We start from the raw sequence: 63706 nt of genomic DNA on the forward strand, positions 1-63706 counted from the left end.
TGGGAGGCCACGTGGAGGAGGAGGGAGGAGGGAGGCGTGGGGAACAGAGTGGCTCCTCCTTGCTCTTCCTCCTCCTAGACACCCTCCCTGCAGCTTTTATTGATTTTTAAAGGTGTATCTTATTTATTTGTTTATAAAAACAAAGTTACGGGCCTGGCATGATGGCTCAGTTGGCTAACCCTCTACCTCCTCAAGCTCCAGCGTCCCATATAGGCTGTGTTTGGGGTGTCTCAGCTGTTCCACTTCTCATCCAAAGCCTTGAGACCCTGCACCCACATAGGAGACCAAGAAGAAGTTCCTGGCTCCTGGCTTTGGATCAGCTCAGCTCTGGCAGTTGCAGCTACATGGGGAGTGAACCAGCAGATGGAAGATCTTCCTGTCTTTCTTTCTCAATCTACCTTAAAAAAAAAAAAAGATAAAAACACAGTTACAGAAAGATAGAGAGAGAGCATGCCCAGTGGTCAGAGCTGAACTGAGCTAAAGCCAAGAAGCAGGAACTTCTGCTGGTCTTCCACGTGGGCTCAGGGCACAAGGTGCTGGGCCGTCCTCGATTGCAGGGAGCTGGATGGGAAGTGGAGCAGCCAGGACACACACCGGCGCCCACATGGGAGGCCACTGCACGCAGGGGAAGATTTTAGCCGACTGAGCCGTCACACGGAGCCCAAGACATTTTTCACTGGAACCGTCTTTTCATTTACTCCACAGTCAGAGCCGCAGCGCTGGAGGGCAGGAGCTTCCGGGCACATGATGTCCCGGGGCACCTGTTCATGGAGACCCTGTCTCATTTCTGGATGTCTTTGTCCACTCTCCAGGAGCGTCTCCAGTAGGGAAACCGCTTTGCAGGCAAGTTTCGTGAGCATAGGAGTGGGAAAAGCACCGGGCGGCCTGGGGCTGGCCTGAGTCGGACGCTACACATGCACTCTGCAGCTCACCTCCGGTCCTGGAGCTGCCTGTAGGAGGTGCCACCTCGGGGCTACCTCAGGATGAGGGCAGGGGCATGAGGGACAAGCAGGTGGCAGCAGTGGGAGGGACTGCGCGTTCCAGAGCCCAGTGCTCCTGCATAGTTCCTGGGATAAATGCAGTGGCCACCTTAAGTTCTTGCACACGGGAGGACCTTAAATCCCTGCACACAGTCCTACTTGCAGCTCTCCCCCTACCCCGAGCTGAGGCCAGGGGGCGCTATCACAATCTAGTTCAGTAACAATGGTTATCTGATTACATTTTGGATTGAATATTGACTTGGTAAGCAAGGGAGACTTGATGGAGCTTCTTGGAGAAGGGTAGACAAAAGCCCTCAGCCATCTTTGAGTGGACACAGGCTGTGAGACAGAAGGCAATAGGGGCTGGACCCCTGGGTGTGAGGGAGGAGGGGCTGGGCTGGACCCCTGGGTGTGAGGGAGGAGGGGCTGGGCTGGACCCCTGTGTGTGAGGGAGGAGTTTGTGGCTGCACCTCTGTGTGTGAGGGAAGCGGGTGGATCCCTATGTGTCCCCGATGGGCTTCAGGTGGGCTCAGTGCTGCTGGCTGCAAGTCAGTGTCGGCCAGTGAGGAGGGCCGGGAGGGAGACGCAGGGGTGGGGGAGGCTGTGGAGGCTGTGCGTGGGGAGACAGGAGGATCAGGCACTGGGCGCAGCCCTACCGGTCAGTGGCCAGCACCGTGTGAGGTGTGACTGCTTCGGGAATCCTTGATGGCTGGAGGCTGCTGGTGGGTTGGGCCCTGAGTCATGGGGACTCCCCCTTTCCACAGCAAGCCCTTTGCCTGCCTTTTGGGGTACAGGAGCCCACCCAGGTTCCCAGTCAGCGGCAGGGTGGGCAGGGTGAGACCAGCGACCTGTGCACCTATGACCAACCATCTCACTAATTTTATTCTGCAGGCGTCTGACTTCATGCCGACAGGATCACACACACACACGTTTCATTGTGTGTCCCTCTTTGCACACCTTGGTAGAAACAGCCCCCTGTTAACTCTACCCCCTTTGCCCTGGGACACGGAATAGCACGCCAGATTCTCGGGGAACACGCCACCCCGGGGCACTTGGGCTGTGCGTCCACTTTTCTTTCCCCTGGGATAAAGAATGTTCCGATGCAGCCAGCTTTGCTCCACACGTTCATATTTTATTTTTAGTACTTCCTCCGGGACTGGAGGAAGGAATGCCGAGTCCGAGTCCCTGGGCTGCGTGTGCTGTTCTAGCTGTGCCTCCAGCAGCCCTGACGTTTTGGCGTCTTTCTGCTTGTTTCCGGTTTGGGGGGCTCCATCTGTCAATGGACGTCTGAAGGGTCTACCCTGGCTTGGAGAGGCGGGACGTGGGGAGTGCCATCCCCCGCCTCCGAGGTCCTCCTGTGGACATGGCGTCTGCAGGATGCGCTGCTTTGCTGCTCGGCGGGGACTAGCGGTGCATCCTCATGGTCCTGTGGATCCAGTCGGTGAACTTGCACACTTCAGTGTAGACGCCTGGGTCGTTGGGCTGGCCGCACGGGAACGTTCCCCAAGACACCAAACCTTGTAGAGTGCCTTTGCACACCAAAGGTCCCCCCGAGTCACCCTGGAGAACAAGCGGGGAGGGGGGGGTGAGCGCCTACCCGGGCTAATCTTTCCCTGCCACTGTCTAAGCAATGCTGGGCCGGGGACTCCCACGCTGGCCAATGAGGACAGACTCATTGTCTCTGGGGACCGATGGGAGAGCAGGAGTGAGTGCTGTTATTCATGGGACAAACCCGTTCTTGGTACAGCCAGCAGCTGGGACCTGATGCAGAAGCCTAGTGGCCAAAGTCCTTGCCTTGCACGCACCATGATCCCATATGGGCACCGGTTCTAGTCCCAACTGCTCTACTTCCCATCCAGCTTCCCGCCTGTGCCCTGGGAAAGCAGTCGAGGACGGCCCAGCGCCTTGGGACCCTGCACTCGTGTGGGAGACCCAGAAGAAGCTCGTGGCTCCTGGCACTGGATCGGCTCAGCTCTGGCCATTGCAGTCACTTGGGCAGTGAATCAGTGGACAGATGATCTTTCTCTCTGTCTCTCCTCCTTTCTGTATATCTGATTTTCTGATAAAATTAAATAAATTTTAAAAAGAAGCGGAGCAGCTGGACTAACACGCATGTGGGAGACCAGTGCCGCAGGAAGAAGTGCCGACACCTCATTATTATTTTTTTTTTTGAAATGCTGCCTTTGGGGGCTGTGGCACAGCATGTTAGGCTGCTGCCTGTGGTACTGGATGCCATATCAGAACAGGGGATCTAATCTGGGCTGCTCCACTTCTGACACAGCTCCCTACAAATGTGCCTGAGAAAGCAATGGAGGATGGCTCACGTGCTTGGACCCCTCCGCATACACGTGGGAGAGCTGGAAGAGGCTACTGGCTGGCCACTGCAGCCATCTGGGAACGGGACCAGTGGATGGAAGACCTCCCTCTCTGTCTCTTCCTGTCTCTCTCTAATTCTGCCTAGCAAATAAGTAAAACAAGTCTTAAATACTGCACGGACTGGTGCAATGGCTCAACTGGCTAATCCTCTGCCTGCAAGTTGCGGCAACCCATTCAGGTGCCGGTTTGGTGTCGTGGCTATTTGGGGAGTGAATTAGCAAATGGAAGCTCTTTCTCTGTCTCTCCTCTTTGCAAATCTGCTTTTCCAATAAATAAATAAATCTCCTTTTTAAAGGCTGTGATCCACCCAGATCATGAGCGAGCCCCTGTGCTTCCCTAGCCCATCCCATCTTTCTCAGATCTCTTCGCCCCAGGCCCCTCAGGTGCCCGGGAGGGGGCTCACGTTGCAGGCGTTGGTCTTGGAGTCTGGGATGCCAGCACACAGCATGGATTTGCCCAGCAGGTCCTTGTACACCTTCTTGCAGTCCTCGAAGGAGACGAGGTTGACGTCTGTGCACATGAGCTGCGTCGGGAAGGTCACTGTGGGGAGGTGGGGTGGACAGCCCCTGGTCAGACGCCTGGCCTGCTGCAGCCCGAGCTCCCGACGGGGGTGGGCAGAGTGACAGGACCAGGAAGGGGCAAGACCGGAGGGAGGAGGGGCCCCAGGTTTGAGGAATGAGGGTCTAGACCCCTGGGTGTGAGGGAGGAGGGGCTGGGCTGCACCCCTGGTCTGAGGGCCCGCCGTCTGGGCGGCTCCGCGGGCGGGGCAGCCTCACCGTCCGGGCTGGTGGTCGTGCCCCAGCCGGACACGGTGCACTTGGTCCCCGGGCGCTCGCAGCGGGTGGGCAGCGTGACCTTGCGCACGCTCTGGGACAGGCGCGCGCGGCTGTTGAGCTTCACGAGCATGATGTCGTTGACGTGGGTCTGCGTGGAGTAGCCGGGGTGGCGGAAGGAGCGCGAGGCCTTGATTTTCTGCGCGTTCCTGTCGTTCAGCTTGTCGCTGCCCAGGTGCACGGTGTACTCACTGCGGGGAGGGAGCGGCCATCAGAGAGAGAGGAGAGAGAGTGCGAGCCGAGCGAGGGCGCGCGGACCGGCGGGCGCTGGGGAGAGGCGGGCGCTGGGGAGGGGTGGGGGTGGCGGGCACGACCCGGGGTGCAGAGCCCACCTCATCTTACAATGGGCGGCCGTGAGCACCCAGCGCTCGTTCAGCAGGACGCCTCCGCAGTGGAGCTGCGAGCCGCTGAGCAGGGCCACTTGCCACGGATGCGAGCCCCGCTGGCAGGGGACCCCTTCGATGATCTTGTCGCCTCCGCTCTTGTCGCCTTGGGCTGCAGAGGCAAGCGTGGAGAGACGTGTGGGGGTCGGGGCGGGCTGAGGGTGTGGGGGAGCCCCTCAGAGACCACGAGAAGGAGGGAGGGCCAGAGAGGCAGAGATGCGGCTGTGTGTGTGTGTGTGTGTGTGTGTGTGTGTATACACACGCGCGCGCGTGCGCGCGCGCTGTATGGGAGGGTGGGGATGAGGTCAGGGCGGGCTCGGGAGGGGAGAAGAGGCTGGACAGAGGGTGGAGGATGCGAAGATGGAGCTGGGGGGACATCTGAGGTGGGGGTGCAGGACTCCCCAGAGCCACAGGGGCTGATGAGCTCTGAGTACAAAGTTTCAGAGTTCCAATGCCAGCTGCACTTCCCAAACACCTGCGCCATCTGGGTCTGGGAGCCCCAGGGAGTGTGGGACTCCATCAGGGCCTCCCACAAGGGCAGCAGGGACTCGCGTCCTGGCGCCATCCTCCGCTGACTTGGCAGGATGCCTACCTGGGCAATCCAAGCAGTGGCTTCCCCAGCGCCCACAGAGTCCACAGTGTCCGCAGAGCCTTCCTATCAGCTGGCTCACCTCTCAGATGCTCACGGCTCTCAGGGCTGGAGCCAAGGGCTCCATCCAGGTCCCACACTTGGGGTGGCAGGAACCCAAGTCCTAGAGCCACCTGCTGCCGCCTCCAGGGTGTGCACGAGCTGGGAGCCGGAATCCCAGGTGTGCCACCCAGGGCTGCAGGCATCCCAAGCTGACTGCAACCACCATGCCACCTGGCTCTCCCAGGGCACATGTGTCTGACTCAAGGACTCCTTGCAAAGGTCAGTGTGGATGCCTTCCAACCTCGCACTCACCTTGGGCAGCAGAGCCTAGGCCTGAGGCCAGCAGCAACAGTAGCAGCACTGGCGGGAGCGGGTGACCCGCCATGGTGTCCCTGAGCCTCTCGGGGGTGGCCAGTGAGCTGGGGTGGAAAAAGGGTCCAGTGAGCTGGAGTCCAGCCTGGCCCTCCTCCCTCACACCCAGGGGTCCAGCCCTCCTCCCTCACACCCAGCGGTCCAGCCCCCCAGCACCCCTGCGCACCCAGGAGTGCAGGTGCAGGGACCCAGGTTCCCATCCTTCTCCCAATGGAACCTGTAAGTCTGGATTTGCAGTGTCTCCCCCCTCACAAGGGACACTCCACATCTCAGGCCTGCAGCTCCTCCTCTCTCTGCATCAAGGACCCAGTCCCGCGCTCCGCCCTCCAACTGCTTGCAAGCAGGGGTCCACTGTGCAGCCCATTTTAGCCCTGTCTTTCCCACCACCGCGGGGACTCACCGTGCGAGTGAGGGTCGGATCAGGCCTGCTCCGCGGACTCGGGAGGGAGCCGGCGGCGTCTGTGAGCCTTCGGCTGGGCTGTTCTCTTATAGCGCCCCCGCCCGCACGCCCGCCCCCGCGCCCCGGGAGCAGGCGGGGCCGGCTGCTGGCTGCTGGCTGGCTCGCCTGGGGACGCCCCCTCCTTGCCTCTGCAGCTGTGATCTGGATTCCCAGAGGCAGCCGAGCCAGGGGCCCCGCACCGCCCTTCTCCCCAGAGCCGGGTGGGGCGGGCGGGATCCCGGCGTTTGCCCCCCGCACATTCTGGACGCCCTGGCCCTCAGCACCTGCGGTCGCCGGTCCAGCCTGCTGATGCGGGAGGGACCGGGCGCGCCAGTTGCTATGGGGAGGATCCTCCTCTGAGGACACTTTTGGGTCCTGGACACAAGAGCCCCTACCCGAGGAGGCTCATCGGCCAGTCAGAATTGCCCAGGCTGAAGAATGGTCTGTCCCCGAGTCTGAACTTGTTCCCATCTTAAGATGAGAAAAATCAGGAGGGCGCTTTCTCTAAGTGCACCTGCTGAAGGCTTGCTGCAGCCAGCTTAGTCTCTGTTCTCTTATTCCTTTGTCATACATTTCTTTTAAAGCCTTACATCTTTATTTGAAAGGCAGAGTTGAGGGAGAGAGAGAGAGAGAGAGAGAGAGAGAGAGAGAGAGAGATTCTATCTGATGGTTCACTTCCCATGGGGCTGGGCTGGTTGAAGTCAGGATCCAGGGGCTTCCTCTGGGTCTCCCAGGTGGGTGCAGGGGTCATCTGCTGCTTTCCCAGGCACGTGATCAGGGAGCTGGGCTGGAAGTGGAGCAGCCAGGACTTCCAGCCCCATGGGATGCCGCAGCACCCTGCTTCATGGAGGTGTCCCACACGGGTCTCTCCCAACACACCCCCTACTGTACATTGTCCACGGAAACCCTTCAAAGTGCCCTGTATCTATGGCACTTGTCCCATCCTTTATGATGGTCACGGACTATTCCACTGCACTACTGCTTGTGGCGTACAGAGTGTGTGTTCAATGGACCTTATTGAAGCTTGCTTGGGTTGTTAAAATTTATTTAATTTTTATCAGGAAGGCAGATTTACAGAGAGATGAAGAGACAGAAAGATTGTCCATCTGCTGGCTCACTCCCCAAAGCCAGAGCTGAATTCGACCAAAGCCAGGAGCCAGGAGCCTCTTCCGGGTCTCCAGTGTGGATGCAGGGTCCCAAGGCTTTGGGCCGTTCTGGACTACTTTCCCAGGCCACAAGCAGGGAGCTGGATGGGAAATGGAGCAGCTAGGTGGGACATGAACTGCAGCCCATGTGGGACGCTGGTGCTTGGAGGTGGAAGATCAGCTGGTTGAGCTGTGGTGCTGGCCTGCTTGGGGTATTTTAATTACAATATGCCAGGTGAGCCTGTTTGTTCATGGGGTGTGGGTATTCATGCACAAACTATTGGGGCTGGGGAGCTGGGCTCACACTTGGACCAAAGCCTGAGCCGCCTTCCTGGGTGGGGGTGCTGGGCCGATGAGTACGGAGCACCAGTGTGGACACTGTGGACGCAGCGAGTGAGGGGGCGTGAGAGCAGCATCTTGAAGGAAGAGAGGGAGGGAGCCTGTGGCTTCTAGGGGCGATGACTCCAGGAGAGAGTCAGGCCTGGGGCCCGCCCAGCAGGAAGCACAGGGGTGAATGAGGCAAGGGACCAGGGGGTGGGCGGGAGGAGAGGCCAGGGCTGTGTTGGACTCAGATGACCTTGAGCCTCAGATGTTGAACTCACCGTCCACTTCCTTCCTGAGTCCTGAAAGTGGAATGGGCTTCGCTTTCTAAATGAGACTTTAAAAATAAAATAGATGGTTGTTCTCTCCATCATCTCACACCCGCCCGGAGCTGGTTCTGGGATCCCATGAGAGACGTGACAGCTACTGCCCACCCTTGGCCCTGGCTGTCCCCGGGAAGCCCGGCGTGGACCGGTGATGTCAGGGGCACCCTGGGCCCAAATTCCTTCCCCTCAAGGACACAAGGGGCAGGGCGGGTGGGGGCAGAGCTCACTTTGTTGTTGCTGCCATGGGAAAGGGTGGGGGCGGGGTTCCTCTGGGTGGAGAATTGGAGCTTTGGCAGCTGTGGTGAGACCAGGGCAGGAAGCAGTGAGTGGACCAAGCCCAAGTGGCCAGAGCAGGACGCACAGACCAGGTGGGCATGAGCTGGGTCGCTGAGTGGGGAGTGCACACCTTCACTTGAGATTCTTTTTCAGGGTTCTTGTCTAACTTGGGGTCCTTCTAACCAGAATCCTCGTCCGTAAGACCTCCACACTGAATCCAAGGCAGGTCCCAGAGTCACACAGAGAAAGAGACATCTTCCATCCGCCCATTACTCCCCCAGGGGCTGCGATGGTGGAAGTCGGGTCAGGCTGAGGTCGGGACCTCCATCCGGGTCTCCCACGTGAGCACGGAAGCCCAAACACTTGGACCAAACTCTGCCATCTTCCAAGTACGTTAACAAGGAGCCGGATCGGAAGTGGACAGTCAGGGGGTGAACCAGTGCCTCCAGGGGATGCTGGCAGCACAGGCCACACTGCCAGCCGCCTCCCCCGAGTCCAATTCTAACTGAAATCTGTATCTTGAAACCACACCAGTTCTGCAGGCTCAGCTGGCACCTTCTTCCAGGTGCTACACGCGCTGGGCATCGGCTGCGTTTCGGGCCAGGCTGGGTGCTGGAGATGCGCTGAAACACAGCTGTGGGCACAGCTCCTCCCTCCACCAGCTGACTCCCAGAAGTCTCCCGTCAGACACAAACAACCCAGTGAAAACAAGTCGTTGGCTCGCAGTGAGAGCAGATGGGCCGGCGGGAAGGAAGGAAGTGGGGCCCGGCACTGTGGCATAGTAGGCTAAGTCTCTACCTGTGGCGCCAACATCCCATACGGGTGCCAGTTCAAGTCCCAGCTGTTCCACTTCCTAGCCATTCCCTGCTTACAGCCTGGGAGAGCAGTGGAGGACAGCTGTAGCAGTACTCTCCCCAAATGGCTGCGACAGCCAGGATCGGGCCAGTCCGAAGCCAGGAGCCAGGAGCTCCATCCGGGTCTCCCATGTCAGTGCACTTGAGCCAACTTGGTTTTCCCAGGTGCTTGAGAAGGGGGCTGGATGGGAAGTGCAGCAGGCGGGACAAGAACCGGCACTCTTATAGGCTTAGAGTCACAGCCAGCATCTTCATCCTACTTTATCTTGTGGCCTGTGGAAGAGCCATTTGGACTTTCATCAGGAGGGAGACACAACAAAATCTGTGTGTGCGTGGATTTTTTTTTAAAGATTTATTTTTTATTATTTTTTCATTGGAAAGGCAGATATACAGAGAGGAGAGACAGAGAGGAAGATCTTCCGTCCGATTATTCACTCCCTAAGTGAGCGCAATGGCCGATGCTATGCCGATCCGAAGCCAGGAGCCTCTTCCAGGTCTCCCACACGGGTTCTGGGTCCCAAAGCTTTGGGCCGTCCTCGACTGCTTTCCCAGGCCACAGGCAGGGAGCTGGAAGGGAAGCGGGGCTGCCGGGATAGAACCGGCGCCCATATGGGATCCCGGGTATGCAAGGTGAGGACCTTAACCACTTGCGCCACCGCGCCGGGCCCGCGTGGATTTTTTTAAAGATTTATTTATTTTTATTGGAAAGTCAGATATACAGAGAGGAGGAGAGATAGAGAGGAAGATCTTCTGTCCTCTGGTTCACTCCCCAAGTGGCTGCGATGGCTAGAGTTGAGCCAATTCAAAGCCTGCAGCCAGAAGCTTCCTCCAGGTCTCCCACGCGGGTGCAGGGTCCCAAGGCTTTGGGCTGTCCTCAACTGCTTTCCCAGGCCACAGGCAGGGAGCTGGATGGGAGTGGGGCAGCTGGGACACAAACTGGTGCCCATATGGGATGCCGTTGCATGCAAGGGAGTATTTAGACACTTGAGCTGCCACGCCGTGCCCATCCACAACTCATCTTGACCCTGATTCAAGCTCAACCCCGAGCCTCCAGCCTCGCATTCAAACTCACCCTTGACCCCAAACCCTGAATGTCCTCGCAGCCTCAGCCCAGACGTGCCTTTAATCTCCCTCCTTGTCTTCTTGCAGGAAGTCCACTGTGCTATTCTCCCCATGACTGTCCCTGACTCACTCTCACCCACAGCCGTGATTCTGCTCCAAATCCCCTCCTCGTGTGCGTCCAGCTCACTCCATTCTTCCAACTCCACAAACAATTCTGAGTGAAAGCCGAATCTGCCCACTCACACCACCCTAACATGCATCCCAGGCTAGCTGCCCTGAGCTAGTCCCCAGCCCTGACCCTCTTATCTGATCTAAAATCAGATGCAGAGGCCTTGCCGGTTCCATGGGGGGTCCCCTTGAAGTGTGTCAGTGTGCCCTCACCCCATGGAGTCAGGGTGTGGACCCCTTCATGTCACAGCTGCTTGACCTAGCGATGCACCTGCTGGGCGTCTGTGTCCTCCGGGCTTCCCAAGGGCAGGAGTTGTGGCGAGACTTCCAGCTTGTTCTCTGCGACCTTGTTATCTCCAGCTCCTGGGGTGCTCTGCCCCCTCAGCATTCCAGGAGGAAAGCCCCACCCCTCACCTCCTAAATCACCAGCTGCTCCCGGCCTATCTGTCATCCTGAAGGTTCTAGTCTGAGCGATTTGATCTGATTTTGTCACTAAACACCAGGTTTCCCAAACAGAACACACGTGGCGACTCTTGACTACTGTTTTCCCTGGCAGCACCCCGCCCGGTCCAGAAAACATGGGAGGTTCCTAAGAAAAACACTGCCTTGCCGGCATCGGCAGGTCCACCTGCTCCGGCCTCGGCCCTGTGGGTAGGAGGGGAAGACCTTGCCCTCCCCTGTTGGCCCCAGCCAGGCTGGCATCCATGTCACCCACCCTGCCGTGGCGTCCACGACGCACCCTCCTTGGGCTTGACTTTGCCTCTTCCTCAAAATGAGGGGAATAAAACCTAGGTGTCCCGTGGGAAGAATTCAGCCAAATTAGGACCGGAGAGTCAACGAGCACGGGGCAAGTCCTTAAGGAGCACCTGTCGCCGCAGGAGGGAGTGAGTGGCTTCTGTCTCGTGTCTCCCAACAGTGTGGAGTGGCAGCTTGCCCTTCAGACCCCCATTTCTCAGCTTCCTCGTATCTGCCTGGGCAATGAAGGTCGTTACCACTTGACATAAAGCAACGCGGAGGTTTAAAAGCGGTCAGATCCCTGGAGTAAAATGCCAGAGTGAAATATGGAGCTTTAAGAGCCCAGGATAGAGGAGGAAAATTCCCTGTTATTCCCTGTTACACCCTCCCTGTTTCCCTTAGCTCCCAACCACTGCAGAACCCCCAGTCAGCTAGCAATGGACCCCCCACACTGGTGAGAGCCACAAATGCCAGCTCCCCAACCCCCGCTGCCACGGGCCCTCTGGGGTGAGTGCCAGCACCTGTTGCCACATCCTGGCACCCAGCCTCATACCTTTCTCGCCCTCACCTCCGTGCCCTGACTCATGAGCCAGCTCATCCGCACACGTGAGAACTGGCATCTGACCCCTCTGCCAGCTACGCCCTGCCCGCAAGGGATCCCAGATGCCATGACCCTGGCAGCTCCTGACTCAGCCCCTGGACTCTGGGGGCCCATTGCTCCTGACTTCCCAGGTCCCCTTCCCCCCTCTGCCAAGCACAGCACCTCACTTCCTTTGGGGAGCTCCTTCCTCACTTCCTACCTGTTCATCCTCCTCCAGCCCCACCCACTTGCTGGCATGGACCAGTGGCTTGGGCTAAACAACATCATCACTGCTTTCTCCCTGGCAGCCACGATGGGTCTGAGGAGGAGGTACCCCCCCTTTCCCCCTGAGCTGGGGGCAGACGTGGCTGCCAGAACTCTTCCCCAGGAAGGGCTGTGCACACAGAGATGTGCAACCATCCTCTTGGACAGGCCACTGCTTGCTGAGTTTCCTCCCTGAGAGCCCAGGATGGAGTTCACGGAAGAGGCGGGCAGAAGTGCCAGCTCACACACACCGACAGAGGCACGGCCTCACCAAGCCTCGTTGGGAGCTGCTGCTGCTTCCAGCACAGGGACGCTGTTACCCAACAGTCCTCCTGGCTACTTGAGCCAGCAGGCTCCAGCTTTGCTACAAGCCAGTGTGAACCAGGGCTCCGATACCTGTGCCCAGGAACCCCCTACGAGGTGGGTCCTCTCAGGTGTGTCCCTGACCTGCCTCCAGACGCCCCGCAGTCCCTGCTGTTGTTGATCTCCTGTTGCTGGCTGACCTCAGATAAGTTCCAGACGCCCTCAGTCCTTCTGCCACCGTACCGAATCTTCAGGTCTGGCTGGACTGACACTGGTCTGATGTTAAACAGCTCCTGGATGTTGAATTAGCTTCGGGAATCATCATTGTCTCTAAAGGTGTACCACCATGAGGTGTCTGTGTTTTAAAGGCAGCTGAAGTGCCACAGGCTGTGAAGCCACTCTTTGGGGTACCTGTGGCACCGATAGGGGCGCCGTCGGGGGTCTCAGCTGCTCCACTTCTGGTCCCGTCTCCTGCCAGTGTGTCTGGCAGGCAGACGACGGTGTCAGTACCCAATTCCTGTCGTTCCTGTGGGTGACCCAGATGGAGTTCTTGGCTCCCAGCTCCAACTGGTGCCAGCCCTTGCTGGTGTGGGCACTGGGGAGTAAACCAGTAGACCAAATATCTCCTGTGCCTCTCCTTTAAAAAAAAAAAAAAAACTTAAAAAAAGCCTACCTTCCTAAGAATTTGCATAACAAGAAAATGTCCACATATTTAAATGATGAAATGTAAAATGTTGGTATATTAATTTGTGTAACTTTCCCCCATACAGGTCTGTTAATGAAAATGTTAGAATTATTTCTGGAGAATAACTTTTTGCTTATTTTGGGTTCAAAAGTATTTTTCTGTTATCACATCAAACAGATAAAAAACTACTTTTAGCTTACAGGCAGGACCAAGGTCCAGCAGCTGTCATTTACTATTCCTGTTTAATATTTTTATTTTTCTAAATAATAATTAAAAAATTAACATGGAGGAGGGGCTGCAACATGGTGTAACAGGGGAACCCTCCACCTGTGGCCTCAGCATCTCATACAGGCACGGTTTCGAGTCCTGGCTGCTCCACTTCCCATCCAGCTCCCTGCTAGGAAGCTTGAAAAAGCAGCAGAGGACAGCCCAAAGCTTTGAGCTCCTGCACCTACGTGGGAGACCTAGAAGAAGCTCCTGGCTCCTGGCTCCTGATTGGTTCAGTTCTGGCCAGTGCAGCTATCTGGGGAGTGAACCTCTCTCTGTCTCTCCTTTCTGTAATTCTGCTATTCATATAAAAAAATTTAAAATAAATCTTTAAAAAATATACAAATGAGGTAGGGATGGCTGAGGTTTGCTTCACAGCACCAGGGGGCTGGCAGGTGAGCTGGGAGGCAGTTTTGCACTGTTCACTGTTGGAGCTGGATCATGGCGCATTGGGGTTGATGCTGTTTCTGGAATAAAAACAATGAAAGAAGTCTTTGGGTTGGGAGATTCCTGGCGTAACTTCTCCAAAAATGCAATCCTGGTTCCAGCAGCCATCCTCAAGATCTCTGTCACTGTGGGACCCTCAGGGATGCGGCTGGCGACAGCACACCTACAGAAAGTCCCTCCCACAGCCCTAGGGCGCCTGTGGTTCGAATCCCTTGATTCTAATCAGTGCTGTTTGGCTAGGACTGGAATGCAGCTAAGCCAATAGCCATCCAATGCGGATCAATGAGGAGACAGAAGGATCAAAGATGAGCTGGGCCAATCGGATTGTCTCCCAAGAGCCTTAAAACAGTGGCGAATTTGTACCCTTACAAAATAAGGAGTCTAATCCCCACTCATCCTTCTGCAGGACCACTATGTCTTCTGTTTGGGGGCACAACCCCCCAAAGAGAAACCTCACATCCTTCCAGAACATCAGGGATCCCCTTGGGCTTTGGCCAGGGTGGGAGTGTGGTGGGAGCCCCTTCCCACCCCTCTGCCTCCCTACAGGGCTAAAACAGGCACGGAGCCGGCTGCGGTTGCACGTTTATTCCGCGGGACCCAGGCCGCTGCCCATCGTCTTGATGATCCAGTCCCGGTAGCGGCAGATGTTGGTGTAGACGCCGGGTTTTTCGGGCCGCCCACAGGGGTCGGAGCCCCAGGAGGTGATGCCTTGGAGCCTGCCGTCGCACACCAAGGGGCCTCCGGAATCGCCCTGAAGGGGGAACAGGCAAAGCGGGTTTTCCCTACAAGCTGCACAAGATCTCCTGCCTGTCTAACTCGGCTCTGTGCCGGGTTGGTGAACAGGGTTTTTTCTGCGTGTTTGGTCTCCTCTTTAGCCAACAGGGCAAGAACTATGTTCCCTGCACCCAGTCAAGAGGGCGGAGGCTGAGCTGGCATGTCAGGGAAGCCACGCGACTGGTGTGGGGGCCACGAGAAGACACACCTGGCTTTTATGGCAGGGTCTTGGGCTCCCAGGGGAGACCCGTGGACAGCAGTGCGGGGGAGCGTGGTGGGGAGCTAGCAGACTCCCCTGGAGCTGGGACAGTGCGCCCCACCCACCTCAGGCACCAGCCAGGGAGGAAGGAGCCCACGCGAGTTTCTCAGCACAGATTCTGGGCGTAGAGCTGTCGGGGAGGCCGCAGGGAGGGGGCCTTCCCTGACCCCTTGCCGCCTCCCTACAACCCCCACAAACCAGAGTGCCCAGGAAAGCTAAGACTTGCGCCCCATTCTGTGTGGCCTTTCTTCCAAGCCTCACCCCCACTCTGCAGAAAGGGTCCCCCTTCCCCTCACTGAGGCTGGGGTCCAGTAGGCGGGCGCAAGGGCAAGCACTCACCTGGCACGTGTCGGCGCCGTTGCTGTTGCCCGCGCAGACCATGCCCTCGTTGACCTTGCCTGGGTAGGCACGCTTGCACTTCTTCTGGGAGAAGATCTGCACTTGGGCGCAGTTGAGGGTGTCGGGGAAATTCTCTGGGGACGAGAGGGGCCTTTCCCTCCATCCTGGTCCTCGTGGGAGCCCACCCCGCCCCAGCCGCATTGTGTGTGCGTGTGCGTGCACGTGTGTGCGTGCATGTGCGTGTTTGCCCTGGTTCCCAGGGGCACACCACTCTCCTTGCCTTTCTCCCTGGGGTTCTGTGGGGTCCCACCTCGAGTCTGCTGCCCCGAGTCCGGTTCAGATCAAGTGCAGGAGACTTGGAGGTAATACTTCTGATCCTTGCTCCCCTCAAATCGCCAGGGCTTCCATTTCAATGGACTCCAATGTTCCCCCTGGATGCCTTCTCTGTTCCAATTCCACCTCTCCACCTGGCCTTCTCCTTGTGCCCTGACAGTATTGCCCGAAGGCACCTGACTTGCTGTAATCCTTTATTTCGTGTGTGTGTATCATCCATCTCCCCCTTGTGCGATTCCACGAGCACTGGGAGTTGGTGTGGTTCATTCCCAATTATACCTTTAGTGCTTGCGACAGCGATGGGGGGTGGGGAATGCTAAGGACTCAATAAACAAATGAATTGATGATGGAGGGCAGAATTCGTCTGACTACCTTTGGAGGGTTGGGCTTGAGAAGTCTGGGCAAACGTGCCAGGAGCTACAAGCGCTTCATCTCATATAGTAAAGATTTATCGAGTGCCTACTGTGTCCTGGAGACACACGGGGAAGAAATCGTGCCAGCTCGAGTCCTGGCTGCTCCACTTCTGATCCAGTTCCCTGCAGGTGTGCCTGGGAAAGCAGCAGAGGAAGGCCCCTGCACCCACGCAGGAGACCCAGAAGAAGCTCCTGGCTGCTGTCGCCAATTTGGGGAATGAGCTAACAAATGGGAACCTCTCTGTCCCTCTCTGTAACTCTGCCTAATCAACAAATAGATACATCTTTTAAAAATCACTCAACACTTTCCCTTGTCCGTCTCCTCCTGCAGGGCCGAGCTTTGCCCACAGCTTGAGGTCCTCGGGACCAGCCAACTCGTCCTCTCCCTCCCAGCAACGGCCGTCCGCTGTACCTCGGGGGCTGGTGACGGTGCCCCAGCCGGAGATGGTGCACGTCTGGCCGACCCGGGCGCAGTGGTCAGCCAGCCGGATGGGCTTCACCTTGGCCCCGAGGGACGCCTGCCGCTTGAGCCGGATGAGCATCAGGTCGTGGCTGTGGTCCTCCACGTTGCTGCTGTTGTAGCAGGGGTGCTGGATGGACTGAGCCACCGACATGGCTTGCTCCGGCTCGTCCTTGCTCTGCAGGCTGTGGTCTCCCAGGCGCACCGTGTACTTCCTGTTCCAGTACCCCAGAGAGTACTGGGGACTCAGGGGGGATTGTGGACCACCAGTCCCCTCTGCTCTTAGGACTCAAAGTCCAGCCCAGCCCTCCTCCCTCACACCCAGGGGTCCAGCCCAGCCCCTCCTCCCTCACACCCAGGGGTCCAGCCCCTCCTCCCTCATACCCAGGGGTCCAGCCCCTCCTCCCTCACACCCAGGGGTCCAGCCCAGCCCCTCCTCCCTCACACCCAGGGGTCCAGCCCAGCCCCTCCTCTCTCACACCCAGGGGTCCAGCCCAGCCCCTCCTCCCTCACACCCAGGGGTCCAGCCCAGCCCCTCCTCCCTCACACCCAGGGGTCCAGCCCCTCCTCCCTCACACCCAGGGGTCCAGCCCCTCCTCCCTCACACCCAGGGGTCCAGCCCAGCCCCTCCTCCCTCACACCCAGGGGTCCAGTCCAGCCCCTCCTCCCTCACACCCAGGGGTCCAGCCCCTTCTCCCTCATACCCAGGGGTCCAGCCCAGACCCTCCTCCCTCACACCCAGGGGTCCAGCCCAGCTCCTCCTTCCTCACTCACAGGGGTCCAGCTCCTCCTCCCTCACACCCAGGACTCAGGGGTCCCGACTGCCAGTTCTCTCCTTCCTGAGCTGAGGTTGCCCCCCAGGCTCCAGCCCCACCTCACTCACGGTTTTTTGCAGTGGGCAGCCGTGAGGACCCAGCCAGCGCCCACCAGGACGCCCCCGCAGATGAGGCGCCCGCCCTGGAACAAGGCGGTCTGCCACGGCTGTGAATGGGCCTCGCACTCCTGCCCCTCCAGGACCTTGGAGCCCTGCGCCGTGCAGAGTCCTGTGGCAGAAGGGACCAGGGTGGGTGGCCGCCCTGGGAGGGGCCCGGTGCCGGAGCCAAGGAGCCTGGGGTGCAGGCAGGCTCCCCGCACGCCAGCACACACCACCACGCAACATACACGCACACTCTGCCAAGCCTGTGCATCATTATCCGTGACTCACACACATCCACACGTGTCAACACGGGCACGCTTGTCCAAGGCATGCATCCCGGAACACAACCCAACCCCCTGCCAACTGCTGCTACATGCACCCCTCCCCCATACACCCCCAGCCCCCTCCTCACCTGCCCAGGCTCCCAGCAGCGACAGCAGGAGCATCCAGGTCAGGGCTGTGCGGGGCGGGGGGCGTCCCATGGCGGGGTCTGGGAGTGGGAGACAGCAGGGAAGAGCGAGCCTGACGCCCAAGGGTGGGACTCGAGGTGGGGCCTTGGGTCGGGGGCACAGTGCACTGGGGGGTCGGGACAGTGACCCCAGAGTCTAAGTCAGAGTGTGCCCTCCCAGAGGCTGCAGGGCCTGGGCTCCTCCATTCCAAGGGAGTAAGAGGCCTGGCGGATGGTGCCTGGGGTGGGGGGCAGGCTGGGTCCCTGGCCCTGTCCACTGTCTGAGGACCTCTGCACCTCACCTTCCAGGATCCGGGAGCGGGGCACCAACGGACTCCCAGGAGAGGCCCCAGCACTGCTGTTCCAGCCACCAGGGACCAGATTGCAGCCTTTTAACTGCAAGACCCCGCCCCTGCTCCGCCTCTTCCCACACCTGAGAGGCAGGTGTATGTGGGGGGGGGGATGGAGTGGGGTGGTGGGTGCTGCTAGAACACAGAACCCTGGGCATGTGGAAATCTGAGGGAGACTGGGTTGGATTGGACCCCTGGGTGTGAGGGAGGAGGGGCTGGGCTGGACCCCTGGGTGTGAGGGAGGAGGGGCTGGACCCCCGGGTGTGAGGGAGGAGGGGCTGGGCTGGACCCCTGGGTGTGAGGGAGGAGGGGCTGGGCTGGACCCCTGGGTGTGAGGGAGGAGGGGCTGGGCTGGACCCCTGGGTGTGAGGGAGGAGGGGCTGGGCTGGACCCCTGGGTGTGAGGGAGGAGGGGCTGGGCTGGACCCCTGGGTGTGAGGGAGGAGGGGCTGGACCCCTGGGTGTGAGGGAGGAGGGGCTGCACCCCTGGGTGTGAGGGAGGAGGGACTGGGCTGGACCCCTGGGTGTGAGGGAGGAGGGGCTGGACCCCTGGGTGTGAGGGAGGAGGGGCTGCACCCCTGGGTGTGAGGGAGGAGGGACTGGGCTGGACCCCTGGGTGTGAGGGAGGAGGGGCTGGACCCCTGGTCTGAGGGAGGCCGGACTAGAGGCCCAGATTCTTGAGTCTGAGGGAGGACGGCCGGGGGCTGAAAAATGAAGCCCTTTTGGGAGGAGGGCTTAGAGCCTGACTCTGGTGGGGCCTGGGAGCGGAGGAGGCGGGTCTTGGCGTTCCCACCCTTCGGGCGGGTCCTGAGAGGTGGGATCTGGGAAGGCAGGTTTGGGAGGCGCTGTGACCTCGTTTCCTGCTCCCTGGGGGCGGTGGGACCAACCCCGGCAGGGCGCGGGAGGAGCTTGGCTGCCGGAGGGCGGATTAGGATCCACGGGGTCAGCATCCCGCCCGGGTCCCACAACGAAGGCAGACACGTGCGCGGCTCCCCGCGTTTATTGTAAAATCATCCGTGGCCTCCACACGATGGAGACCCTGCTGCAGCCTCTCCCGTGCGGATCCCATCAGAATTCAAACCCGGAACGTGCGCAGGGCGGTGACCGCACGGTGGCGCCCGAGCCCCTCGTGGGCGGAGCCAACGCGCCCTGCAAGCCAGGGGGCGGGGCCTCTGCCCAGGAGGCGGAACCGTGGAAGTGGGGAGGCGGAGCTCCTGGGTGGCAGCTGTCCCTAGGGGCGGGGCCTCTGGGCCGAGCTGCTCCAGGGGGCGGTGCCGCTCGGCGGTCACGTGGGAGCAGAGGCGTGGCCCTGCCTGCTCCAAGGGGCGTGGCCGCGCCGTGATTGACGTCGTCCCAGGAGTCCTGGGCGGGCGGCTGTGCAGGCGCCCAGCAGAGGCCCCCTACGCCGCGGGCATGCTTCTCCTGGTTGCCCTCCGCACGAGAGCTCAGTTGTCCTCCATGGTTTTTCGGATCCAAGCTTCGTAGTGGCACACGCTAGTGTAGACGGCCGGGCGCCTGGGTCTAGAGCAGGGCTCGGCACCCCCGGACACCACTCCTGCCAGGGTCCCATTGCAAACCAGGGGGCCCCCGGAATCGCCCTGCGTGCAGGAGAGACTGTCAGGTCACGTCCTCTTCCCCAGCAGGCCCCACACGCGGGAGCCCAGGTCTGTCGCCCCCCTGCCCCTGGGACCTCCTGTTCTCAGACCCCTTCTCCCCTAGTGTCCCTCCTGGAAAGCCAGGTGTCCCGGCCCCCTCTTCATTTTGCTCCAGGAAGTTTGGGGTCCCCTGTCTTCTCTCCCCGCCCCCCAAGCCCGGAGACGGTCCCACCTGGCAGGAGCCACGGCCGCCTTCCCAGAGGCCCGCGCAGATCATGCTGTCTGAGATGTGGCCAGGGTAAGCCCAATGGCAGAGTCTGGGCTCCAGCACGCTGATGTTGGCGCACTGCAGGGCCATGGGGTACCGCACTGTGGGGAAGGGGGAGGGAGCGACAGCCACCCTGTCAGCCCTGGGCTGGCCATTCACCAAGCCTTCCAGAACAGGTGCAACCCCAAAACCCGCATGGAGAGACCCTAAGAGACAGGCAGGTGGATAAGAGGAAGAGGAGGAGGGGGAGGGAAACAGAAGGATCCAGAAGAGAGACACACGGAGAGGTTCTGGGAGGGAGGGAGCCAGGGACCTGGGGAGGGGTCGGGCAGAGCTGCGGGCAGGGGAGGTGGTGGGAAGATGGGGCTGGTAGGGACAGAGCCCACCTAGGATAGACAGGTGTGTATCATTGGCCCATGGTCACCCAAGGATTTGGATTTTTGTGTGTGTGTGTGCGGGGGAGAGGGGGTACATTTAGAAACCTGGGTTTTGTGTAAAATCTCCCAGGCTTTGCGATATCAGCAGAAACAAATAAACAAATCAGACTTTTGCTCTCACGCCCCTCGGGAAGCTAACAGTGATGAGGGAAGCCTGTGGTCTGGACCCTCCTGGAGGGGCTGGCTGGCTCTGTCTCGGCTGCCAAGGGCGTGTGCGTCCACTCCGAGACGCCTCCGGAGTCATGAGGTGTTGCCTGGTGAGTGTCACACCATCGAGGCATCCTTGTTTGTTCTGCATTGTCACTGGTTCATGACATGCTGGCATGGCCTGGGAAGGCACTGGAAGACAGCTGGAGTCCTTAGGTCCCTGCACCCATGGTGGGAGACCCAGAGGATGCTCCTGGCTCCTGGCTGTGGATCAGCTCAGCTCTGGCATGGCAGCCATTTGGAGAGTGAACCAGCGGATGGACGATCTCTCTGACTCTGCTTCTCTCTAGACATCTGCCTTCTCAACAAAATCAATCTTTAAAAAAAAATACTGGTGTGTCTTATAACTGAGAGCATCTTTGATTTGATAAAACCACATCCATGGGGAAAGCTGGAAGAGGCTCAGAGGTCAAAAGGCAGAGATGAGAGAGGCAGGGACTGGGATGTGGGGACTGTACCCTTAGGGCTGGACACGGCTCCCCAGCCAGAGATGAGGCACGGGGTGCCTGGACGCACGCAGGTGGGGCTGAGGTCGAGGGGCTGCACGGCGGTGCCCAGGCGGGCCGGCCTGGGCAGGCGGATCAGCATGATGTCATCATTGTGGTCATTGGCGCTCAGGTCGTTGTTGAAGCCGGGGTGGGGGAAGAAGTTGGTGACCCGGAAGAGCTGCTCAGGACCCTCCCACCGCCACAGGTGGTGTTCCCCGAGCCGGACCCACAGGTACCTGCTGAGACAGGTCTTGGATGGAGGTCATGCTGGGGCAAACCCCCATCCCTTTGTGCTGTGTTGGGTGGCCTCTGGGTGCTGTGTGGTTTTCAGCAGGGTGCACACCCTCTCTGCTTGCTTGCTCCCCACGCTGACAACCCTTGAGGAGCCTTACCCTGCAAGCTTGCACTCCCTCTTTGTCCCACCTGGAATCTCGCTGGTGACCTGGGTCCCCAGGAACCTTGTGGGCACCTGGCATTCTCACCTGCCACTCAGCAGCAGCTCCACACCCTGCCCCCACTGGTCCGGCAGCTTCTGCGGGAGTGACTGGTGCATGTGTGTGTGTGTGGAGGGGTGTCATATGGAAACTCCCCACGTTGGAGTTCACCTGTGTGCTCAGTGCTCAGGCATGGGGAGCACAAGGTGTGATCCCAGCTTTATCCCAATTATCTTTCAATTTCTCCATCTCTGTTTCCCCTTCTGCTCCCTGGCTACATCTGCCTAGGGTTCTTCCAGCCTGAAGTGCCCAGCTGAGTTCTAAGTGGTCCCACTGTGAAGCAATGCATGATGGGCAATTCCTGCACAGTCTCCTGGGTCAGCATCCTTGGCTTGGTCCGGGAGGTAGGAAGGTCGGGACTGTGTGAACGGCACCTGTGCGATGACGATGTCCAAGACTCTTGCTTCACGTCGATTCCAGGATTCCACGGAACCCCAAGAAGGTAAGATCCTAGGGCTAGCAGGTTCTGCACCCCCGGGATCCTGTGAGGCCCGACTTTCAGAATGTTATGGTTTCCAGATTCTAACATTTGGACTTCCACATTACCAGCAATAAATCTTAAAACTTAAAAGTTCTCTGGGTCCTATTATTCTTGGAAAATAAGCCTAAGAACGTTATCATCCTATAACTCTGTGATTTTCGAACTTTTCGATTCAAATAAACTGGGACTCCAACAGTTTGAAACTCTGGGTTTCTCAGAACTCAAGATGTCCTGTCTTGTAAACACTGGCCATATTCTATCCATGTTTAAGGCAGATGCTTCTAGAACTCTTTTTGGTTCTGGCAGCCAGTATTCTGCCAGTCCTGGTGTTTCCGCATCCTGCGAGCTCTACCCTCTGTATTCGACAAGGATCTGGAACTGTCCCGGGCGAGGCAGCCCCTGAACCCTGCAGGTGTGGCCAGCTCACAGGAGTGATGCCAGGCCCGTCCGACTGGCGGGGCTGAGCATGAAAAAGAGCGGTTGCCGTCCATCAGCCCCTCGAAGCATGTGCATGCTAAAAGCGTGTTTTGCAGATATCAAACAAAACCTTCATTTTCTGTTTGCTGTTGGTTTGTTTTGCTTTTTGCCTGTCCACTAGAACGCTTGAGCCTGAACTCGGGGCCGGTGTCATCGGCCCACGGGCAGAGCTGATTTTTCTTGTCACCTCGCTGGCTACAGCCGTGGAAGCTGCTGCGGGTTAACCGTAAGACCTCGTGGAGTTTGGATCTTAGAATTCCTCGACTCTGGATTTCTTGGGATGAAGAGCCAATTTGAACCTTTCGATTCAGCACCAGACACTTGGGGTCTCTCCAATGTTGGAGTTGGACCAGGGGGCTGTGCTGTGGAATTCTAAGGTATCCGAGTTCCTGCCTGCCCCAGGCCCCTCTGCCCCTCCTCCATCCCATCCCATCCCATACTCCGGGCCCTCAGCCTCCTCCTCCCTGGCGGGGCTGGCCCCAGGGACACTCACGGCTTGCGGCAGTGGGCAGCTGTGAGCAGCCAGCGGTCGCTGATGAGGGTAGCCCCGCAGAAGAGGTGGGTGTGGTAGAAGAGTCCCGCCTGCCAGGGCTGCGAGTGGGGGCCACACTCCTCGGCCCCGATGGCACGGGTTTCTGCCCAGCCGTGTCCTGGGGTGAGACAGGGGCAGGCAGAGGGGTCAGAGGGCAGGGAAAGGTGGAGTGGGGAACAAACAGGGCAAGGGGGAGGGATAGATGGCAGGTGCCTCACCTGTCAGGAGCGAGAGCAGAGCCCAGATGCATCCCAGCCTCATGACCTTCAGGCACCTGGTTCCGTGGGCCTGCGCTGGGGGCCCCGGCTCCTTTATGGTAACCCTTGCCGTGTTCTTCCTCCTCCTCAGGGCCGCCCCCTGCCATTAGTCAGACTTGGGAAATGTCCTGGGCTGGGGGGAGGGGCAGGGGAAGCCCTGGGGGTGATGGTGACAGGGGCCGCAGGAGGAGGAGAGGTGGGTGCAGGGAGACCCCTGTCCCATACGGAGGAGCCCCCTGTGGATGAACCGGCTCGCTTGAGTACATGGGCGGGATGGGGCAGGGCTGGGGTGTTGACAGGCAAGGGGGGCCTCCCTCAGGTGCCCTCAGAGTGGGGTGTCTCCATTCATGACCTGTGGGGTCAGGAGGAGGAGGAATGAGGGGAAGATCCTGCGGGATCAACCTCCCAGAGCAGGTTGGGTGGGAGAAAAAAGGTGGATTTGGAGGGAAGGTGGCAGGCATGGGCAGCTGTGAGCAGGGGAAGGGCAGGGGGGACACCCAGAGGAAGGTCCCCGAGGACCCAGGGTGTGGGGGGAAGAAGAGATGCTAGAGAGTTAGGGACCCCGGAGGAAGCCACGCCCAGTCTGCACCTGCCCCGCTCTGGGCCCTCCCCACAAGGAGAAGGCTGAGGAATCTGGTCCCGTGTGGATTAACCCGCTCTTGTCACAACGTGCCCCTTCCCGCAGCCCTGCCGTTCCAGGAACACAGGTGCACAGCTGCCTGGCTCCAAACCTGCCTTCCCCTCTCGTCTTAGCACTGCCTTGTCCCTGCCAGGTCCTGGGAACTTTGGCTCCGGGCTTCTCCCCATCCACCCAAGGCTTCATCGCCCCCCAGCTCTCCCTCTCATCGAGTGGGCAGCCCCCTCTGAGCCTGCGTCCAGCCCCCTCTGAGCCTGCGTCCAGCCCCCTCTGAGCCTGCGTCAGCCCCCTCTGAGCCTGCGTGCAGCCCCCTCTGAGCCTGCGTGCAGCCCCTCTGAGCCTGCGTGCAGCCCCCTCTGAGCCTGCGTGCAGCCCCTCTGAGCCTGCGTCCAGCCCCTCTGAGCCTGCGTCCAGCCCCCTCTGAGCCTGCGTCCAGCCCCTCTGAGCCTGCGTGCAGCCCCCTCTGAGCCTGCGTGCAGCCCCTCTGAGCCTGCGTCCAGCCCCCTCTGAGCCTGCGTCCAGCCCCTCTGAGCCTGCGTCCAGCCCCCTCTGAGCCTGCGTGCAGCCCCCTCTGAGCCTGCGTGCAGCCCCCTCTGAGCCTGCGTCCAGCCCCTCTGAGCCTGCATCCCGCCCCCTCTGAGCCTGCATCCCGCCCCCTCTGAGCCTGCGTCAGCCCCCTCTGAGCCTGCGTCAGCCCCCTCTGACCCTGGGTTCAGCCCTGAGTCATCTTGCATCCTGCATTAGCTGGTTCCAGGAGATGCTAATTGAATGAGTGAATGTCTCTCTCCATAGCATTCTTTTCCTGGTGGACTTACTCATCCCAACCTAAGAGCTCCTTCTTCCAGGTAGCCTTTTCTGATTTTCCCAGGGAGAGTCCCTCTTTGCCCAGCATGCACAGCCCCCGTTCCACTTCCGGCTGCCCACAGAGATGCTTCTCTAGCTGGCTGCCAGCTCACCCGGCTCAGAGCTCGGACCCTGGGACTGGACTGTGTCCAGATTGCCATGCTACTGACAGTTAGGTGTATCTTAGGTCACTCAGCGAAAACCAACAGGGTCACGAGGGGGCAGTGCAGGGAATTCAGTGGCCCAGCAGTCTGACCTGGAGGAAAGGGCTCAGAAAGACGCCCTTGGCCACAGCGCCTCCCTCCTCTCCAGGCAGGGGTGTCTTGGAGACCCTCCGAGTGCAAACAGCCATCTGTACATGGATGCTAACGAGGTCTGGAAAAGCTGGGGAGGCTGGCTCTAGTGCTGGGGCCTTGCACCTGCGTGGATGCTGTTCTGGGCGTCCAATTCTGTTGTGGCTCTATGGAACGTCTCTTTCTTTGTAATTCTATCTTTCAAATAAATAAATCTCTCTTTTTAAAAAAGAGATACCTTTTTTTTTTCTACATGTGTTTGTTTATTTTTATTAGAAAGTCAGATAAAACAGAGAGAAGGAAAAGCAGAGAGATCTTCCACCTGCTGTTTCACTTCCCAAATGACTGCAACGGCCAGAGCTGAGCCGATCTGAAGCCAGGAGCTTCTTCTGGATTTCCCGTGGGGGTGCAGGAGCCCAAGGATTGGGGTCACCTTTTGCTGTTGTCCCAGGCCATCAGCAGAGAGCTGGATGGAAAGTGGAGGAGGTAGGACTTGAACCGGCACCCACATACAGGCAGAGGCTTGGCGCGCTATGCCACGGTGCTGGCCTCAAGAGAGCATTTCAAGAGCGACCTTTCTCGGCTGTTCGGTGTTTCGTTAGCCACTCATGCGTGGTGCCACCTCGCGTTCTCAGGGATCTGCCTCCCGCAGGCAGTCAACAGGCAGTTCAAGCAAGGGGATGGCCTTTTTGGACCCAGTGGGCTCCCACTTGTCGGGGACTCCCTTGGCGCACCACCTGCAGTCTCCTCCTCCATCAGCCCTGTCGCTCGGTCACTCTCGGATGCGCTGTAGCAGGTGCGCACGAAGTCCCAGTGCACAAGTCCCCCTCTGTGAGCACTGCTCTGCTTCGGACGCAGCCCCCCGATAATGCCCCTGGGAAGGCAGCAGGGCCTGGCCCGCATGCGTGGACCCCTGTGCCCGCGTGGGAACACCTGGTGCTGCTCCAGGCGCCCAGGCTTGGGTTGGCCCAGTCCTGGCTGCTGTGGCCAGTGGATGGAACTTTCTCTCCATGCTTTTAGAATAAATAAATAAATCTTTCCAGGGGAGGGGGACATCAAGAATAAAAAAAACTGGGCCTGGCACAGTAGCCTAGTGGTTAAAATCCTTGCCTTGAACATGCCAGAATCCCATATTGGCGTTGATTCTAATCCTAGCGGCCCTGCTTCCCATCCAGCTCCCTGCATTTGGCTGGGAAAGCAGCCGAGGACGGCTCAAAGCCTTGGGACCCTGCACCCGCATAGGAGACCCAGAAGAGGCTCTGAGCTCCTGGCTTTGGATCAGCGCAACTCCAGCTGTGTGGTCACTTTGGGAGTAAATTAATGGATGGAAGATCTTCCTTTCTGCCTCTCCTCCTCTTTGTATATCTGATTTTCCAATAAAAATAAAAATAAAAATAAACCTTAAAAAAAAAAAAACAACTGAGTAATGAGTTTGATGACCAAGGAGAGACCTGTGTAGCCGGGGCAATCCAGGAAGGCCTCCTGGAGGAAGTGGCTTTGGAGTGGAGATCTGAATGACAGGAATGTAAGACTTGCCTCTCTCCCCAACCTGACTAGCAGCTCCTTGAGGGTAAGCCTTGGCCCGCATCACCTCCAGGCCCTGGTGGTGCAGGACACAGCCCAGTCAACGGCGTAGAGTCAAAGGAAGCAATGATTTGCCTTTGCACATGACTCAGGTGTCTGCGGTGTCCCGCCTCCTCTGCCTGTGACCCTGGCACGCCACACTCAGCTGACATGCTTGGTCGACATTTCCTGGGCGTGTGGATGGGGGCGGGATGGGCAGCAGCTGGCCATAGGATCCTGTGGGATCGAATTTGTACTCAAGATCACACACACCTCTGAAGGTCCCCACAGTCCAGCAGAGCTGAATGCCCGGGTGTGAGGGAGGAGGGGCTGGACCCCTGGGTGTGAGGGAGGAAGGGCTGGACCCCTGGGTGTGAGGGAGGAGGGGCTGGGCTGGACCCCTGGGTGTGAGGGAGGAGGGGCTGGGCTGGACCCTTGGGTGTGAGGCAGAAGGGCTGGACCCTGGGTGTGAGGGAGAAGGGCTGGGCTGGACCCCTGGGTGTGAGGGAGGAGGGGCTGGACCCCTGGGTGTGAGGGAGGAGGGGCTGGGCTGGACCCTTGGGTGTGAGGGAGAAGGGGCTGGACCCCTGGGTGTGAGGGAGGAGGGCTGGGCTGGACCCCTGGGTGTGAGGAGGAGGGCTGGACCCCTGGTGTGAGGGAGGAGGGGCTGGGCTGGACCCTGGTGTGAGAGAGAAGGCTGGACCCCTGGGTGTGAGGGAGGAGGGCTGGACCCCTCGTGTGAGGAGAGGGGCTGGACCCCTGGGTGTGAGGAGGAGGGCTGGGCTGGACCCCTCGGTGTGAGGGAGAGGGCTGGACCCGGGTGTGAGGAGGAGGGGCTGGCTGGACCCTGGGTGTGAGGGAGGAGGGGCTGGACCCCTGGGTGTGAGGGAGGAGGGCTGGCTGGACCCCTGGGTGAGGGGGAGGGCTGACCCCTGGGTGTGAGGGAGGAGGGGCTGGGCTGGACCCTTGGGTGTGAGAGAGAAGGGGCTGGACCCCTGGGTGTGAGGGAGGAGGGGCTGGACCCCTGGGTATGAGGGAGGAGGGTCTGGGCTGGACCCCTGGGTGTGAGGGAGGAGGGGCTGGACCCCTGGGTGTGAGGGAGGAGGGGCTTGTGCTCCTCCATTAACCTGGGGCATAGGGATGACAGTGTGCGCTCAGCCTAGTGTACAGCACCAAGGTCCATGCAGGTCCCTGCCAGCTCTGCCCACGCTCTGTGTGGAGATGGTTACCCAGGCCGATCCCACCATCTCAGCACAAAGCTGGGACCACTGCTGGGAGAGGATACAGGAGGAAGTTTCCTCCCATGCCTGTGGGATGCACACTCAGCAGCAGGGCATAGGTACTGGCCCCCCTGGGGCATGGGGGGCGAGCTCAGCCTGGGCTGCTGGGATGGACGGTCGGGGTGGTGGGGAGGGTGGGGGACGTCCCTGCAATCCCAGTGACCACTGTCATAGGAGACACTGGCACTGGGTGGGGCCAAAGAGGTGCCAGGGGTTTAAGAAGCAGCTAAGGGTGCTTCCTTCAGGAGCCAGGAGGAGGACGGGGAAGAATTTCCCATCAGCCCGTGGGGGCCGGAGGGGCAGACGTACAGGTTCCTGCCTTCCTGCATATGGCCAGTTGGTGACAACAGGGGCTGGGGTCAAGCCCACTGTTGGAAGGCTTGCCCGGTCATTCCCACAAGGATTCACACGCACGCACAGGCGTCCTCGCCACACGGATAAGAGGTAGGCACTTCATTATTCCCACTGTGGAGGTCAGTACACTGCCCATGGGGGTATGTGGCTGTCCCGTTCCGCTGGCAGTGCAGAGAAAGCTTGGGGGGCACTTCCTGTGCCCTCTTCCTGTCCTTGACAGAGAACGAGGGGAGAGGTATCCTGAGGTGCTGCTTGGCAGGAGCTGAGGGCAGAGGGCAGCAGGGCTGGGGGTCAGTTGGAGAGGATGGTTTTCCTGATCCAGGAGACATATCTGCAGATCTGAGTGTAGACAGCCGGGTGCTGGGCAGAGCCGCAGGGGTAGACGCCCCAGGACAGGATGCCCTGCAGGGTCTCATCACACACCAGGGGCCCCCCAGAGTCACTCTGTAAGAGGGAGAGCAGAAGGGGAGGGCCAGTGAGCGCCCTGTCCACACGGGGACCCCCACTCCAGGCTAGAATAACCCGCAGGGCGAGGGGTTGCCTCTGCAGCTTGCGCTGGAGGGCTGTGGCGAGGGCAGAGGAGGGGGCGGCTTGGTGAGCGGGGGCTGGAGACAGGGATGAAGGCGGCACTCAGGAGGCCTGGGCGAGGGGAATGGGCGGAGGGCAAGGATGAGGAGGGGGCAGGACACCGGGAATACTGGGGGAGACAAGGGTTCCGCTGCTGCCGTCCCCTCCCTCTCTCCTGAGACGCAGACCCCTCCCAGCCAGTGCCTACCTGGCAAGGGTCCTGGCCGCGCTGCAGGCCGGCACACAGCATGTTGGAGGTGACCACGCCAGGGTAGAAGACCTCACACTGCTGGGGGCTCAGGAGAGTGACCTGGGAGCAACTCAGGCCCTTGTTGTACTTCACTGAGGAGAGAGCGGGCAGGCGACGTGGGTCTAGCCCCTGAGCTCCTCCCAGCCCCACCACCGCGTCCCGTGCCCCCTTGAGGCGCCCGGCTCTTGCCTCTGCGGCTGGCCGTGGTCCCCCAGCCCGCCACCTGGCACTGGTCCCCCGGCTCTGCACAGCGGTAGGGCAGCCGCAGGGGCTGCACGGCCGGTCCTGGCACGGCGGGCCGAGCCAGCTTCAGCAGCATGAGGTCGTGCTCGTCCGTGCGCCTGGGCAGGATGGGGCGCACGCCCCCGCGGTAGCTGGGGTGCACGATGGCGCGAGTGGTCCGGCGCAGCTGCTCGCCTTGGAGGAGCAGCAGGTGGTCGTCCCCGACCCGAGCCCACAGTGACCTGCAGGGGGCGGGGGAGACGCATTCGGAGGCAAGGCTTTCACTGGAGAACCCGGGGTTAGGAGGCAGCAGGCTTGCGGGGCAGTGGGTGACACCTGAGTCCTGGTGTGAGGGACATGAGGAAGGAGGGGCTGGACCCCTGGGTGTGAGGGAGGAGGGGGTGGACCCCTGGGTGTGAGGGAGGAGGGGCTGGACCCCTGGGTATGAGGGAGGAGGGTCTGGGCTGGACCCCTGGGTGTGAGGGAGGAGGGTCTGGGCTGGACCCCTGGGTGTGAGGGAGGAGGGTCTGGGCTGGACCCCTGGGTGTGAGGGAGGAGGAGCTGGACCCCTGGGTGTGAGGGAGGAGGGGCTGGACCCCTGGGTATGAGGGAGGAGGGGGTGGACCCCTGGGTGTGAGGGAGGAGGGGCTGGACCCCTGGGTATGAGGGAGGAGGGGCTGGGCTGGACCCCTGGGTGTGAGGGAGGAGGGGCTGGACCCCTGGGTGTGAGAGAGGAGGGGCTGGACCCCTGGGTGTGAGGGAGGAGGCCTGGACCCCTGGGTATGAGGGAGGAGTCAGTTAAGGGCAGAGAAGGCGCACACCGCCGCCTGGCGGCCGGGCACGAGCCCCATGTCCTCCCCCAGATGACCCCACTCCCAGCCCGGAGTCCCGAGGCGGCCCGGCTGTCCCTACTTCTTGTCCCCGCAGTGCGCGGCCGTGAGCACCCAGCTCGGGTCCACCAGGACGCCGGCGCAGTGGAAGGAGAGCCCGCTGAAGAGCGACACCTGCCAGGGCTGCGAGCGGCGCGGGCACGGGGCGCCGGGGGCCGCGCGGTCCGCGCCCGTGTCGTTCCCCGGGAGCAGCGCCACGGCGGCTGGAGAGAGAGGGGAGCGGTCAGGGGCGGCCGGACCGCGAGGGGGTCGCGGGGGAGCCGGACGGGAGAGGGGACAGGCCTGGAAGGGCCGGGCGTGCGGCCACTGCGGGGCGGGAGCCACCCGGGGGCGGGGCTAGAGAGCGGCGGGCGGGCCAGACCACCGAGGGGCGGGGTTAGGGCGACGTGGGGCGGGGCTGGATGGCAGTAGGGCGGGGCTAGAAAGCAGATGATTGGCCGAGAGACGTGTGGTGGGGCGGGGCTAGCGCGAAGTGGGGCGGGGCTACAACGCAGGGGACCGACAAGGGGACGAGACTTGGCCAGGAGGGGTGTGACTAGAGGGTAGTGGGTGGGGCTAGAAGGCAGAGGGTTGAGCAGGGGCGGGGCTAGATGAGGCGGGGCGGGACTAGAGGACCCAGGAGCGGGACTAGGGCCTGGCAGGGCGGGGCTATATGAGCTCGGGGTGGGGCTAGAGGACTGTGGGGCGGGACTTAAGGACCGAGGGCCGACGGGGGACGGGGCTAGGCGAGGAGGGCGGGGCCAGAGGACAGTGGGCGGGGCTATAACGTGAGGGGCAACAGGTTGCGGGTATGGAAGGAGCAAGAGCTGAGGATAAGGAAACATGGTTGGAAAAGGAGCGAGAGCCAGAGGCCAGAGGGGAAAACAGTTCCGCGGGCAAGGCGAGCGGGAAGGGAGGCGGTAAAGGGGCCGGGGTCTGCGTGGGACAGAGCCCCAGGGGCGTCCCGCGTGGAGAGCAGGGCCCTCTCCGTGGGGTGGGCGCACGCCGCAGGGCACTCTCCTCCCCTGGGCCCGCTCCTGCCTCACCCCGGAGTTGCGCCATCAGTAGCGGCAGCAGCAGCAGCAGCTTGCCCGAGGCCAGGACGCCAGGGGCGGCGGAGTGGTGGAGGTGCTGGGACCTCATGGCCGGCACCTGCGCTGCGGTGGGGAGTGGGTTAACACAGATACCCTGGCAGAGACCCCCCCTCCACCTCCCTTCTCCTGGCCAGGCCTGTCCTGGGAGCCTGGAGCCCGCTGGGACCGGTCAGCAACTGCCTGGGCTGGAGCGGCCGCCCTGGGTGCGCTTTCCCTCCCTCCAGGCCCGGCCCCGCTGGTGGCCAGCACGGTGGTCCACCTGTCTTCGCAGATGCACTGCGGTGGGGGAGGCGGGGGTCCCAGGCTCGGAGTCAGCAGTTCAGCAGAGAGGGGTGTAAGGGAGGAGGGTGCATCCCTCGCCTAGCTCCTGGGGCATCTGGCACTGAGGAACCAGCGGCCCGGGACCAGAGGGTCCCCACCCATCCTCTCACGACCCGCTGCATCCTGCTTCACCTGCGAGTCGCCGATGGGAAGGGATGGAAGGGCACCCGGAGCGTCTCTGTCTGCCCTGCCTGCTGGGCCGCCGAGTGTCCTCTGCCCCTGGACCCCTGGCCAGAACTTCCTTTTTAACCCCCGAGTTCCCGGAAGCTTCCCCACCCTCCCCCTGAGGGTTTCACTCCCTCCTTTTTCCCTCTGCCTAATTATACCAGGGGTGGGGCTGGCACCCAACCTGGGCTTCGGATTCCTGCCCTGGGAGGGACGCTGCTGGAATACAGACGCCTTTCTCCTGCACCTGAAACACCCGGTTTGGGAACTCGGGGGTTTTGCCAGTCAACACTGCACTGGCTTTTCCCAGGTGTGTGTCGGTGGGTGGGTGGGAATGGCAGCCGTGGCCTCAGGGAGCCCAGCAGGGATGGGTGGAAGGCAGTGGGCGGCCGTGAGAATGATTGAGAGAGGAAATACGCCGGGAAGTGCATGCCTGGAATAGTGAGGGGAGAAGGGAAGAAGGAGCAGGCTGGAAGAGGCAGGGAGGCACATTAGGAACAGCACTTAGGAGGGAAGCTAACACAGAGAAAAGGGGGAACCAGGGAGAGGCGTCCCCGCGGCTGGAGCAGCTGGCTCCCCGTGTGTCCTGGCACTGGCCTCTGTGTGGTCTGTCCTCTGTGTCGCGCCTGTGTGTGGCCCCATCTCCCTGCCCATGAGCCACACACAGGAGGCCAAGGCAGTCAGGGCACCCGCGCCACCTCCTGCCAGGCCCAGCTCCCTTGGTTCAGCTGGGAGACTCAGAACCTGCAATGAATCACAGGAGGTCCTGCTGAGGGTCTGCCTACAGGCCGGGAGGCCCTGCTGCCAATTCTGGGCCTGCTTCCTCTCTCTGCAAAGGAAAATTCCTGAAGCTGGGCTCCCGTGGGGTGCCTTCTGCTGTGAACACTGAGCTCATGGGGGTGGGGGACCCTTGATGCTCCCCACAAGGAAGATGCACTGATGGTGTGGCAGCCACCGGTGGGTGTGGTTACCCAGCACCACAGAGCCCTCAGAGTGTGAGTTGAAGCATCTGTGCATGCCCAGTGGCTACCATATTGGCCAGGTCTCCGCAGACACTGGAAACACCTGCTCCATCCTGCCGACTCAGCCTGGCCAGCCTGCTGGGCTCTCACACACTGGCACACACCGTGTTAAAGAGGCAGATTCAGCCGTAACCAGGATGATGTCATGGGGGTTAAGAGATCCCCGCAGGATGGTGCCTTGAGTAAGGCCCCACTGGGGGATGCTCTCACTCCACATTGGGGTGTCTGATTCAAATCCTGGCTGCTCTGCTCCACCACGCACACCCCGGCAGGCCCCAGTCCTCGGCCCTCTGGCACTGGCATGGGAGATCTGGATGGCATTGTGGGCGCCTGGCTTTTGCCTGGCTTCTCCCCAGCTGCTACGGGCACCTGGGGAGTGAGCCACCAGGTCGCCCAGCTCTGATCCTTGCTCTCCGGCTAACAGTCTGCGTGCCCAGGAGCCTTGGTTTTACTGGCTGTTAAATGGGCGTGACGATGGTACCAACTTTTGTAAGGATGATCTTGGGGGATTTGTTTAAAATCCCTCGGCTCAGGGTTGCTGTGGTACGCAGGGAACACTTGGTAGGTTTACAAGTTATGTTTATTAGAACTATGGCAGATGCCAGGAAGGGGCCTTCAAGAGTCAGGAAGTTAGTCCAAGCCAGAATGGGTATTCAGATCTGGCTGATCGCAAGCCCCGGGTCAGTTAGGAACCAATGGCTGGCTTTTGTGGCCAGGGATGGCCCCCCAACCCAGGGTACACTGGACAGCCCAAGGGTTACCCTGGACAGCCCGAGGGTACACTGACAGCCGAGGGGTACACTGGACAGCCGAGCGGTACACTGGACAGCCGAGGGGTACCCTGGGCAGTCGGAGGGGTACCTTGGACAGCCAGAGGGGTACACTGACAGCTGGAGGGGTACCCTGGACAGCCAGAGGGGTACCCTGACTGGGCCTGCTTCCTTGAGAGAATGCACAGAAAGTGGCAGTTGGAAGCGCTGCACACCGAACTAGTTGTTCTCCATGGTTGCCTGGATCCAGTCCACATATCGGCACACCTTGGTGTAGACGCCTGGCTTCCGGGTGACAGCACACGGATCCTGACCCCAGGAGATAATGCCTTGAAGTGACTCATTGCAGACCAGGGGGCCCCCGGAGTCACCCTGGGTGGGAGAAGAGAGAGAGAGAAGCGTAAGAGGGGAGGGCTGGGTGAAGGGCCGCAGAACAGGTGATGGGTGGTGGGTGTAGTGTTGAGGTAGGGATAACGGGCTGGGGATGAGTGGGGCTGGGCTTGGGATACCAGTACTGACGGGAGACTCAGGCCCTGCCCTCTGACCTGGCAGGAGTCCTTGCCCTCCTTTCCGACGCTGGCGCACAGCATGGTGGCCGTGATGTTCCCGGGGTAGGCGCGCTCGCAGTCGCTGTGTGCGATGATGGAGATGTTGGCACATCGCAAGGTGTGGGGCAAGCGCACTGCAGAGACACGGGAGGCTGTGTGGGGAGTGGGACCCTCTGCTGCAGCCCCCGCGATGGGGAGTGCCCCTGCTTGGGGCCCTCTGAGTGTCTGCAGCGCTACTGAATCAAAACCTTACAGTGGGGTGGGGTGGGCAGTCGCAGCTAGCAGTGCCAGCATCCCACATGGATGCCAGTTCGAGTCCCAGCTGCCCCACTTTTGATCCTGCTCTCTGGTAATGTGCCTGGGAAGGCAGCAGAGGCTGGCCCAAGTGCTTGGGTCCTTGTACCCATGCGGGAGAAGCTCCTGGCTTTGGTACCCTGATTGCTGTGGCCTTTTGGGAAGTGAACCAGTGGATGGAAGATTCTCTCTCTGTAACTCTGCCTTTCACATAAATAAATAAATCTGTAAGATCATATAAAACATCTAGGGAGACTCTCCTCACATTACAGAGAAGAAGCTCAGGTCCAAAAAGGTGTAGCCCCTTGCCCAAATCCCACACCTCTCGCCTCTGCCCTCCCAGGCCCTGACTTCCACCTGCCCACGACAACCCTCCCACCTGGAAATCCTCCAGCATCCCTCCGGACCCCACCTCTGCAGGCTCCTCTTGCCCCCAAGCCCCCTCTTCCCCCCTTGTTCCCTCCGTGGGACCCCTACACTGGGGGCTGGACGTCGTGCCCCAGCCAGAAATGAGGCATTGGGTGCCCGGGGTGACGCAGTGCTGCGACAGGGCGAGGGGGCGCACGGCCCGGGTGAGGAAGGCGGGGCTGGCCAGCTTCACCAGCATGATGTCATGGCGGTGGTCCTTGTTGGGGAGGCTGTTGTTGAAGTTGGGGTGAGGGAAGGACTCCGTGGCCGCCCGTGTCTGCTCGCAGCCGTCTGGGCGTTGCAGGTTGTGCTCCCCGAGGTGAACCACGTAGCGGCTGAGGTGGGAGACAAGGGGCAGAGTCAGAGAGGGAGAGGATGGGGCAAGGCCCGGCGCAGGGGTGGCGAGATGCCTCAGGTTGGGGGCGGACCCCACTTCTAGCCTCACCCCAGCTCTTATGGCCACCCCGTGCAGGCTTCAAGCACCAGATTCCAACCCCATGCTAGTTCCAATGGGCAGCCTCTCCAACCAGTCCTGTCCCCACCCTATTCTCCCTTGCCCCCCCAGCCCCCAGATCCTTTCCTTGCACCTACGCTCCTGGTCCTCTGCCAGCCCCCCTCCCAATTCCCATCTCCCAGACTCTCTCCAGCTCCAGCCCCCTCCCAACCCCGCCCCAGCCCCCGCACCCACGGCTTGAGGCAGTGGGCGGCCGTCAGGAGCCATCTGGGGGCAATGAGGGTGGCCCCACAGAGCAGCCGCGTCTTCTGGAATAGGGCGGCCTGCCAGGGCTGGGAGTGCGGGGGACACTCATAGCCCTTGATGATCCGGGTCTCCGTCCCTGCGTGCCCTGGAGGCAAAGGAGGGGGCTCAGGCCGGGTGGGAGAGAGGGAAAGGAAGGCGCTGGCACTGGCCTGGGTCTGCCTCTGTCCCCTGACCCTCCCCACGCCCGCCTCTCCCTCACCCCACCCCAGGCATCCAAAGGGCCTCCCCTCATTCTGGCCCCAGAGGTATGGGGGTCGGGATGCCTGGGCAGTCCATACCTGTCACCAGAGCCAGGGTGAGGAGTCGCAGTAGCATGGCCTGGAGGCGGGCAGGGCAGGCACCAGGTTCCTCTGGGGACAAGGAGGAAGACGGGCCTGGTCACCTTCCAGGGGACTTGGGGTGGATCTGTTATGCTCCCACCCCCTGAGAGGCGAGCCTTTTGGGGGACCTCTTGATTCTCAAACAGTCCAACCCAGGACTCTAGGATTTGAAGCTTGCAGATTGGCCTTGGCCGGGGGGCAGGGGGAGGTGGGGCGATGAGGGCTAGAGGTAGGGGTTAGGGGGCTTAGATCACAGCGAGAAACTTCTGGAATGCCAGCAGGGATTTGCTGAAGCAAGCAGTGGGCGGGGCCCCAGGAAGTCCTGCCTGAGCTCCTGGAAATCTTTGGCTTCAGCCCCTGTGCTCCTCTGGGGTCTGCCCTAGCTCGGTGGAGGGTCCGTTGGACCCTGCTCCCCCTGTGAAACCCCAGCCTTGCTACCCTTCTCCCCCTTTCCCCTGTGAAGGACAGCTGAGCAGAACTGGGCGGAGCTAGGCCAAGGGAGGGCGGACGCCCTCAGCTGCCCTGGAGCCAGCAAGGGGTGGGAGCGGATGGTTGGACTCAGTGACCGAAGCTGGGGTCAAGAGTCCTCAAGGGTTGGAGGTGACAGGGGCCCAGTGCCCTCTCCTGCCCCCCTCAGCTGAAAAGGGTGGAGCGGAGGAAGGGATGGGTGCCCGAGGGTGGGGGAGCGGCACAGGTGCCTGCAAAGGGGTGGGGCTGGGGGCTTCTAGTCCCTCCTGGCATTCCAGGGAGGCTCTAGAGGTGGCAACTGTGGTGGGCTGTGTCCCAGAGCCAGGCACCAGGCAGGCGAGCCGCCTGGGGTGCGTGTCTGTCTCGCTGGCCTCTTTCTGTCTCCAGTTCTCAGCGCCCTGGGACTCTGCTCTGCCCTCTTCCTCCCCCTGCCCTGGCTCCACACCACTGTGATACCCTCCTGCTCCTCCATCTTCCCTGCTTCTCCCAGTCAGCTCCTCCCTACATCTCCTGCTCCCCACTCCCCCCGCCCAGGAGTCCGAGCTCAGGGGGCCCCCTTGGCTTCCTTCCTCTTTAGAGGAACCTGGGGCATCACAGAGGTGGAGCAGCTGTCAGGCGGCAGGGTGGGAACGGCAGGTCCAGGCCTGTGGGAGCCGAGTGAGCCCTCAGCCAGCAGCCGGCCCCAGCCCCAGGTTGCACTGGGGCCTCATTGCCCTGCTGGCCCTTCCCTCCGACGGCCTGTCTGTCCCCCTCCCCCATCTCCCTGGGCAGCACTTACTGTGGTGCCAACGTCCAGCGCCCTCAGTGCCACCTGTGCCAGCCTCGGGCAGCTGCCGTCTCCCCTGTCTGCCTCTGTGGCTCTCCCCTGGGAAGGTGTGGAGCAAGGTGGGGTAGGCCCAAGCTCTGACGGCAGCCAGCCCTGGCCTCAAATCCCGGCTCTGCCTCTTCCGACCGCGGTGACGTGGGATGAGGGCCTCCGCCCCGGGAGGATCAGTTTCTTCACGGGCGACATGGGGGTGACGGCCCTGCCTCGGGGTGGGGGCTGGCTGAGATGAAGACACTGGGGTGGCGACAGCTGCTGTGGGGCTCACGCTCAGGACTTCCCTTCCCTGCTGTGTGTGTGTGTGTGTGTGTGTGTGTGTGCACGCGCGCGAGCACAGACGGGACCCCAGGGGAAGACAGAATGAAGCTGGGTCATTTTTATTATTTTGAAGATTTATTTACTTGTTTGAAAGGTAGAGTTCTAGAGGAGAAAGAAACATCTTCCATCCACTGGTCACTTTCCAGTGATTGCAGCAGGAGTCAGGAGCTTCTAGATCTCCCACAGGGGTGCAGGGTCCCAAGCCCTTGGGCCATCCTCCCCTGCTTTCCCAGGCCACAGGCAGGGAGCTGGATGGGAAGTGGCACAGCCAGGACTCCCACCAGTGCCCACATAGGATGCTGGGGTAGCAGGTGGCAGCTGGTTGGGCTGCACTACAACCCTGCCCCCCTCTGATCTCTGTGTCTACACTCGTAGGTGCAGCAGCTGGGGGGGGGGGGGCTTCTCTGGGGTCTTAAGCAGTACAGGGAGATAAAACAGATGGACAGAGCCCCTGCACACTCTCCCGGCTCCCACCATGGTTGGACTAGGAGTTGCAGAAGGTCCCCAGCTCAGCTGCAGTGAGGGGTCATGGAGCAGCTCCCGGTTGAAGGCTGCGGTCCCAGGTGCAGTACACCTAATTGTTCCTCATGATCCCACGGATCCAGTCCACGTATTTGCAGATTTTGGTGTACACTCCTGGGATGCCTCTCTGCCCACAGGGGCCCACGGAGCCCCAGGACACCAGCCCCTGGAGGACGCCTCCACACACCAGCGGGCCCCCAGAGTCACCCTGGAAGGCAGAAGGGAAGACCTCGTTTTTTCGCTTTCCTGCCTCCAAGGCCCAACCCATCCCGGGGCTAAGCCTGGTCGGTAGCCAAAGGGAGCACAGCCAAGTTCCAATGGACAACGGCAATGGCCGACTCATAGAGAAGGCACTGTCCTGGGGAGCCAATCCCAAGCAAGGAGAGCCGGAAGGAGGAAGTGCTCTGAAGGGAGTTCCAGCCAATGAGGGAAGAGGATGCTATCACCCATGACCAATCCCAGGGGGTAGAGGGCGGAACTTCATGAGAGGACGTTCTCTGAAGGGGGTTCCAGCCAATGAGGAAAGAGGATGCTATCGCCCTCGACCAATCCCAGGGGTGGAGGCCGGAACTTCATGCAGGTAGCGGGTTCTTTCAGGGCAATGGCCGGGTGCCTATTGCAGAGGGCAGGCTGGAGCCACCTCCCCCAAGGGACCCGGAGCTGGGCAAGGACACAGTAGGGATGAAGAGGGTTGAATCCCAACTCCTGGCCAGCTGTTTGTCCTCCTTGCTGCCCATGCTGTCCCTTCATCTGTGCCCCTGGCCCGTGTCCCTGCTCCTTCCCCACCCCCATACCCCTCTCTCTGCCACCATCGGGGTCCAGCCCAGCTCACCTGGCAGGCGTCCTTGCCCGCCACGCCGCCGGCGCACAGCATGTTGTCGGTGATCCTACCAGGGAAGACGGACTGGCAGGCGGTGTCTGACACGGTGGAGAGGTTGAGGCACTGCAGCCGATCAGGGAATGGGCCTGGGGTGGGGATGAGTGCTGTAGGGACTCCCGGAGCTGCTGCCCACTCAGGGGCCGCGCCCCCTCCCCGCCCAGGGGCCCTCAGTCCCCACCTAAAACCTCTGGGTTTCAGTGGCCCTTGACCCCACGTCATTCGGCAGCTTCTGTGACCTTTGACCTGTGACTTGGCGTATCATACCTCAAGACCCGCCTCATCTTTTCAACTTCAGATGCAATGAGTGGACACCTGCCCTTCCAGGATACTGGGACCTTTGACCTTCAACCTTTGTCATCACCTTGACCCCTGAGCTCACCTCCATCTCACAGGTCCCACACCTCCACGGTGTCTCTAGATCTTGCCATCCCAAGCGTCATGGCGCAGATCTGTTTTTATTCTCAGATTTGGCCTGCACTGTGCGACCTCAACCCTACACCTTTGACCTGAGGCCCAAACCTATGGTGACCTCTCACCCCAAGCTCGGACCTTTCCTCATCTTTTCCCTGAAGCTTCCAGGCTCTTGACTGTTGCCCCTGCTGACCCCTGACCTCCGACCCGGAGAGCCCCCTTACTCCATGGCTGGTTGGTGGTGCCCCAGCCGGAGATGTGGCACTCCGTGCCGGCGGCCACGCAGGCGCTGGGCAGGGGGAGGGGCTGCACGCTGCGGGTCTGCCGGGCAGGTGTGCCCAGCCGCAGGAGCCGGAGGTCGTGCTCGTGGTTCTGCCGTGCACCCTGGTATCCCGGGTGGGTCACGGAGAAGCCGCTGCGCCGGATCTGCTCGGTCCAGTCCAGCCGGCTAAGGCTGTGTTCCCCCAGGCGTACCCAGTACCTGCTGGGGGGCGCAGGGGCGCTCGGTGCTCGGCCCTAGGGGGCTGCTCTCCCAGGCACCGGCGTCCCCTCCGCGTGCGCTGGCGTACCTGCCCTCCCCGTGCCTTAGACACCTTTTGGGGGGGCTGCGCTCCCAGGCACCCGCGTCCCCTCCGCGCGCTCTGGCGCACCTGCCCGCGCTACCCCTCCCCGTCTCTCTTCCCGGAGACACATCCTTGTTGCCGAGCCGCCGCCCCCTCAGCCTCCCTTCCTTGCCCCGGGAGGGGCAGGGGCTTACCTGCCGCTGCAGTGCGCAGCGGTGAGGACCCAGCGGCGGTCGATGAGGACCCCGCCGCAGCGCAGGTTCGTGCCCTCGAACAGTCCCACCTGCCACGGCTGCGAGTGTGGGACACACTCCACTCCGTTGACGATCTTCTCCGTGTCTGCCTGGCCTCGGCCTGGGGCCAGGGCTGTGAGCCGGACAGCAGCAAGGTTGTGGGTTAGAGAGAGAGGGAGCCGGGGATTTAGGAAGACCGGAAAGGAGAAGCAGGCCCCGGGGAGACCCAGAGGTAGCGAGGTCCCAGGAGAGATGGGTGAGGCTGGGCCCTGACAGGTGAGGGGCTGGATGCTCTGAGAAGGCCCCTCCCCCACGCGCTGCGGGTGGGGGCCAGAGCATGAGATGGGGGAAGGAGGGAGGGATGGCGCGGGATGCGGGCCAGGGGCTGACGGGGTGGGGGCGAACAGCTCTGCCCTCTCACTGCCCCAGGACTCACCAAGCACACACAGGATCAGAAGGAGGCTGGGATGTTGCATGGCGGGTCACCCCTGAGGTCTGGCGGGGGTGGGATGGGGGAAAGAGGGCGGATCTCAGCTCTGCCCTGGATGCCCCTTCCCCTCCTCCCAGCCTTTACCCTCCCCGCCCGGGCCTTCCCCTCATCAGCGATGGTCTCACTTTGCGTCTCCTTCTGCCCCGGATCTCGCTCTGCTATCTCTCCCTGCCCACCTGGCCTTTCATCCGCAGAACACTCCGCCAGTCAATCCTCCCACTGCCTGGTCCCCGGCATGCCACCTGCCCCACCTGTCTGTCCCCCCTCCTTCCACCTGGCTGCCCCGGACGTGGTGCCCGCCAGCTTTTAACTCGCGGTGCCCCAGCCCCGTCTGGTTTCTGGGTTGAGGGTAGGGGATGAGGAAGCCGGGGTGGGGAGCGTGCGTTAATCCCCCCAGGACTGGGCTAATGCGCACTAATTGAGCCCCGCAGCAGGAGGAAGGGACCCGGGGCGGCAGAACCCGACCCGCTTCCCTCTCCCACTGATGACTCAGGGGCGCTGGGGAGCTTCTAATCCCCGGCTCGGTGACTGTGAGAATTGTCACCCAGGGAGGGTGGGGACGCTGCGGACACGGGGCTGCTTCCCCCACCCCCAGGAAGGCAGGGTGTGAACGCTGCGAGAGTGGAAGGGAGGGGCGGGGATGGAGGGTCGCCCCTCACTCCGAGAGAGAGAGGAGGGACTGAGAAGGAGCTGGGTTCAGAGGAGACCTGATTTTTTTTTTTTTGGTAAGATTTTATTTTGTATTGGAAAGTCAGATATACAGAGAGACAGGAACATCTTCCGTTCAATGATTCACTCCTCAAGCAGCTGTAATGGCCAGAACTGAGCTGATCTGATCCGAAGCCAGGAGCCTCTTCTGGGTCTCCCAAGTGGGTGCAGGGTCCCAAAGCTTTGGGCCGTCCTCGACTGCTTTCCCAGGCCACAGGCAGGGAGCTGGATGGGAAGCGGGGCTGCCGGGATTAGAACCGGCAGCCAGATGGGATGCTGGTGCGTGCAAGGCGAGGACACCCTGGGGGACCCTCCCCCTTCCCGTGTCAAGAGGCATGCAGCAAGTGTGTCTTCCGACTCCATCTTCCCTGAGCTGTTTGGAAACGCCCTCCTGTGTGAAACCAATTTAGCGGAATTCCATGGAGGGTCCTTTGCATCAGCGCTTCCGTTGCTGATAAAACCACCCAGACAGAAGGAGACACGGGGAGGCGGAGAGAGAAGGAGAAAGAGGCAGCAAAGAGCCGGCTGCCATCTTGCCTCGCGGTTAGGACTCCGATGTCCGGCGTCAAAGGACCACCTCTGGCTTCCAACCCCAGCTTCCTGCAAATGCATACCCTGGAAGGCAGCAGCCGGTGTTCCAGTGCCAGGGCCCTGGCACCCTGACTGAATTCCCAAGTCCTGGCTGTGGCCTGGCTCAGCCCCGGCTGTGGCAGGCATCCGAGGGGCACGGGAGAGCCACCTATCTAATCTGTCACTGTCATGAATATCTAATCCAATCTTAATGTAATTCCCCAACGCCTGGGTCTCCCTCGGTGTGAAAGTTTCTTTCTGCCTCCTTCTTGAAAAAGATTCTACTTATTTGACAGGTAGAGTGACACACATACCCACACTCAGAGAGAGAGATCAGCTACCCATTGGTTCATCCCAGCCCCCACATGGCTGCCAAGGCCACGGTTGGATCAGCCTTAAACCAGAAGCCAGGAGCTTCTTGCAGCTCGCCCACGTGGATGGCAGGTGTCAAGCACGTGGGCCACCTTTGTATGCTTTCGCTTCCCTAGGAGCATTAGCAGGAAGCTGGATCGGAAATGGAGCAGCTGGGACTCGAACCGCCATCCATATGAGATGCCAGCATTGCAGGCGGAGGCTTAACATGCTATATCATAGAACTGGGCCGAGCTCTCTCTGCCTGAGTTGAACCGCTTGGGGCAGGAGGGAGAGAGCTGGGCTGCTCTCTTTGCCTGGCCTCAGCTTGCACAGCTAAGAAATGAACGTGGGGGAGGCTAAAGGCCTCCACACCACTTCCTCCCCGGAACACCAACGTGGACACCCCAAGATGGACAAGCATGTGAAGTGGTTAAGAGCAGATGTCTTTAGTGTGGCCCTTAGTGTTGGATTTCTGCAGAAATGAGGCATTTGGGGCTGGCATTGTGGTGTAGTGGCTTAAGTCCACCATCTGTCATGCAGACGCTGGCATTCCAACAGTCAGTGGTTTGAGTCCCGGCTGCTCCATTTCACATCTAGCTCCCTGCTAAGGCAATGGAGCAGGGCCCAAATGCAGGGGTCCCTTGCACTCATGCAGGAGACCCGATGGTGATCCTGGCTCCTGGCTTTGGCCTGGCCCAGTCCCAGCTGTGTTGGCCATATTGGGCAATGAGTCAGCAGGTGGGAGGTTTGTCTCTGTGTATCTATCATGCCTTTTATCAAATCAACAAATAAGTCTTTCCAAAAGAATAATAGATAACCATGAAGGACGGAGGGGGAGTCTGCCAGGGTGACTTGGAGGACGGCCTTTGTTCACTCGCGGGCGGAGCAGTATCCAGGCTTGTTCCTCTTACGCCCTCCTCTCCCTCTCGTTCAGTCTGTCATCGTACCCACCCATTCTCTGGGTGCCTGGAGGCTCCGTGCTGCCCACTGCAGCAGCTCCCCAGCATCCTGCCACCCAGCCCTCCTTGTCCCATCCCGGTGAATACACTCCCTCTCAGACTTGCTCCTTCCAGCTTCTGGTTTCTGGGACACGGGATTCTCATTTTCTTCCTCCTTCCCTGCCTGCCCTCAACTCTCCCTGGGCTGTGAACCGACTGCTTTCCCTGTGTGGCTGCGGCTGCCACAGAGGCGATTCCAGGGCCTGGTGTGCAGCCATGCACCGTCCACCCACAGCTTCTCCCCACATGACTGCATGTACTGTGCCCCCAAGTCTGTGCCTCCCATGTCCTGGCCTCTGAGTCTGTGACGCTGCTGGGGCTCGAAGACAATCTCCCCAAAGCGCAGCCCATTGGCCATGCCACCTGAGTGCTTTGGCTCAGGACAGGACCGCTGTCCTGGTGGTATGTCCACGTTGGTCGCATCCTTGTCACCTCTGACCCCAGTACTCACTCCGTCCTCGTGAGTGGACCCTAGCTCTGGTCTCAGCCTTCCCCCTGGACTCGCAGACAGGCTCTGTCCCCATCGTGTGGTTGTGTCCTTCCAGCCCCCAGAGGGGTCTTTCTGCGGGCACAAGTGTCTCTGGCCTGAAGCAGGGTGGGGTGGGGGCTGCTGCGGATGACTGTCCTGGCTCTCCTGGGGTGGCAGAGGGTGACGGGCAGTATGACCTCTAGACGGAGTCTGTGCATTTAGGACCTGGCCTGTCTTGGGGGGCTGCTGTGGAGCACAATAGCCCCCAACGTGTGCTGCTGTGGCACAGGGAACAGCCAGGTGCTGTGGAAGGCCTGGGAGCTGCTGAAGAGAGACGCGTCCTGAAGCAACTCCTGGTAACAGGCCCGTCCTGCATTCAGTCACACCTGGACAAAGGGGCCTGTGGCGCTCAGGGCCGTGGTGAGGGGCAGCCACACGAAGCGCCCTGCTTGAAAAAATTGCTAGAAGGGGCCAGTCTGAAGCCGGGAGCCAGGAGCTTCATCCAGCTCTTCCATGTGGGTGCAGGGGCCCAGACCCTTGGCCCACCACCTTCTGCTGCCCTCCCAGGTATAGCAGCAGGGCTCCGGACTGGAAGCAGGGCAGCCGAGACTCAAACTGGCGCCCACTTGGACACTGGCGCTGCAGGTGGAGGTTAACTAACGATGGGGTCATTTATCAAGTGTCACGCTCGTGGAGCATTGTGGGAGCCACGCTGTCTTGAGATCTGTGGGGCAGAAGGCCTCGTGTGCACCCGTGTCACCACCTACCTGCAGCAGCTCGCAGTGGTGGTGTGGCCTTAGCTCTGCTACAGTCTCCAGGGACCACCGCTGTGGGAGCTGACTGGAAGGGACACAGAGCTGGCAGGTGTCTCCGGCCTCCCTCCAATCCTCCCCGCTGTGAGTCACAGAAATGCTGCCCTTCTCCAGGGGGAGACGTGCTGCCCTCCCACCTGCAGCAGGTGGGCAGTGTGCTGCTGCATCCCTGGAGGGAAGGATGCCACCCAGAGCAGCTGGGAAGAATCCTCCCGGGCAGGTCCTGCAGGTTCCCCTCAGTCTGCCACCTTGGGCACTTTTCCACGCAGCTGCCCCCTTGGCATGGAACATGAGCATGAAAGAAGAATTTCCCTGGAGTCTTTGCTTCTATATATACTTACATTGGTTGATCTATTTGAAAAAAAAAAAAAAGAGGTACAGAGGGATGGAGAGGGGAACAAAAAGATTTTTGGTTCATGCCCCAAAGGACTGGGATGGTCACAGCCATTCTGCCTGGTCCCCTACATGGTGTATGCGTCCAAGCACTGGAGCCATCCTCTGCTGCTTTCCCAAGGGCATCAGCTGGATCAGAAGTAGAGCAGCCGGAACTTGCACTGGTGCTCATAGGGACGCGGGCACCACAGACATCTTGATGCCAGCTCCACTTGCTTGGCTACAGTGCCTGTCCCCATATATGTTATTTTTTCTCCAGGGAGATTTACATATGTCTTACCATGTTTAGGGCTTGAGGGCACCCTCCCTAGATTTAAACCAGGATTTACTGAGTCCGTGGATGGTACCCCGAGAGTGGACTCCCCACAGCAGCCACCGCCGGGTGGAGAATCCTGATGCAGCACCCACCTGCTCCCTGGAGTATGACCACAGCTGGTGAGGTCACACTGCTCTTCCACCCCAGTGCCTGCTGGCATCAGCGGGCCGTCCCCGTGCCCCCTCGCTCCAAGAGGTGCACCAGACAGCAGCTGATGCCTGACTGAGCCTCCTGGAGAGCGTCTGAGGCATGGCCCAGGGAGGCCGGAGGAGTTGAGACCCACGAAGGAGGGCCGCGGTCTCATCCTGGTCCTGGCGCTCAACCCTGGCTACCAGATGTCTGCTTTAAGGTGTCCCAGCAAAGGCAGTGCCAGGCAGTCCAGCCCCGGCAAGAGTGGCCCCTGGTGGTCCTTGGGACATTAGGGATGTGTCTGTACTAGCCAGGAAGGGATTCCTTCCACCAGTGAATTGTCTGTCGTCTGGGTCTGTGAAGTGGGGTACGCGTTGTCTACTTATGGGGGTCCTTGGCACAGTGAAACGAACAGCCTCTGTGTGCGGGACTGAGCTAGGACAATACCGAGAGGGAGAATGGACACCCCTGGACAAGCCCCTGTGGCTTCCAGCCCGTGCCCCACCCAGCTCCCTGGCTTCCTTCTGACACAGGCGTCCATTGTGACTGCACTCGCCCTGGGCGAGAAGCAGGCAGAGGAGGACAGGTGGCTGTGTGAAATCCCAGCGGCTGAGAAACCTCACCACCTGGCCGGCCGCCTCGGCTGAATCGAGGTGTTGTTGGTGGTCAGGACTCCAGCTTGCCGACGTCATTATTTTCTGTTCCACGGTGAGGATTTGGGCGGCTGCCGCCTACTCACGGAGCCCCAGCTTGTTGCTCATGACAGGTGGCTCTGGGCCTGGATCGCTCAGAGAGAGCGTCACACCAATTAGATCAAGAACCTCAGCAATGAAGAGGGCATTCAGTCAGTAGAAGGCGTCCTACGGGCTCTCCTCCTGCAGTGCTGCAATCTTTTCCTTCTGCGTTTGTTTTAATCCCTTCCCTTCTGCCATTGTGCATCTTTGAGTTGCTATCTCTGTTATCCTAGGTTTGTTCCCTGCTATCTTTATTATTGTGTATCTTTTTTTGCGACAGTATTTATGATGGCACAGCTTTGCAACATGCAGGTAAAACAGGAACTTGTCACCAAAGGAGCCGCTTGCAGTTGCCATGTGGCCTAGCAGGTTAAGCTACCACCTGGGACATCAGAGCACCTGGGACCAAACCAAGCCTCCACCTTCACAACCAGCTTCTTGTTAATGCACATCCCTGGGAGCGAGCAGGTGCTAGCTCAAGGCCTTGGATCCATGACGCCCACAGGGGACACCTGGATGGAGACGCCGACGGGGACACCTGGATGGAGACGCCCACAGGGGACACCTGGATGGCTCCAGCTCAATGCCAGGCATTGAAAGCATTTGGGGAGAGAAGCAGTGGAAGGAAACTCTTGTCTCTTTGCCTCTCAAATAAACTAAAAACACATAAAACAGCCCCCTCCTCTCTCCCCTGCCCCATCCCCAAGCTGCTCCTTCCTCAAAGCTTCCTCCCTGGCCCTAGGCTGCTGTGGACGCACATTCTGTCACCGCGTCAGTGGGTGCCTTCTTCCGCGACCACAATGCCTGTGAGATTCATCCGTGTTTCACTCCGTGATTCGGTCCGTATCCATCTACTGCTGAGCAGTGTTGATTGGACAGCTTATCCCATTAGCAGTTATGGGATGTTGTTACTAATGTTGTTATTGCTAATAACTCTGTTTTGAACATTTATGCACAAATTATTTTGTGTATGTGTATGGGGGGAATGATGCATTGACTGTTGGCTAATCCTCTAAGTGTTGGCAACCCACATGGGTACTGGTTTGTGTCCACGTCCCGTCCAGCTCTCTGCTTATGGCCGGGGTGGAGGATGGTCCAACGCCTTGGGACGCTGTGCCTGCTGCGTAGGAGGCCTGGAAGAAGCTCCTGACTCCTGGCTTTGAAACGGCTCAGCTTTTACCATTGTGGCCATTTGGGGAGTAAACTAGCAGATGGAAGATCTTTCTAACTCTTCTCTCTGTAAATCTGTCTTTCCAACAAACATTGGTAAATCTTTAAAAAGAAAAACCCAGAAACAAAAACACATCACTGAGCGTGAGCGTAGGTATTTGTCTTCCCTGGGCAGATGTCCATGAAAATGAAATCGATGGATCCTGGGAAATGTGTTCAACTTGATGAGAAATTACCCAACATTCCCAACATGGCAGCTCTGCTGTGTTACCAGGGGGCATGGCAGGTGCTGTCATGCCGTCCATGTCAACTCTCGCCACTACAGTTAGTAGCAGCACACCTTTAAGACTGGATTCTTCCGGCTAGTCAGACACAGTTGCTTTTATCCACTCCATAGTGTTCCATGATGGGCATTCCTCACAAATTCTGCGTTTTTCTGTTTCCCTATTTGATAAAATTGATGGGCAACCCCAAAGCAGTGCTTTGGAGGTGTTTGTGGGAATGAATGGGCTGGTGAAGAATCTAGACACCCTGGGCACGAGGGGTTAAGCTGCCGCCTGTGGTGCCAGCATCCCACATGGGTGCCGACTCAAGTCCCAGCTCCTTTCCACTAGGGATCCTATACGGCAGCTGGTTCATGTCCCAACTGCCCCACTTCCCATCCAGCTCCCTGCCTGTGGCCTGGGAAGGCGGTTGAGGACGGCCCAAGGCCTTGGTACCCTGCACCTGTGTGGGAGACCCGGAACAAGCTCCTGACTTTGGATTGGTGGTGCAGCACCGGCTGTTGTGGCCTCTTGGAAGTAAACCAGTGGACAGAAGATCTTTTTCTCCTCGTCTTTGTAAATCTGTCTTTAAAAAAGAAGAAAAGAAAAATTTCTGGATTGCCAGATGTGCCTGCTCACTGCTGCGGTCAAGCTGGGTCTCCTTGTGGACATACCTGCTCTTTGGTGATGTGGTCTCCGTATTTGGGGATCTTTGCTATTTAAGTACTTTAAGAAGACCCCTCCGTGTAGAGCTGAGTGCTGCTAGAGTTCCTGTGTGTGAAAACGCTGGTACGTGTCCAGTGGAGAACATGCGTGTTCCATAAGCTCCGTTCCGGCTCAACTTAACAATGGGATTGGATGAGTTCATGACTGACAACATTTGTTAAATAAGGTGTCTTTCAACACACACCCACAAGCAAGGTTATGTGACGTTGATGTTGGGTGGGGCTACCCTTGACACGGCTTTCTCTGACATCCCAGAGTCAAAAACCTCTAGTAATGTCCCCCTCCCTCATCCTTTTCTAGAAAGTTCTCCTGCCTAGCAGGCTGGTCCTAACTGTGTAAGTCTCTTAGGAGAATGGCTCAGGACAGGATCGCACATGCACAGAGGGAACCCAGAGCCACAAGCTGCTAGTCTGGGCATACGCAGAAAGAAACTTAGCTCATGGGACCAAAGTAATTGGAGCACTACCAGAACTTAAACAAGTCAGAATCTAAATATACTGGGACCTTTCCATTGGGCAAGGAAATCCCACATTAAAAGTCTATTTATCGCGCCCGGCGCGGTGGCGCAAGTGGTTAAAGGTCCTCGCCTTGCACGCACCAGCATCCCATCTGGCTGCCGGTTCTAATCCCGGCAGCCCTGCTTCCCTTCCAGCTCCCTGCCTGTGGCCCGGGAAAGCAGTCGAGGACGGCCCAAGGCTTTGGGAACCTGCACCCGCGTGGGAGACCCGGAAGAGGCTCCTGGCTTCGGATCGGCATAGTATCGGACCGTTGCGCTCACTTGGGGAGTGAATCATCGGACGGAAGATCTTCCTCTCTGTCTCTCTCTGTATATCCGCCTTTCCAATAAAAAAATAATAAAAATAAATCTTTAAAAAAAAAAAGTCTATTTATCGGGCTCGGCTCGATAGCGTAGTGGTTAAAGTTCTCTTCTTGCATGCGCCAGGATCCCATATGGACCCTGGTTCTAATCCCGGCAGCCCTGCTTCCCATACAGCTCCCTGCTTGTGGCCTGGGACAGTAGTTGAGGACAGCCCAAAGCCTTGGGACACTGCTCCCAAGTGGGAGACCCAGAAGAGCTCCTGGCTCCTGGCTTTGGATTGGCTCAGCTCAGCCGTTGCAGCCACTTAGGAAGTAAACCATCCGATAGAAGATCTTCTTCTCTGTCTCTCCTCCTCTTTGTATACCCGCCTTTTCAATAAAAATAAATAAATCTTGTTTAGAAAAGTCTATTTATCATGCTGGGTTATTCCAACGGGAACTTGCCTGGCCATTGGGTCCACCAAGCAGCTTTCTCCTAAAATAATCCGTGAAAGAACCCAGGCAGGTCCCCGATTGGAGGGACAGATTGGAGCCATACCTCCTGCCTTCTTCATTGGCTAGTAATAAAGATTGTTCTCTCGCCCACCTCTACCTCCGAAACGGGCCTTTTTCCATGCTCAGTGGGCAGCAGAGCCACCAAATGGATGAAAACACTGACCCTGGAATCCCGTATTCGCCTGAACCCAGCTCTGCTTTCCCCGGGAGCCAAGTTCAGTGTTGCTGATGACCCAACTATGTCACCACGCGTCTTTGATGCCAGACCAAGGGCTTTCTCAGTTGTCCCCTTCTCTTGGCCTCTGCTAGCCTGCCTGGCTATGCAGTTAGCTCCAGATTCATCTTGGGCTCCCACCACCTCCACCCAACCCTCGCAGTCTGACGTGGATCTGATCTGCTTCAGGACCCTTCCCCATCACAGCGGAGGAACACAGCCTGGAGATGCCATAGTTTCAGTTCCAGCTGCCTCCTCCAGTCTCTGGCTAAACACCCAACAATGATGGAAGTGGTGACCCCAAAATGCTTGACTGCAAGCCCAGGGTTCCCACAACCCCCTTTTTTTTTTTAGCTTCATCTAATTTTCTTTTTAAAATTTATTGGAAAGGCAGATATACAGAGAGGAGAGGCAGAGAGGAAGATCTTCTGTCCGATGGTTCACTCCCCAAGCAGCCGCAACGGTTGGAGCTGAGCTGATCCGAAGCCAGGGGCCAGGAGCTTCCTCTATGTATCCCATGTGGGTGCAGGTCCCAAAGCTGTCCTTTCCTGCTTTCCCAGGCCACAGGCAGGGAGCTGGATGGGAATTGGAGCTGCAGGGACATGAGCTGGCACCCACATGGGGTCCCGGCAATGCAAGGTGAAGGGTTAGCTACTGAGCCATCACACCAGGCCCTTTGTTTTTTATTACCACCTGATAGCTCATTTCTTTATTCATCTTTAATTTTTTGAATTTATTTTTACTTTATTTGAAAGGTAAAGAGAGAGTGATCTTTCATTATTGGTTCACTTTCCAAATAGGGACATTGTAGATGATATCCTGGAGACACAATAGTTGGTGGATTGCTGTGGCCCAGTGTGGTGAACTGGACCCATGGCCATAGGGACTAAAGTGCCAGCGTTCAGGAGTGAGTGTAAGGGTTCAGAGAGAGAGGCACAGATGAGGGATACGGATAGAGGTTGGGTTAAGACAGCCCTGAAACAAGAACCGTATGGGAATGAACCATTTTGAAAATGGTCCATTAGTAGTGATGGAGCACTTAGAGAGACATGGAATGTTCTGGGCATAAGAGAGTATTTTCAGGATGAAATACAGGATTCTGAAACGTTCTTGAGTGTGAAACATAGAAGACGCTAGTAGACTGGCAGTGAATAAATATTTGATGGACTGTAGCACGTCATTCAGGAGGCAGGATGCTATGGGGCTGGGCTAACGGATGTATCCAAGGATATTCCCACGCAGTGACCTGGGTTTGTGGTGGTTACGCCTGTGTGGCTGAGAGACGGGATGTTCTCTGTTGGGGAATTTGGGTGATGGGGATGTTTGGCTGTGAAGCTGAATGAGTAGCCATTTGGTAGGACATCTCTGAGAGCGTGGTTGGAGCACAGCACTTTGAGGGGGCAGAGGAGATGGGCAGACAAATCGAGGAGGGCACGTTGGAAAGAAGGAGTTGAGTACGTGAGCCCAACTCTCACTGTGTGTCCTTCGTCCATTCCCGCGCCCGTGATTTGTGTCTTCGGATAGTGTCTCGGATCCACTGGACATACTGCGGGACCCGGGTATAGACCCCAGGCCGGTTGGGCTGCCCGCATGGGAAGTCTCCCCAGGAGATGATGCCATGGAGGGTTCCGTTGCAGACCAGCGGGCCCCCGGAGTCACCCTGAGTTGGAGAGAGAGAAAGAGGGGTTCATGAGAGAACAAAATAGAGATGGGGCGATAGGGGAAGAGAGTGAAAGAATCAGACGTTAGGAATGCGACAGAGTCAGGGTGGAAGAGAACGGCAGAGAAAAACCACAGATGGACAGAAATAACTGGGGAGGTCGGGAAAAATTCTGAGACCAAGGTAGAGACAGAATGGGCGGGTGGGGGAAAGAGGACTAGCTGTTGTGTCTGCTTTCTTCCATTCTTGAGTCCCATGAAAGTGCTCCCTGGCATCCAATTCTCTCTTGTATTCCTTGACCCCTGACCATCCAGCCTCATTCCTGCTGTCTGGTTCTTCTGTACCGACTTTGCTCTCGAGTTTAGTGTCTGCATTTGTGTGTGCACTTCACTTGCACATCTCCCTCTTGGGTCCAAAGTGGTCAGCAAGGGCCACGTCATTCATTAGCAAGCTCTTTTCCACGGAGCCAAGGCCCTTATCTTCAAAGTTCCTTGCATGGGACATGGGTGCTTTCTGCACAAGTGACAATTGCTTCCTTCTTTCGGTCACAGCCACCAGTTTTTTTTAAGTGGAAAATATCCTGCCCACTCTCAGTCTTTGCCGCTGGATGCTGTCCCCTCCCCGGCTTCCCTGGTCAGTCCTGGAACTCTGACTGGGTCTGTCGGGGATGCCCATGGCTCGGGCACACAGTGACGGCCCAGGACACAGGACTTGGTGAGAATCAAGCTCAAGACCTTCCTATAGGCCACTGAAAGAGAGATATGCTTTCTTTCCAGTAAGGCTGTTAGATGGTGGCTCCAAGGCTGCTGGAGACTTTGTGCCATTGCCTAGGAAGAGTCTAATTGAGAACAAAGATGGAACGAGCAAGGAAAGAGCAATTGGGTCATCTAACCTGAAGCTGTTACCTCTGGATCAAAACTCTCTCTCTTTATTATTATTTGGTGGGGAGGCAGGGTTTGCTTAAACCAGTAGGAGTTGGATTTCTGTAACTCGCAACTGGGACAGCAACACGGGGACCTGGAAAGCCAGTCAGAGCATGATGATGGCGCATGCTTGCCTTCCCTGGGTGCCTCCTCATTGTCTCGACCCTCCTCTGTTGGAGGGGTTGGTGCCCACAAAGCTGGAAGTGAGTCCTTCCCCTCATCTCCATCCTGGCTATGGAGCGACAACAGCCACATCTCACCTCACAGGAGTCCTTCCCGCCCTCTTGGGTGCCGGCACACAGCATGTTGGGGGTGATCTTGCCCGGGTAGACCTGATGACACTCCTCATCTGAGCGAAGCTGGATGTTGGCACACTGTAGGGTTTTGGGGTAACTCACTGGGGGGAGAGAGAGAGAAGTTCTAAAGAAAATTGTTGTAGGTGAGACCAAGGGGCGTGGGGGCTAAACAGGAGGTGCAGGTGGTAGGGAACAAGGATGGGGAGGGAAAAGGGGGGCAGGGATGGAAGAGACAGACATGGGGAGACATGGAGGAGGGTGAAGGGGAAGAGAGATGCAGGGCAGAATGAAGAGGGGAGGTGGCACAGAAGGGCGGGAAGGAGGAACAGGTGTTGGGCAAGAGGGATGCAGAGAGAGCCTGGAGGAGAGAGGAAGACAGAGATGGCACAAAGCAAACAACGGCAGATGGGAAAGCGAGGTGAACGGTCAGAGGAGATGTGGGAGAGTCGGAAAGAGGGACAGGAAGAGAGACGGGGCTTGTTGGGGAGAGCAGCAGGGAACTAACGGACAATGAACTTGGGATATATAGAAACTTTATATTGATATCTAAATTACATGCAAAGGCTTATGTATATTCTGTAATTCAACAGGTATGCCATTATTAATATATTAGAAGCATTTTATGACTTATATTTTATAATGTGTGAGATACAGTTATATGATGTAAATATATACCATGTATGCCCTATATAAAAATATATGAGACATATAATTATGACATAAATTACATATTATAATATATAACACACATGCTTCCAAAATAACCACATAGGTTATGCACTGTTTATACATTTATATCAACATGACTATATAAAGTACATTATAATGTATGTGTTGTATCATATGGTCTATATAAATTATGTGGCATATTGCAGACAACCTAGAGGGAGGATAAATAACAACGCATTATTTTCTTATATAAAGGAACTCTCTCAGCTGTGCTCCAGCTCCCCCTGCCACTCCTATGTGGTACGTACCTTGGGGACTGGTGGTGGTGCCCCAGCCAGACACCAGGCAGCAGGTGCCAGCGGGCAAGCAGTTGTCATGGGAAAGGGGCAGGGTGCGGATATGGCCGGTGGGCTGGACCGGGGCCTCCAGTTCCAGAAGCATGATGTCGTGGTCATGGTTCAGATGGGTAGCACTGACCTGGTATTCGGGGTGGGGGATAGAGCGGACCACCTCCCTCACCTGCTCGCCGGTCTCCACACGCCCCAGGGCATGTTTGCCCAGGTAAACTCTGTACCCACTGTGGGTGCAGGAAGGGGGTGGTTAGGGCGGAGAGCAAGGCCCTCCAGCCCCATCCCAGCCTCAGCTTCTTCCCCATCCTCTAGGCCGGTCATCCCAATGCTCTTCTACCTCAACTCTCTTCCCAAATCCAACCCTCATACTCAGCCCCAGGCTCACCCTCCACTGTAACTCCAACCTCATCTTCACATCTAGCTCCAACCCACCCCTACTCCCCACAGGTCCCTTTTCATGCCTACCCCAAGCTCCCATGGCTCCCACGTACTCTTTTCGACAGTGTGCAGCTGTCAGGACCCATTTGGGGTGCACCAGGACTCCTCCACAGAGCAGCCGCCCTCGCACCAGCAAGGCTGCTTGCCATGGCTGAGAGTATGGGAGGCAGGTGTAGCCACCTGGGAGAGGTCCATTGGTCCCGTTGGTGCCATTGAGAATCTTGGGAAACTCCCGGGAGATGCCTGGTTGGGGAGAGAAATCAGTAGAGAGGTGAGCCCAACGATGAGGAGGAGGCCTGGGACTGTGGCTCCTGGGGTCGGTGGGGAAAGGGCTGGACTTTTGATCTAGGTGACCAGGAACTGATGATTCACATGTCGGCCTGTAGGAGTTGCCATTTTCTACCTAATGGGGATAAGATGGAGATGACACAGGACAGAAAGTGCCAAATCCTCCACCAGAGGTTGAGAGAAGAGAGGGACAGAAAGAGGGGGTTCTAATTGTTAAGAAGCAGCCCACATTTCTCTACTTGGATGTCCTTCCAGAAAGTGGAAGTCAGCGTGATCTACATCTCCAGTCTGGCAGTATCCATTGAGCCAACCACCCACCCATTGATTCATTGATTCATTGAGGCATTATCCATCCATCCATCCATCCATCCAACCATCCATTCAGGCCGTATCCATTGATCTGTCCGTTCATCCATTCACTAACTCATCCATCCATCCATCCAGGCAGTATCCATTGATCTGTCCATTCATCCATTCACTAACCCATCCATTCATTCATTCATCCATCCATCCATCCAGGCAGTATGCATTGATCCACCCATTCATCCATTCACACATCCACCTGTTGATTCATCTATCCATCCACCCACCCATTGATTCATCCATCCACACATCCTTTCAACACTTGTTTACTGGGTGCCTCCGTGGCTTTGAGTAACACCCACAGACTAACCACTGGTAAACTCTCAGCTCCAGCCCGGTTCTTCCTTTAAGCTGGATACTCATATGCATCCCCAATCAGATTTGTCTCAACCGAAACTATTTCTCGCCAGGAGTCATCTTCACTTCCCTTTCTCTCCATCACCATTCACAACCAGCTCTGGTATTACCACCTAGACATCTGGTCTCTACAGCTCCCCCGCCCCCATCCTGGTCCCATCCCAGCACAGCATCCACTTCCGCTTCCCTCTAATCCTTCCCTACCAGTGCAGCCTGAGGATTCTTAAAACAAAGATTCAGCAAAGTCCTTGAATGCCTTTCAAACAAAACCCCAAAGCCAAGGGTGCTGAGTCTGCAGCAGCTGCTTCCCACCAGCCTATCTGGCCCCTTCTCCTCTGTCTCCTCTTGGGTCCTCCTCCCAGTCTCCTGCACCTGCTGTGTAACATGTCTGACTCTTCGTACTCACGGCTTGCTCTCAGTTCAATACAGAGGTCCCTAACCAGGCGTGGCGCACTTACACTACGATTTCGAACATCCAGTAGCGCCCAGATGGCAGTGCCAACAAGACACACAGGCGTCTCACTGGCTGGTGCTCACAGCCTGGAGCACATGACAGAGTCTTTCTAGATTCTGTGAGCTGAGCTCAGACAGCCCCTCTTCAAGTGACCCCCGGCCGCCCCAGTGGGTTCTATCCGAGACCATTACCACTCTTTGTATTCATTTCTCCACATTCAGCACCCAAACCGCTTCACTTGGGGCCGTGTCTCTGTGTTCCTGGCACACAGGAAGTGAATGCTGTGTGGCAGGCACTGTACCAGGTGTTGGGAGCAGTGTGGCACAGAGCCCAGGCTTGCATGCACCATTTTCTGATCATGTGATCTTGAGCAAGCCAGCAGCTTCAGTTTCCCCAGCTGTCCGAAACACCCGTTGACTCAGTGAGCGCCTGCATTTCCAACTTGCGGCACAGTGGCTGATGCGGTGGGCAGGGGCAGCTGTGCAGTCCCCATGGGCTGAACCGCCTGGAATCGTGACTCTAGGGAGGCCGGCAAAGGCCAGGTGGCTTGACCTGCAGCCTGTCTCTCCTCATGATGAGCTGGCTGAGGTCATCTTACCTTGTAGTTTTGCCAAAGGAGACTATTTTCCAACCAGGGTGGCCGTGCAGACCTTTCTTTACAGTGGCCTTTTAGTGCAATGAAAACCCTCCGGATTGTAAGTGCATCCTGGGCTTTTCATGCACGAAGCTCAAGTGCTGACAGAGCACCCGCCTCACGCAGCTGCTGGGAGCGCCACAAGACGGAGCATGTGCAGGGCGTGGGCCGGGAAGGGCAGGAGGCTGAGAGCCTGGAGTGATGCCACGGAGAGGGGAAGCACGCCCCCGGGCACCCAGACCCTCCTCCTTGGGGGGGGGGGGTGGCGGGGAGGGCAGGCTCCTGGGTGGGCTCACTGGAGCCTTCGCTTGGCTCACGGCACTAATGAATGAACTAATAACGCAGATCAGCATTCCGTATAAGCACCGGGTCAAGGTGCCCACTGCTCTGCTTCTGATCCACCTCTGGGCTCGTGCGTCTAGGAAAGCAGCTGAGGACGGCCCAAGCGCTCAGACCCCTGTACCCACGTGGGAGATCTGGAAGAAGCTCCCGGCTGCAGCTTAGCTCCAGCTGTTGCAGCTGGGGTGCCCCAGGGAGGGGTCTGGGCCCCCCCCCGAGGTCCAGGAACCAGGTCACTTGGGGACAGGCAGGAAGCGCTGTGAGTGTCCCCGAGGGACCCGGGCCCGAGTGGGCGGGGGAGGTGGAGCTCGTGGCTCCCACGCCCCCTCCTCCCCATCGACCCCTCCCACCATTGTCGCCAGAGGCCACCGCGCCTCCGCCCACGTGCGTGCTTACCTCCTGACTGGGCCACGGTCAGGAAGGTGATTGCAGCGGCCAGGGGCCACATGGCGGCTCCGGGACCGGACGGGGGTGGGGGACAGGCGGGCGGGGCCTGCGGAGAGGATGGGGCGGAGGAGAATGGTGAGGGCCGACCTGGAGCCCCCGCATCCGCGACCCCTAGGCTCCTGTGCTTCCTCACCTGCTGACAGCCCTGCCGTCTGCCCCAGTTCCGATGCCCAGGGGCTGCCCAGGTGCGGGGCGGGGAGAGGGGGCTGCCCAGGCGCGGGGCGGGAGAGGGGCGCACCTGCTTCGCGCTAGGCTTCACAGCATCCCCCGCCCCCTCCTACTCTCGGGGGGCGGCCCCCTCCAAGGCCCGGGGTCTTCAGTGAGCCCTCGTCACCCCTTGCCTCAGAGCCGCCTTACATTCTAGCCCCTCTCCGGGGTCGAGAAGTGGTCCCTTCTCCCCTCTCTGGGCGGGTCTCGGGCCAACCAACACCCCTTAGCTGCCCAGCGGGCTGCATCCCTCCCAGGCCCCTCGCAGGGGTGCGTCTTTCGGGCCGCGTCCCCCTGCAGTCGCTGAGCTCAGCACTTTGTCCAGCGCCCGGCTCCTCTCCATTTTCCGCCTCCCGACGCCCACCTCCCCCCAGGCGACCCTACCTGAGCGAGGGGCGGGGAGGGGGGCGAAGCGCGTCTGCTGCCAGCAGCCTGGAGCTTCAGCCCCGGCCCATGGCTTTTAACCCCTGCACTCCCTCCCCCAGTGCGCTCTGCATTTCCCGGTGTTGGCCTCCCCCTCTCCACCCCCTGCCGCTTAGCAGGCAGGAGACAAGCACCCCCCAGCCTGGGCTTGGCCCTCCGCTGGGGGGGCGGAGCTTGCAGGACAGGCTGGGACCCAGATCTGGTTCCGCCCACACCACATGTGAACCCACTGTGAACCTGCAGGCGGCTGGACCTGGCCCCTTGGCTGGGGCAGCAGGAAGCCACAGCAGTCCCTTGGCAAGCCCCAATCCCAGCCCTCCACCACCCGTAACAGCCCGTTCCCCATCCCCATCCCCTAACTTCCTCCAGCCTGGTGCTTGTTTGACAGGCATCCCACAGTGGCACCCCATTTCATGCCTCCTCTCTGTTCCTACATCCCTCAACTCCAATCCCATCTGCAGCTTTACATCCAGCACCAGACCCCAAGACATTCAGGGCCCCCCAAATTCCCAGCCTCCTCTTGGACCCTTTTTCTTCTGAAAGCCACAGGGGTGATTCAATGTGCATCAACTCCAGCCCCCAGGACACACACACACACACACACACACACACACACACACACACACACACACAGTGGGCACCGCTGGGCCTGGGAAACAGACAACTTGAATCAGTGCAAGCCCCAAAGCCAGCCCCGGGGTGAAGGAGACGATGGGTGGAGAGGCAGAGGTGGACCCGCCGGGCACCAGGGGCTGGCAGCAAGGAAGGGGCACGGGAAGAGGAAGGAGGAAGGGGTGGCGTTTTTGGGAATGAGTAGGCGTCTCCTGGAACTGGGGCCAGGGTGGAGTTTTGTGAGTTAATCCCAGGGGGTGGAGGGGGCAGGATTAGGGATTAAGAAGGACAGAGGTGGGGTCGGAATTTGGAGGGAAGCCAACAGGGATGTGAGGACCGGGTGGAAGCAGAGAACCAAGCGTGGTGGCATTGATGTCACTGCGAGAAGAGGGGGTGGAGGAGGCCGATGGGGGGGGGGGGTGTATGTGCAGGGGCAGAGCGTGGAGCCGAAGTCACCTCTGCCTTTCCTCCTGGAAAGGGTCCGGCTATGAGTCTCCACAGATTTTATTTGGATCCATTAGCAAGTAACGGACCGGGAAGATATCCCGGGGAACCGCACGCAGGGGTGGGCGTTTGGCGCTGCTGCCAAGCCGCCACTTGGGGTGCCCTGCGCTGCCCGCTGGGGCACCTGGCTCTGCTTGTGATCCTGCCCCCTGTTACCGAGCACCCTGGGGAGGCAGCAGCTGATGGGCGCGAGGGCACGGGCCCACGTAGGAGATCCAGAAGGAGCTCCTGATGGCCACCTGGGGCCCGGCCCGACCTCGGCTGTGCTGGGCAACAGTGAGTGAGCCAGAGAATGGAAGCTTGCCCTCTCGTCTTTCTGCCCTTCAAACACATCTTACTTTTTGTTGTTGTTGTAAGAACCACACACACAAAAAGAAACGTTGAAATGGATTCACAAAGAGATGCCTCAATGTCTTCCTACTCGGGCCAACAGACAGAAAGTAATTGAACTGCCACCAGCCAAAATTCACTTGCATGGTCATGGATAAGAACCATGGGTGTATCTGTCAGCCATTCCACCATCTGTTTATTTTTTAAAAGATTTAGTTACTTTTATTGGAAAGAGATTTACAGAAAGAAGGAGAGACAGGAAGATCTTCCATCTGCTGGTTCATTCCTCAAGTGGCTGCAATAGCCAAAGCTGATCTGATTTGAAGCCAGGAGCTTCTTCTGGGTCTCCCACACAGGCAGAGGGTCCCAAGGCTTTGGGCTGTCCTCTGCTAGGAGGGAACTGGACAGGAAGTGGAGTGACCAGAACATGAACCGGTGCCCAAATGGGATGCTGGTGCTTGCAAGGATTTAGTTATTGAACCATAGCTCTGGGCCCCAACCATCCAATCATTTAAGAGTCACACTCAGAGACCTCCTTAAACCAAATAGAGCAGTTAGGTCTCCATCAAAGATGCCTGCTGGGGACTATTCGAAGCAAGCTTTCACTAGCATGAAGAGGCTGGTTTCCTGTAGGAATCTGGTCGAGTCTGTAGCTAGGTTTATAGGGGGTCTGAGGACAGCGTGGGGAGGGCAGTAAGTCTAAGGAGGATGGGTTGAGGCTGGGCAGGTGGGTTGGAGCTGCTGCCAGACTGGCCTGGGGAGAGGACTGGGTCACAGGGGCAGGGATGGGGCTGTGTTTGCTGAAAGGGTTCTGAGATGCAGCAAGTGTGTGAACGGCAGGAGGGTTGGGGGTGAGGTGGCGCTGGGCCACTTCTCCACGCTGGCAGAGCAGGGCTCCGCAGTGGGCTGTGTGTGTGGTGCTGGGTTCAGGTGGGGTGGCTGGAGGGAGGATGCCAGGTTAAGTGAGGTGACTGAGCTGTGTGGGCAGTTGGGGTATCTGTGCCCTGGTGTGGCCTGGGCCCCTGTTTCCGGAAAAGTGTTTCTCACTTGGGAAAGGCCGAGTGGGGGTGGCTGGCTTTGGCATTGGCTGAGGGGTGAGCGCTGGGTTCATGTGGATCGTGCGGGGGTTCTGATTGGCCGGGTCCCAGGTTGGCTGGCTCTCTTAGAAGAGAGGTCACGGACCCACGGAGGGCTGGGTACCTCCCGCCCCCTTGCTTGAGTGATGACGCAAGGGGTGCGGGGTGCCCACAGCTGAAAGTCAGCCAGCAGCTGGAGCCGGTCCAGGTCCTGCTCTCACACATTCAGCTCTTTCCCCGTGTGGAAGACAGGGCTGGAGAAAGGAGGAGGGCCGCTCTGGGCCTCGGCATCATTACCCTCTGCCCCACCCCTGACCCCTGCACGGAGCTGCGATGGATGACACTTAGGAGAGACCAGGGGCCATAGGTGTATTGATAAAGCCCACAGGGCCACGGAGCAGCCCCAGGTCCCTGAGGGAGGAGGCCCTGCCCTAGCTTGCTTCAAAATGGGATGCTTTGTCAAGCACAAACTGGAAGTTCTGGTTGAAAGCCGTGCAGCTGTGCCGAGAAAGTCGGCCCCACACCCAGGCCCGGAGGAGGGGCCCCATGCCACCCCCACCCCACCCCCGAGGGAGCGGGGAGAGGCGACGCCTGCACGTTCGCTGGACCCATTTGGTGGGAGCGAGGCTGGGGTACCTGAGACCAGAGCTTCGCTCAGGTGGCACACCTGTTAACTCGGCTGGCTTCACGCACAAGAACCAGGGATTCTCCCAGGACAACAGCCGAGCTGGCCAGGGTCATTCTTGCCACCTCTTTGTGCCCCACGGACAACTGCACCTGCCACGGAGGGAAACAGACGCTCCCATGGCTGGCGTGCCTGTTCCCCTTCCATCCTGCTGCTCCTGCTCTGACTCAGGGAACACGCTGTGGGCTTTACACACCTGCCCCGATTTTTCCTTTTTCCCTTAAAATCATTTTTTAAAAGTCCCTCCAGCCTCCCTCTCCCCTAATTTCCTTTCCACCAAGTCAGTTCCCAGGGCCCCTCCTGTTCCCGTGGGTGGCCCCTCTCTCTGCCCAGTGGCTCCATGGACCCTGCCCCCTGTGCAGGGCACTGGTGGGTCTCCATCGCTTCCTCCCTGGCCCCAAGGCCTTCAGCTGGCCCTGAGACCGCCTTTCACCCCACGCATGTGTATTGTCACCTCTGGCCCGTGGGCCACTGGCTCCGGCTCTGGCAGCCCCAGCCCTTTGCAGCTGCTGTCTGATGGCTTTGCTTCTGTCGCTGGCTCTGTTTGGAATGCAGTATCCGAAGGGGCCCCTCCACCTACCGCCTTCTTGCCAGGCGTCTCCTTTCCTAAGTCTGGGGCATCTGCTGTTTTTAGGTCTCTAGAGCCCTTTCTTCCTCTGCCTCTTCTCATCCCCTTGGTTAACGCTGCGTGGTTGGGAGTCCCCGAGTTGGACATTTGACAAGGACTCCTAAAATGCAGGAAGAGCTGTCAATGTTATGAACTGGCAGTGAACAAGAGCAGATGGGGCAGGCTCCTTGGAGAGGCCGGTTCAGAGCGTCCAGCTGCCCTCACTGGGTGTGGTCCTGGGGTGGCAGCGAGGGGTGACTGCTTGCATGGGGAGCCGCTGCTCAGAGCCCTGGATGCTGGGGGCCAGGCCCACACACGCGTGGTGGCCCACCTGCCTGGACCGCTAGGTCCTGAAGAGGCTCAGCTGGCAGGACACGCTCCTTGGTGCTCATTGTGAGTGACACTGTCAGCGCAAGGCCTCGGGAGACGGCTGGGGAGCGGTGGGCAGCCCAAGGCCCCGGGGACACGGCTGGGGAGCAGTGGGCAGCCCAAGGCCCCGGGGACACGGCTGGGTAGCGGTGGGCAGCAGCCCAAGGCCCCCAGAGACGGCTGGGGGGTGATGTTTTTCTTTGTAATGGGGCAGGACTCTGACACTCCAGGGCTGCATGCTGTGCAGCAGTGACTAACTCTGCCCGCCCCCCCACATTCTCCGCCCTCTGCTTCTGTTGGGTTCCCCAGGCCCTTGCCTGGGATGCCCACATCCCTATAAAAGCGTCGGTTTGAGACTTAGCCGTTTTACTGCTTCCTGCCGAGGGCGGGAACGGCCCATGGACCGAGTGTCTCTGTGCACGGAGACCTGGATGCAGTCCCGGCTCCAAACAGGTTTGGCTCGCCCAACCCAGGCTGTTGAGGACATTTGGTTCCCTCTCTCTAACAAGTGAATCTTAAAACTAAAGAGCGAAGGATCGGAATAGCTTTGTTAGGGCTGGCACCGTGGCACAGCAGGCCGAGCCCCCGGCGGTGGGGCTGACATCCACGTGGGCTTCAGTTTGCGGCTGGTTCCCATCCTGGCTGCTCCACTTCCAGTCTAGCTCCCTGCCGAAGACGGCCCTAGGGCTGGGCCCCTCCACCCGTGTGGGAGACCCAGATGAAGCTCCTGGCTTTGGACTGGCCCAGTTCTGGCTGTTGCTGCCATTTGGGGAGTGAACCAGCAGATGGAAGATCTCTCTCTCTGTAAAAACTAGCTTTAAATATAAATAAAGTATATATGTGTGTATGTGTATATATATGGCTACCTGGTAAATGGGGTCAGAGTCACAAAACCGTCATGAGGTCAGTGAGCATTAGAACCCAGAGTTAGCCTCCACTGGTCAGGATGACTTGTATTACAAAGGCAGGCCATGGGACCGGTGTGGTGGCACAGTGGGTTCATCCACTGCTTGCAACACCAACATTCCATGTGTGAGAGCTTGAGTGCTGGCTGCTTCGCATCCAGTCCAGCTTCCGGCTGATGTGCCAGCGAAGGCGGCGGAAGGCGGCTCAAGTCCCTGCTGCCCTGCCACCCCTGTGGGAGACCAAGCAGCCCAAGCGCCTGGCTTCCGCTTTCGGCCTGAGTCCTGCCTTGCATCCGAAGAGCGAACCAGTGCATGGGGGATCATTCTCTCCTGCTCCTTCGCTGAGATTCTGCCCTTCGGATAAACGAGCAACTCTTACTAACAAAGGACACGCGATGCCAGAGGCTGGTGAGAAGTGGAGAGCAGGGAGCGCTGTGTCCTGCGTCGGCGGGAAGAGTCGTGGGTGTCCTACGGCCGTGGGGAGACAGTACGGGCCCCCAGAAGGATAACAAGCCCTGCTTTCTGTGGCCAGCACTGTCGCACAGCACCTCAAGCCTCCATCTGTAGCTTTGACGTCCCATATGCATGCTGCTTGAGCCCTAGCTGCTCTGCCTCCCATCCAGCTCCCGGTTGATGCATCTGGGAAAGCAGCCGAAGCACCGACCTGGGAGAAGCTCCTGGCTCCTGGCTTCAGCCTGGCCCAGCCCCAACCACAGTGGCCATCTGGGGAGTGAACCAGCAGAAGGAAGACCTCTCTTATAACTCTGGCTGAGGTGGACATCTGGGGAGTGAACCAATAGATGGAAAACAGGCCCTCTCTCTCTCTTCCAGATTTATTTATTTTTCTTGGAAAGGCAGATTTACAGAGAAAAAGAGGGACCAAGATCTTGCGTCCACTGGTTCGCTCCCCAAGTGGCTGCATTGGCCAGAGCTCAGCAGATCCGAAGCCAGGAGCCAGGAGCCTCCTCTTGAGTCTCCCATGTGGCTGCAGCATCTTTTCCCAGGCCAGGAGCAGGGAGCTAGAAGGGAAGTGCAGCAGCTGGGACAAGAACTGATGCCCATATGGGATCCTGGTGCATGCAAGGCAAGGATTGAGCCCCTGGGCCATGGAGCTGGGGCCCATCACTGCTTTTCAAATAGATACATACGTCGTTAACGAGACACTTCATAATTCCACGGGGTGGGGTTCCTGAGTAGAGCTAAGGGAGGCTGTTAGGGTCCCTAGTGGTGGTGGGGGGCAGCAGGTGCACGCAGTCCCAGAGCTGCCCTCAAAGCGTGCCCTGGCCCGGGCTGTGTCCCAGGCAGCATGAGGAGGATCTTATGTTGTGTTGCAACAAG

The 63706-nt window shown here is 59.1% G+C and overlaps 7 protein-coding genes across 9 annotated transcripts; all 7 read right to left on the bottom strand.

Annotated features, from left to right (window-relative positions):
• Positions 1 to 2384: 2384 nt before the first annotated feature.
• KLK7 (kallikrein related peptidase 7) lies at positions 2385 to 5588 on the bottom strand. The gene is made up of 5 exons (XM_040978342.1): positions 5516 to 5588; positions 4522 to 4684; positions 4133 to 4380; positions 3760 to 3896; positions 2385 to 2540 (listed from the first exon to the last, which is right to left on the bottom strand). Exons 1-5 carry the CDS (start codon positions 5586 to 5588, stop codon positions 2385 to 2387), a joined length of 777 nt encoding a protein of 258 aa, XP_040834276.1.
• An 8442-nt stretch (positions 5589 to 14030) lies between these two features.
• KLK8 (kallikrein related peptidase 8) lies at positions 14031 to 17423 on the bottom strand. Its single transcript, XM_040978214.1, has 5 exons — positions 17354 to 17423; positions 16909 to 17068; positions 15978 to 16240; positions 14820 to 14953; positions 14031 to 14198 (listed from the first exon to the last, which is right to left on the bottom strand). Exons 1-5 carry the CDS (start codon positions 17421 to 17423, stop codon positions 14031 to 14033), a joined length of 795 nt encoding a protein of 264 aa, XP_040834148.1.
• A 1760-nt stretch (positions 17424 to 19183) lies between these two features.
• On the bottom strand, positions 19184 to 22978 carry KLK9 (kallikrein related peptidase 9). Its single transcript, XM_040978343.1, has 5 exons — positions 22936 to 22978; positions 22679 to 22835; positions 20704 to 20969; positions 19566 to 19702; positions 19184 to 19336 (listed from the first exon to the last, which is right to left on the bottom strand). Exons 1-5 carry the CDS (start codon positions 22976 to 22978, stop codon positions 19184 to 19186), a joined length of 756 nt encoding a protein of 251 aa, XP_040834277.1.
• Positions 22979 to 28235: 5257 nt separating this feature from the next.
• KLK10 (kallikrein related peptidase 10) lies at positions 28236 to 30995 on the bottom strand. The gene is made up of 5 exons (XM_040978344.1): positions 30899 to 30995; positions 29896 to 30076; positions 28951 to 29225; positions 28720 to 28853; positions 28236 to 28388 (listed from the first exon to the last, which is right to left on the bottom strand). The coding sequence occupies exons 1-5, from the start codon at positions 30993 to 30995 to the stop codon at positions 28236 to 28238; spliced, it is 840 nt and encodes a 279-aa protein (XP_040834278.1).
• A 2448-nt stretch (positions 30996 to 33443) lies between these two features.
• KLK11 (kallikrein related peptidase 11) lies at positions 33444 to 35576 on the bottom strand. Its single transcript, XM_040978345.1, has 5 exons — positions 35513 to 35576; positions 35163 to 35319; positions 34544 to 34809; positions 33770 to 33906; positions 33444 to 33596 (listed from the first exon to the last, which is right to left on the bottom strand). Exons 1-5 carry the CDS (start codon positions 35547 to 35549, stop codon positions 33444 to 33446), a joined length of 750 nt encoding a protein of 249 aa, XP_040834279.1. The 5' UTR covers positions 35550 to 35576.
• A 2161-nt stretch (positions 35577 to 37737) lies between these two features.
• On the bottom strand, positions 37738 to 40248 carry LOC121155034 (kallikrein-12-like). The gene is made up of 5 exons (XM_040978216.1): positions 40209 to 40248; positions 39734 to 39893; positions 39201 to 39457; positions 38518 to 38651; positions 37738 to 37893 (listed from the first exon to the last, which is right to left on the bottom strand). The coding sequence occupies exons 1-5, from the start codon at positions 40246 to 40248 to the stop codon at positions 37738 to 37740; spliced, it is 747 nt and encodes a 248-aa protein (XP_040834150.1).
• A 10655-nt stretch (positions 40249 to 50903) lies between these two features.
• On the bottom strand, positions 50904 to 56651 carry LOC121155154 (kallikrein-13-like). Of its 3 annotated transcripts, none has more exons than XM_040978347.1 (5): positions 56600 to 56651; positions 53822 to 54011; positions 53508 to 53557; positions 52276 to 52412; positions 50904 to 51092 (listed from the first exon to the last, which is right to left on the bottom strand). In XM_040978347.1, the coding sequence occupies exons 1-5, from the start codon at positions 56649 to 56651 to the stop codon at positions 50904 to 50906; spliced, it is 618 nt and encodes a 205-aa protein (XP_040834281.1). The 3 variants fall into 3 exon arrangements, with proteins under 3 accessions (XP_040834281.1, XP_040834280.1, XP_040834282.1); XM_040978346.1 differs by having other exon boundaries at positions 53289 to 53557; XM_040978348.1 differs by lacking the exons at positions 53508 to 53557; positions 53822 to 54011.
• Between the last annotated feature and the right edge of the window lie 7055 nt (positions 56652 to 63706).

This window comes from Ochotona curzoniae, unplaced genomic scaffold (assembly GCF_017591425.1).
Source record: "Ochotona curzoniae isolate NIBS_2020 unplaced genomic scaffold, NIBS_Ocur_1.0 contig_2861, whole genome shotgun sequence".
NCBI lineage: Eukaryota > Metazoa > Chordata > Mammalia > Lagomorpha > Ochotonidae > Ochotona > Ochotona curzoniae.

What these genes read in the sequence shown, in the direction of transcription:
- LOC121155154 (XM_040978346.1), bottom strand. Translation starts at nt 56,651, where the DNA reads ATGTGGCCCCTGGCCGCTGCAATCACCTTCCTGACCGTGGCCCAGTCA. An exon ending in GACCGTGGCCCAGTCAGGAG is followed by an intron (nt 54,012 to 56,599) that starts GTAAGCACGCAC and finishes CTCCCCAACCAG; the next exon opens with GCATCTCCCGGGAGTTTCCC. An exon ending in GCGGGAAGGACTCCTGTGAG is followed by an intron (nt 51,093 to 52,275) that starts GTGAGATGTGGC and finishes TCTCCAACTCAG; the next exon opens with GGTGACTCCGGGGGCCCGCT.
- LOC121155034 (XM_040978216.1), bottom strand. Translation starts at nt 40,248, where the DNA reads ATGCAACATCCCAGCCTCCTTCTGATCCTGTGTGTGCTTG. An exon ending in GCTGCGCACTGCAGCGGCAG is followed by an intron (nt 39,458 to 39,733) that starts GTAAGCCCCTGC and finishes GCCCCCCAGCAG; the next exon opens with GTACTGGGTACGCCTGGGGG. An exon ending in CACCACCAACCAGCCATGGA is followed by an intron (nt 38,652 to 39,200) that starts GTAAGGGGGCTC and finishes TCCCCACCCCAG; the next exon opens with GCCCATTCCCTGATCGGCTG.
- KLK11 (XM_040978345.1), bottom strand. Translation starts at nt 35,549, where the DNA reads ATGCTACTGCGACTCCTCACCCTGGCTCTGGTGACAG. An exon ending in CACGACGTCCAGCCCCCAGT is followed by an intron (nt 33,907 to 34,543) that starts GTAGGGGTCCCA and finishes GTGTCTCTGCAG; the next exon opens with TGCGCTTGCCCCACACCTTG. An exon ending in AGGGCAAGGACTCCTGCCAG is followed by an intron (nt 33,597 to 33,769) that starts GTCAGAGGGCAG and finishes TCTCCCACCCAG; the next exon opens with GGTGACTCCGGGGGCCCCCT.
- KLK10 (XM_040978344.1), bottom strand. Translation starts at nt 30,995, where the DNA reads ATGAGGTCCCAGCACCTCCACCACTCCGCCGCCCCTGGCGTCCTGGCC. An exon ending in ACTGATGGCGCAACTCCGGG is followed by an intron (nt 30,077 to 30,898) that starts GTGAGGCAGGAG and finishes CTCTCTCTCCAG; the next exon opens with CCGCCGTGGCGCTGCTCCCG. An exon ending in GCGCACTGCGGGGACAAGAA is followed by an intron (nt 29,226 to 29,895) that starts GTAGGGACAGCC and finishes CGCCCCCTGCAG; the next exon opens with GTCACTGTGGGCTCGGGTCG.
- KLK8 (XM_040978214.1), bottom strand. Translation starts at nt 17,423, where the DNA reads ATGGGACGCCCCCCGCCCCGCACAGCCCTGACCTGGATGCTCCTGCTG. An exon ending in GCTGCCCACTGCAAAAAACC is followed by an intron (nt 16,241 to 16,908) that starts GTGAGTGAGGTG and finishes GTACTGGAACAG; the next exon opens with GAAGTACACGGTGCGCCTGG. An exon ending in ACGGCGCCGACACGTGCCAG is followed by an intron (nt 14,199 to 14,819) that starts GTGAGTGCTTGC and finishes TTCCCCCTTCAG; the next exon opens with GGCGATTCCGGAGGCCCCTT.
- KLK7 (XM_040978342.1), bottom strand. Translation starts at nt 5,588, where the DNA reads ATGGCGGGTCACCCGCTCCCGCCAGTGCTGCTACTGTTGCTGCTGGCC. An exon ending in CCTAGGCTCTGCTGCCCAAG is followed by an intron (nt 4,685 to 5,515) that starts GTGAGTGCGAGG and finishes TTGCCTCTGCAG; the next exon opens with CCCAAGGCGACAAGAGCGGA. An exon ending in CCAAGACCAACGCCTGCAAC is followed by an intron (nt 2,541 to 3,759) that starts GTGAGCCCCCTC and finishes CTTGTTCTCCAG; the next exon opens with GGTGACTCGGGGGGACCTTT.
- KLK9 (XM_040978343.1), bottom strand. Translation starts at nt 22,978, where the DNA reads ATGAGGCTGGGATGCATCTGGGCTCTGCTCTCGCTCCTGACAG. An exon ending in TCTGCTCTCGCTCCTGACAG is followed by an intron (nt 22,836 to 22,935) that starts GTGAGGCACCTG and finishes GTCTCACCCCAG; the next exon opens with GACACGGCTGGGCAGAAACC. An exon ending in AGCCGTGTCCAGCCCTAAGG is followed by an intron (nt 19,703 to 20,703) that starts GTACAGTCCCCA and finishes CCTTCCCCACAG; the next exon opens with TGCGGTACCCCATGGCCCTG.